Below are 72,089 nucleotides of genomic sequence, written 5' to 3'. Positions count from 1 at the left end.
GCTGTTGATATCCTTTGATTAAATCTCAGTACCCTCAACCCACTGGCTTTCCAACCCAGATGTTACTTCAGACAGATACAGTAAAATTGAGATTCTCACAATTAAGAAAATAATCTTTCAAAATTATCTACAGATTTTGTGGACTTAGTCAGGAAAGTTTTGGTGATTTAAAATTATTTTCCCTCATATTTTGGTCAAAATTAATTTTCCAAGGATAAAAAAGGAAGGAATTGTGTAGCAAAGACCCAAAGCTGGATAGTAATATACTCATCAGAAATGAATCCCCACCCCAGACCCCACTCTCCATTTGATTACAGAAGTACAATTTAATATGGTTTTTAATTTACATTTGTAAAAAAAATAGTTCTTTCATGCACTATAGTAGAGTTGCAAATTATTTTTTTGTCCTTGTAGTTGATTATTTTCCTTGAGATTTTTGTGGGTAGGAAGTTATTTGTAGGAACACAAACTCAAGCACAAACATGTATGTTTTTTTCTTGTCATTTGTGCTCCTAACAGTGAAGGAAGGGAAGGGAAGGGAAGGGAAGGGAAGGGAAGGGAAGGGAAGGGAAGGGAAGGGAAGGGAAGGGAAGGGAAGGGAAGGGAAGGGAAGAAGGGAAGGGAAAGGGAAGGGAAGGGAAGGGAAGGGAAGGGAAGGGAAGGGAAGGGAAGGGAAGGGAAGGGAAGGGAAGGGAAGGGAAGGGAAGGGAAGGGAAGGGAAGGGAAGGGAAGGGAAGGGAAGGGAAGGGAAGGGAAGGGAAGGGAAGGGAAGGGAAGGGAAGGGAAGGGAAGGGAAGGGAAGGGAAGGGAAGGGAAGGGAAGGGAAGGGAAGGGAAGGGAAGGGAAGGGAAGGGAAGGGAAGGGAAGGGAAGGGAAGGGAAGGGAAGGGAAGGGAAGGGAAGGGAAGGGAAGGGAAGGGAAGGGAAGGGAAGGGAAGGGAAGGGAAGGGAAGGGAAGGGAAGGGAAGGGAAGGGAAGCCCAGTATTTTTTGTGCTTCATCTCCATAGATCTAAGAACTTCTATGGCTGCTATAAGAAGCCACATGCCTTATTGACTAGCAAATAAGCAAAAGCTTTAGAAACATACGGACTCAAGATTGCAAAACACAGATATTCAGATGAGGGTGACACTCTTGTGTTACTTGAAGATGTATGGGTGGAATTAAATTTATATGAATACGGCATTCCCCTCATTCTATCACATTCACCAAAGCCCCATCTAGCCTGATCTTGAACACCTCCAGGGATGGGGCATCCACAATGTCTTTGGGCAACCTGTTCCAGTGCCTCACTACCCTTACAATGAGGAATGTCCTTCTAATATCTAATCTAAATCTGTCCCCTTTTAGTTTAAGACCATTCTCCCTTGTTTTATCATTATCTACCCAAGGAAAGACTCCCTCTACATCTTTTTTATAAGGACTCTTTAAGTATTGAAAGGCAGCAATGAGGAGCCTTCTCTTCTGCAGGCCGAACAGCCCCAGATCTCTCATCCTTTCTTCATAGGAGAGGTGCTCCAGCTGTCTGATCATCTTTGTAGCCCTCTTCTGGACTCACTCTAACAGGTCCACATCTTTCTTGTGCTGGGGGCCCCAAACCTGGATGCAGTACTCCAGGTGGGGCCTCACAAGGGTAGGGTAGAGAGGGAGGGGACAATCACCTCCCCTGACCTAATGTTCAGGCCTCTTTTGATAAAGCCCAAGACACAATTGGCCTGGGCTACAAGTGCACACTGCTGGCTCATGTTGAGACTTCTGTCCACCAGAACCCCCAAGTCTCTCTCTACAGGGCTGCTCTCAATGAGTTTTTCTCCCAGTATGTACTCCTGTCTGGGATTAGTCCAACCAAATGCAGCACCTTGCACTTAGACTTGTAGAACCTCAAGCGGTTTGTATGGGCCCACTTCTCCAGTCTGTCCAGGTCCCTTTGGATGGCATCCCTTCCTTCTGTTCTATGAACTGCACCACTCAGTTTGGTGTCATCTGCCAACTTGATGAGGGTGTACTCAATCCCATTATTTATGTTGTTGATAAATATATTAAACAGTACTGACCCCAGAACAGACCTCTGAGGGACATCGCTCATCATTTGCCTCCACCTGGACATAGAGCCATTGATCTCCACTCTCTGAGTGCAACCTACAAGCCAACTCCTTATCCACTGAGTTGTACACCCTTCAAATCCATCTCCCTCCGATTTGGAGATCAGAATGTCATGTGGGTCCATATCAAAAGCCTTGCAGAAGTCCTGGTAGATGACATCAGATTGTCTTCCCTTGTCAACTGATGTAGTCACTCCATCATAGAAAGCTATCAGATTGGTCAGGCACAATTTGTCCTTGGTGAATCCATGCTGGCTGTCCTGGATCACCTTCTTGTCCTCTATGTGCCTTAACATTGCTTCCAGGAAGATCTGTTCCATGATTTCTCCAAACACAGAAGTGAAGTTCACCAGTCTGTAGTTCCCTGGTTCTTCCTTTCTACCCTTTTTAAAAATGGGAGTGATGTTTCCCTTTCTTCAGTCACTGGGGACTTCTCTTGACTGCCATGTTTTTTCAAATATGATGGAAAGCATCTTAGAGACTACATTAGTACCCTGGGTCGCATGTCATCACGACCCATAGACTTGTAGTAATTTGCATCAGGATGTCCTGAACTTGCTCTTTGCTTACAGTGGGAAGGGCTCTGCTCCCCTAGCCTGTCTAGAGGTTTGGGGTCTTAAGAGATGTGGGAAGACTGACCACCAGTGAAGACCGAGGTAAAAAAGTTGTAAATTACTTCTACCTTCCTCATCTGTGGAGACCAGCCAGTAAAGAAGGGAAAAAAAAAAAAAAAAAAAAAAAAGTGAAAGAAAAGAAATGTATTTAGACCTGAGATAGGAATGTTATTAGTTTCAATTTAATCAAAGGAAGTACAAATGTAATTTTTAGACCTCTGCATTTGAACAGTAAATATGTATATTGTTTTCAAGGAAAGTGGGAAAGTGAGCTTGAAAACTACTGATGAAAATATGAACACCTATTGTGTCTTACTGTATCTAACTAATAAAGAAAGGCTATAAACAAAGAATAGAAAAAAAGAAACAAAAGGAAAAAGTCTAATGTCAGCATAGTGTGTGGAGAATAAGATGAGACTTTTCCCAAAAGTAGTACTCCTCCAATAAAGATTATATGGTCTCCAGAAGAAAAACAAGCATTTTTTTCCTTAAAAAAATTATTATGAAAAACTGAAAATCACTACTAAAATATCTTTCAAAGCTGCTGATGTTTTTATAGCAATGGTTTTCTTCAAAGTAGTGATAGAAAGTTCTCCTTAGCAAATATTCCAAACAAACAAGGAATTAGGTAAATAATGAGCTATACAGTGCATGTGTTTTCAGAGGGGAAATACATACATATATATACTTGCTAAGGATTAAAATATATTTAATAATGTATTTGTCATTGGTTTAAATGGGACTATTTGCATGTGGAATAGCTCAAGTGAGCCATGTAAACAAAGATATTTCAATGACAAAAATAATGAAAACAAAACAAGTGAGGAAGATAATTATGTTGAGTTCAAGTATATTATTAAATGCAAAATAATTATGGTGAAACTGGTTTCTATAACAACCGATGGGACACCAGCTATGTCTGAATCCAAGGCTTCATGGCTCATCATCATCAACAAGCACACAGAGGAAAACTCATAGACTTGACACAAATTAAGGGAGTAATGACTATAAAATAACATAAAATAAAATAAAATAAAATAATATAAAATAAAAAGTAAAGTAAAATAAAATAAAATAAATAAAATAAAATAAAATAAAATAAAATAAAATAAAATAAAATAAAATAAAATAAAATAAAATAAAATAAAATAAAATAAAATAAAATAAAATAAAAAAATAAAATAAAATAAAATAATAAATAAAATAACAAAACCTCATTCAGGTCAAAGACTTAGTATTACAGGCTATGTGATATACTATAGACAGTCTCCAAAGAATTATATAATATGGGGTGTGTTGTCTGCATGAAATTAATGTTCTAAGAAAATATACTATTTTTTTTTTATTTTTTATTTTTCCCAGAGTTCGAGATATCCTTAAGTTCAACAAACAATGAAGATTATGAACTTTTCATATTTCACTTTACCAGGTTCACGGTTGACTGAGTTCAGTCAAAAGCTAAAGGAGAAAGAAAAGACTATTACACACATGGCAAGATGAAAGCAGTTCCAAGTGTATTGTAAGTGAAGGCACTCCAAGTGAGGTTTGGCATGTGGATACAGTAAGGGAAAAAGTGAATGTCAGAAGACCTCAATATCCTGACCTTAAAGTTCTTCTGGCTACAACATGAAAACTATTTTTGAAAAGTAACAAAAATATTATAAAAAATAGATTTCTTAAAGACAGGACTACAAATTTGAAAACTAAATACTATTACATAGTATTTAGAGTGACCAGTGGAATTTGCATCATCCTGTTCATGACAATTGCAGTATATACGCTTGGCAGTTAGAGTAAATGAACTGTTACATTTGGACACCAATATATTATGAAGGAAAATCTCATGAAGTCAATCAATATCTGCTTGGCATAGTGGAGCAATAAGGATGAAATGTGGGTGTGGGATGAAACTTGTAGACACAGGTTTCAGCTGTCCCAGTGCTCTCCTCATATCTACTTACCTGTGCAAATCTGTATTTTTTTCAGTGAAATCTTTTCAATTTACGTGTTGGACAAATCTAAATGACATGCCACAACCCCAAAAATGTTCAGCATCAGGTTGGATGTGTCTTTGGACAACATGATCTAGTAAAGTGTACCTGCCCATGGCGGAGGTAGTTGCTAGATGATTTTGATTTTTGAAGATCCTTTTGAACCCAAACCATTCTCAGATTCTCCATGAAAGAGCAAGTTATTCCTAATATTCCAACTAACTTTCAACAACAACAACAAAAAGCAAGTAATACCAAATATCTCAGTAGTCATTTAGTTGCCAATATAGCATACAACGAGTTACATAGAATGATAGAATCACAGAAATACAGAATGATTTGGGGTGGAAGGGACCTTAAAGATCACCTAATTCCAACCCTCTTTACATGGGCAGGGACACCTACCACTCGACCAGGTTTCTCAAACCCCCACCCAACCTGGCCTTAAACAATCCCAGGGATGGGGCACTCACAGCTTCTCGGGGCAACCTGTTCCAGTGTCTCACCACCCTCTGAGTAAATAATTTCTTCTTTATATCTAACCTAAATCTACTTTTTTTTTTTTTTTTTTTTTAATTTATAACCATTACTGCTTGTCCTGTCACTACACTCCCTGACACGGAGTCCCTCCCCAGCTTTTCTGTAGGCCCTGTTTAGCTATAAGCTCTCCCTGGAGCCTTTTCTTCTCCAGGTTGAACAACCCCAACTCCCTCAGCCTGTCTTTGTAGGAGAGGTGTTCCAGCCCTTTGATCATCCTCGTGGCCCTCCTCTGGACTCATTCTAATAGGTTCATGTCCTTCTTATATTGGGGGCCTCAGAGCTGAACACAATACTCCAGGTGGGTTATCAGAAGAGCAAAGTAGAGAGAATCACCTCCCTCAGCCTGCTGGCCGTGCTTCTTTTGATACAGCCCAGGATACAGTTGTCTTTCTGGGCTTCAAGCACACATTGCTGGCTCATGTTGAGCTTCTCATCAACCAGTGTCCCTGGGTCTTTCTCCCCAGAGCTGCTCTTAGTCCATTCTTCTCCTAGCCTGTATTTGTGCTTAAGATTGCCTCGACCCAGATGTAAGACGTTGCACTTGGCCATGTTGAACTTCATGAGATTCTCACAGGCCCACCTCTCAAGCCTGCCTAGTTCCCTCTGGATGGTATCCCTTCCCTCCAGCACGTTGACCACACTACACAGCTTGGTATCATGGGCAAACTTGATGAGGGTGCACTCAATCCCACTGTACATGTTACCAAAAATGATATTAAACAGCGACGGTCCCAATACTGACTGCTGAGGAACACCTTTTGTTACTGATCTCCACTCCAACATGGAGCCATTGACTGCAACTCTTTGAGTGCAACCGTTCAGCCAATTCCTTACCCACCTAGCTGCCCATCCATCAGATCTATGACCTTCCAAATTAGAGACAAGGTTGTCATGAGGACCACTGTTAAATGCTTTGCCCAAGTCCAGGTAGATGATGTCAGTTGCTTTTCCCCTGTCCACAATGCTGTAACCCTAAAATAGAAAGCCACTAGATTTTTGGCATGATCTGTCCTTAATGAAGGCATTTTGGCTGTCACCAATCACTTCCTTATTTTCCATGTGCCTTAGCACAGTTTCCAGGAGGATCTGCTCCATTATCTTGTCAAGCACAGAGGTGAGACACTGGCCTGTAGTTCCCTGGATCTTCCTTTCTTTACCTTTTTTTAAAAATTGGGGTTATGTTTCCCCTCTTCTAGTCAGTGGGAACTTCACCGGACTGCAATTACTTCTCAAATATGGTGGATAGTGGCATAGCAACTACATCTGCCAGTTCCCTCGGGACCTGTGGATATATCTTTTCAGGTCCCATAGACATGTGCACCTCCAAGTTCTTCAGGTAAACGCTTATCCAAGTTCTCATGCTGCTGAATAGGACTTTAAATTTTATGGAAGTTGATTCACAATTATTAGCAAGCTGATCATAGTTAAAACAGACAAGTAGGAATCAGAAGTTTGTGTACTAATCTCTTCAGTAGGTCTCTTGTTTTGGGACAAAAATTAACATTACTTAAAAAAAAAAAAAAAAAAGCTTAAAATTAGACACTTTTCCTCCACCACTTTTCCTACAACTCTAAAACTTAAATAAAGAGGCCTTGATATTCTTGGAAATCTTTTCCTCCACTGAAGTCAGAATAATTGGAGTAGCTCACCTACTGAAAATAGAACCTATAGAACCTTACTTAATGGCTTTTTAAAAAATGTATCTTTAAAATACTGGACTTTAGCAATTCGTTTTTATAGTATCTTACACTGGCATCCAGAGTCTGTGAGTTCATCTGGTGAGAATACAAGGATTAGAAGTATGAAGTTAAGGGAGGTGGAACCCTTGGAAAATGAAGACAAAATATGCCAATAAATATTTATTTAAATGAAAATCCTTTTTTTTTTTTTTTTTCCAGCTGCTTGTAATGATTCCTTCAGTTTTGCTCAGTAATATTAAATTAAATAAAAACCATTAAAATAGTGCTAAAAATACCCTGAAACTAGATATTCGAGCCACAGGTTGTATATCTGTATGAATGGCAAAATAATTATTTATAATTAGTGAGATGTTTTCATATTGCACTAAACACCAAGAGGAAAAATGAGTGTTAATTATAATTATAATTATTAATTTTAAAACACCGTTCATGACCATTGTGCTTTTACAGAATTGATAAAAGTAAACTCCATGATCCTAAAGCTAGGTGACTACAGGCAATGGGACTAGCTGAACAGGGATGGAAAAAAAACCAAACCAAAACAAAACAAAAGAGCAGTGAAGAATAGCAAATTATAGGGAAGGTGCTAGTAATGTGTTATTGATATTCTTTTGAAACATATATATATATATGAAGGTTAAAAAATAAAAAATAAAATAATATTAAAAAAGCTTTTTTTTTTTTTTCCTGAATATATATGTATACATATACATATTTATTATGTCTGAGGAAGGTTTGCATTAGTAAACTAGATAAGACTGCCTCATTTTGTGGCTGTGAGGGCAAGAAGCAAGACACAGCTATATTGTCATATAGCAGAACTCTCTTTCTCTTACATTCCAGAGAAGAGAATCTACATCCACCAGCTATAGTGAATTGGCCCTGCTCCACATTAGCTCTCCAAAAGGGACAGCCTTTATTTGGTCAGGTTCCAAATGAGATTCTTGGTAGTTAGTCCAGGGTATGTCAAGGACAGTGCTTATAAACTGTGCCGATGATCATATGTTTCCTTTCTGTATTCTCACTCATCTTGTTTAGTTTGTTACTGAAGATGCAGAGGAAGGGATCAGAATACTGAACAGAAGCCATAGATGGTTCTTTATACAGTCAGACACAAATATAGGAAATATGTGACTAGATTCTAGTCACTAAGCCATTCAGATCATATACGAGAAAAAAATAGAATAAAATCACCACCAGATTTCCAGTTAACACACCTGGGTTTCTATTCTGAGAAATCTGAATGTGAGCATAGTGGAAGCTGCGTGCATAGACCTTACTGTGACATGGAGGTAAAATGCTGCCAGACTATACATTTGGATTCTTCATAATATAATGAATATGAACTGCAAAACTGGAAGCTTATTGCTCAGAGACATTGTAAAAATGATTTTAATAGAAGCTGTTAATGTATTTGAAAACAGATCTTTTCCGATTTTTTTTTTTATTTGCCTGTTTGAAACCAAATTATTTTTCTCTTATAAATTTAGCATAGATTTCTGTCTAGTTGTTTGTCTGTTATTTAATCAAATAGTGTTGCTATGTCCCATGGTGATGCAAATGCTGTACCTTTCTTGATATTAAGTCTGCAGTAAACTGAGCCAAAGTCAAGCTCTTACTACAATTTCTTTTTCATTTTTGTTGCTTACAGTTGTGGGCTGATGTCTTGCCTTTCTGACATCACACATCTGAGGTTTGACTCAAGGCACTTTGACAAACACTGCTGAGGAGGGTAAGGAAGAAAAAACAAAAGAAATTTGGTGTAGAGGGTCTACAGCATACAGCACAATTCTGACTGTCCTAGGATATTCCTGGCAGTTGCTACAATCTGTTTCCCAGAAATCAGTGACTTGTATAGTGTTATTAGCTATTGCACTTATAGCCCCTCTACAAAATTCACTCTTTTAAAAACTTTTCCACTTCATGATCTTCTGATTAATTTCATCTGCATCTCATACATTTTCTTTAAACTGCTACCTACATACAATAGCTCATAACAGATCCCCAATTATTATTACCTGGAGGTCTCTAAATCATCCCCAAGTAACTATGATCTGAGTGCCTGAACAGTAATAGATACCCAGAGTGCACAGACACTACCCAAGTCCCTCAAGAAAGCCTGAACCTGACACTTACAGCCTATGCTATCATGAAGATCACGGAAGCTTTAGCATGAAGAACACACTGACAGACTGGTACACATCACATCAGCCAGTAAAGAGGTTGACTGAGGTGAAGAATTGTCATAAATATGCAACTGAAGATATATTTTTTAAATTCTTCTTCTTCTTCTTCTTCTTCTTCTTCTTCTTCTTCTTCTTCTTCTTCTTCTTCTTCTTCTTCTTCTTCTTCTTCTTCTTCTTCTTCTTCTTCTTCTTCTTCTTCTTCTTCTTCTTCTTCTTCTTCTTCTTTTATGAAGTGGCATGCTTATACAACACAGATCAAGTAGTCATTTCTTATTTGTACACTTATTACATTTGCAGTTATCCATTCTAATCCATACAAATCTTAGGTTTACTCCTGCTTTAAATTCAATGGTCATGAATTCCTGAATGTTTATTTTACATATCAATGGCTTTTCTTCATTTAATGCAGCTATATGTATTTTGACTGTATAATCATTATTTCCAGGATTGCCACATGAAATATGATTGGTTTTAATCAAATATTGTCTTTTATTTTTCACTTTTTTTTTTTTTAATATGGTAGTGTGTAATGACACTAAAATGTTAGTCTAAATAAGAAAAGAACCCAGCATATAGTACCAGAAATAGATTTGAAATTAGATATACTTTTGGAAATTGAGAAGAAAGGAAATTAATACAATAAAACTAGTATCCAAGTTAGGTGTTTTTTGTTTGTTTCTTTGTTTGTTTGTTTTTCAGCCTTACTGCTTCTCTATATCTCTTTCCTTTTACTTTATCACCTAGCTTATAACATTTCTTGTTCATAGAGGCTACGCACTCACAGGTGCTTACACCTTAAGTACATCAATGTGGACATGCGTCGTTTCCCTTTTGGGTCTTAAGGGAAGGAAACTTCTAAATAAGATTGAACACTTAATTAATGTTATTTTACATTGGCAACACATAGAATAACTATGAAAGCAAAAGGAAATGGGATGATTTTCGCAGTAATACTCATTACAGAACCAAGAAAACTTCACAACAGTCCATCACCAAGAAAATTAAGTCCTAGTGAGAATAATTATCCTTTCCTTCCTTCTCTGTCTAAATATGCATACCTCTTCTCATACTGACAGCAGGAACTTCCAGTGAAAGGATAGTGTAGCAGCCTGTCTTCAGGTGTTTTGAATGGTTCCTCTTTTGTCTTTTTTGTAGACTCTAGTGCTCACCAATACTTTAATATGCACTTCTAATGTTATCCAATTCTCCAACAGTTCTTATTCTAGAGAGATGTTATTGACATGGTACTACATGAATCCAAAGTGATTTAAGATCTTTTGCAATCTACCTTTTTTGATTGTAATTGTTATGGAGTCCCTGTCTTTAATACAATGAAAATTCATGTTAGTTATCTAGGCAGTATAATACTGAAACCTCTATATTCAATTTCTATCAAAAGCACTGACACAAAGTATGGTAAATATTGAACAATTTCTATATGTTATCACTTAAACAACCTAGAATATTTTCATTCACCTCTAATAGAGTGTATATTGAAAGCCAGGTGCATGAGAATGTATTTTGCCCTCAGTCTTTTCCAATAACTTCTTACCACAGATATGAAAATGATTGTGGAAACATAAAAGTTAAAATGTTGAAAAAGAACTGGATCCAATTCAAAGAATGAAATCATTTTCTAATATAGGCATATCTTAAATTATATATTCCTGTAGTTTTTTTAATTACTATTGTAGGTGCATACAGACCCATATAATCATAAAACATATTGAGCTAGAAGGGACACACAAAAATCATCAAGTTTAACTCCTGGTTCCACACAGGACTACCTAAAAGTAAATCCATGTCAAAGAGGACAATCCAGGACAGAGAGGTCGTTGAAACACTTCTTGAACTCTGGTAGGCTTGGTGTTATAACCACTTCCCTGGGGAGCCTGTTCCAGTGCCCAATCACCCTCTCAGTGAAAAACCTACACCTAATAACTAGTCTTAACTTCCCATGAGATCTCCTCTCAGTCTTCTCTTCCCTAGGCTGAACAAGGCAAGTGACTTCAGATGCTTCTCATGTCTTTACCATCTTTGTAGCCCTCCTTGGACACTCTCTAAAAGTTTTATATTCTTATTTTGTGGTGCCTAAAACACATCCTCCTAATTTAGTGTTGTCTGTAAACTTCCTTAACATATGTTCGAGTCCTGTACCCAAATCATTTATAAAAACAGTAAAGATAACTGTCCCTAAAATGGAGCTCTGGGGAACCCCACTAGTGACTGGCTGCCAGCCTGATGTAGCACCATTTACTATAATCCTTTGTGCCTGACATGTCAGTCAATTGTTCACCCACAGCATTATATATTTGTCTAGCTATATGCTAAATTTGTTGTCCAGAAGGATGCTGTGAGAGAGAGTATCAAAAGCTTTGCTAATCTAAAAAAGTCACATCAACTGGCTTCCTTTGGTCAACTAGGTGGGTAACCTTGTCATAAAAAGAAAGTAAGTTTGTTAAACATGCCTTTACTGTTGTGAACCTGTGTTGGCTGTGACCAATGACTCAGTTGTCTTTCAGTGTTTTTCAGTAAGTCCAAGAATAATCTTCTCCATAATTTTACCAGACACTGAAGTGAGACTGACAGGCCTGTAATTATCAAGGTCTTCTTTCTTGCCCTTCTTGAAAACTACGACAATATAGGTGCTACTTATTGTGAAGAAATGACATAGCTTATATTATGTCAATGGGTCCCAAGTTTCTGACAGTAGGTAATCTGTCCTGTAGCTAAAGATACAAAGTTCAGAGTAAAAGAACATTATAACCATGGAGGTAATGACACTGTCTATGGCATAATGTTAGATGGAAGGGGACCTTTCTCCTCTCATAACAGTCTGTTCATTTTATTCTAGGCTGAGCTGTTTCCTTAAGTTTTAACAAACTTTTTAACATTCAAAACATAGCAAAACATCTTTTTAACATTCAGTTTTGGGGGGTTATATTTGGACATGAAAATATGCCTGCCTAGCTTCATGCCTTCTGTCACAGCATACAAGAAAGTAAAGAACAGATACACTGTTTACAAACTGTGGACTGTATATACCTAATGGTAAGGCACAATTTACTCCTTACTAACCTGAGCTTTCATCTCTCTTTAGGAATATCCAAATAGAACAAAGTCTATTATAGCATATTCAAATGGCGGCATGGAATTACACCTTTATATTTACTCCTAAAAGTGCTCATCATTTTATCCAATATAGTCTTCTATATTTTTCCTTTCCTTTCCTTTCCTTTCCTTTCCTTTCCTTTCCTTTCCTTTCCTTTCCTTTCCTTTCCTTTCCTTTCCTTTCCTTTCCTTTCCTTTCCTTTCCTTTCCTTTCCTTTCCTTTCCTTTCCTTTCCTTTCCTTTCCTTTCCTTTCCTTTCCTTTCCTTTCCTTTCCTTTCCTTTCCTTTCCTTTCCTTTCCTTTCCTTTCCTTTCCTTTCCTTTCCTTTCCTTTCCTTTCCTTTCCTTTCCTTTCCTTTCCTTTCCTTTCCTTTCCTTTCCTTTCCTTTCCTTTCCTTTCCTTTCCTTTCCTTTCCTTTCCTTTCCTTTCCTTTCCTTTCCTTTCCTTTCCTTTCCTTTCCTTTCCTTTTTTTTTCTTTTTTTTCTTTTCTTTTCTTTTCTTTTCTTTTCTTTTCTTTTCTTTTCTTTTCTTTTCTTTTCTTTTCTTTTCTTTTCTTTTCTTTTCTTTTCTTTTCTTTTCTTTTCTTTTCTTTTCTTTTCTTTTTTTTTTCTTTTCTTTTCTTTTCTTTTCTTTTCTTTTCTTTTCTTTTCTTTTCTTTTCTTTTCTTTTCTTTTCTTTTCTTTTCTTTTCTTTTCTTTTCTTTTCTTTTCTTTTCTTTTTTTCTTTTCTTTTCTTTTCTTTTCTTTTCTTTTCTTTTCTTTTCTTTTCTTTTCTTTTCTTTTCTTTTCTTTTCTTTTCTTTTCTTTTTTTCTTTTCTTTTCTTTTCTTTTCTTTTCTTTTCTTTTCTTTTCTTTTCTTTTCTTTTTTCTTTTCTTTTTCAGAAAAGAATCCTAGCACTAGATCACCAATAAATATTTTTATCTTACCTATCACATGATTATTTTTCTACTTTAAAGAAACTGACTTTTAACAGTTTGAACAAGTTGGAGTGGAGAGTCTCATGTATAATAAAGTTTATATCTTCCAAGTTGTCTTAATGAGAGATGTTTTTAGTTGTTGCAGAGCAGTGCTTACACAGAGCCAGACTTTTTTCTTCTCATACTACCCTGCCAGTAAGGAGGTTGGGGGTACACAAGAAACTGGGAGGGGACACAGACAGGATAACTGACCCAGACTGACCAGAGAGTTATTACATATCGTATGATGTCATGCCCAGCAATAAAAGCTGGGGTAAAGAAGTGGGGGGGAAGGGAGAGGGGGGGCAGTTACACAGATGGACATTTGTCTTCCTAATAAACTGTTGCATATGATGGATGAGCCCTGTTTTCCTGGAAGTGGCTGAACACCTGCCTGCTGATGGGAAGTAGTGAGTGAATCCCTTGTTTTGCTTTGCTTACACATGAAGCTTTTGCTTTACCTAGCAAACTGTCATTATCTCAACCCATGAGTTCTCACACTTTTACCTTACTATTTTTCTCCCCCACCCCATCTGGAGAGAGTGTGCAACCAGCTATGTGGTACTTACCTGCCTGCCAGGGGTAAATAACAACAGGAGCACACATGCATCTACCATGAGAATTGGATCCTTTTTGTGTAAACAAAGGTTTAATTTAAAGACATTTATTTCCATCTGTTCATCAGGGATATGATATGGATAAGGTGTGTGGGTATGGGTGATATGGGTATGGGTGAATGTTTGTGTCTATAAGCAAAAATAAATAAATAAATAAAAGAAATATATTTCAGAGAGCTAAACTAGATGGATACTTAGATCTTTGGCTTAGCTCAAGGTTATACTTGTTCTAAGGAACGTATTTGAGCTGAAAGGCATCTTGATGCTGGCTTTGATTTACTTCCTTAGTTCTTATGTTTGTGGGTGTGTAGGTTACCTTTGACCTCTCCACACCATTGTAATAATTAATATTAAAGCACAGGAGAAAAAGTAGAGTTTTAAGTCCATGGACTTCCATAAAAGACATCTTTCTACCTATAGAAATATCTACTTCTTTGTATGAGAAATATCTATTTCTTTGCATGAAGTACTTTCTCATAGGTTATTTTGCCTTGAGTACTAGTACTGTAAGCTATAAATGAGGTATTAAGCCCTTTCCATGTTTCTTCTGATGACATCAGAGATTTGGTAGAAAGCATGCTGATCTGACAAACCAAGTTTCAAAACTTTTCAGTTCAAGCTTCCTTTGGAAAGAACAAAGCACAGTGTTTTTAAAGCTAGTTCATTAAAAAAAAAAAAAAAAAAGACTTTTCACATATATATATAGAGGTAAGGCATATACTTGAGCTTATTAGAGATAATAGGCTGATGGAAATGTAAGAATAAAAGGAGAGAGCTAGTGATTGGACAGTGTATTTTCTACACTTCATCTTGAATAAAGACACTGAAAATTTAGTGAAAATTTAGTGAAATAACATTTTGGAGTGGTGGGAACCACCAGAGAATCTTTATAAAATTTAAAGCATTAGAGTATCTTTGAGAGTAATTGAGTATAAAAAAAAAAAAAAAAAAAAAAAAACTAATTCCCTCCCCATGTTGACAATCTTTAGGGAAAAGATTGCATTTTTGCAAAATAGTAGAATTTGATTTGGTTCCTTGTGACTATCTTTCCCTATACAGACCAAAAAAGATATTTCAGATGTATTAGTTTAATATATTAGTGGAAACTATTAAATCTACGTGCCATGCTTAAGAAGCAATTGACAGGGACAAAACATTTTAGCCCCTTATGATTTGGATAACTTTGAATATCAGGATTATATATACATTTCATGTAAAATAATGACTATATTCTCAGTACAGACTAAGCAGGAACTAAAACACTTTTCCTATTCCAAAGTACTAAGATTTACTACCATCGTGACAAAGTTACTGCCATGATGTGCAGTTATTTCAGCTGGCAACCCACAATAAGAACTATTAGAAAATATTTGTGTCTGTGTGTTTTCTATTTATTAGTTACCTCCAGATGCAAATAACACCTAGAGTGTATTTTTGTATTAGTTCTCACTGTGTAGGTAAAGCCACATTAATTTCTACCCTTTAGTAGTATTATCAAAATCAAGAGATTATTTGTGACACCTTTAAAAATAGACAGGGACTTTAATCTGAAGCTAACACACTTTTAAAAATACATGGTCATTTTGTTCTAAATACCCTGAGTCTTAGCATTTGTCAGAAGTGTAAATTGAATTAATTTCAAATGCCTTTATTTTGTTTCAGTCAATTACTGAAAACAACTGTAGAAAATATATTCATTTCTCTTTTAATAAAATAAGTAGAAACTAGTGGTGTTCATCTCTAAAAATCTGACTGCTTTGCTTTTGTTGTCTCTCTCTATATATTAACAAAATAAAACATGAGAATTTAGACCTTTGAGGTAGTTTCTTTTGAAATTGGTATTAAGGTTTCTAAGTCTAAGGACAACATTTTTAATGTTTCAACTCTGGTAATGTGCAATAAGTGGAAGTAGTTGCAAGTCAACTTGATATCTAGTTCTTAAATTTGGTTTGGAGACAGTACTGCTTCTCCAAATATTAAAGGCATAAATTACAGATGTTATATAGACGACATTTCTGTATGGAAATGGCTGGAGCTACTTTTCAGCATTCAAGGTTAACAGGTATGTGGATATTATGAAGAAGATGTAGTCTAGACACTGATAAGTGTGGCAGTCATTATTAGTACGTACCTCTTTTGTCTGCCATTAAACTACATAACGTGCTATAAGATCAGCTTTTGAATTCCAACTATTTAAACTGAGCAATAACCTTCCAGACATAGCAAAAATGGTTTAAAATTAATTTTCATTATGTTGGCACAGGATAACTTTAAGCTATTATTTTTAAAGTCTCTGTTTTAATGAAAGTCCATTATGTTGAACTGATCAATCTAAATATTACTTTCTGTAGTCAGCCTCCAAGCAGTGCTGGTAGCCTGAGTACTAATTGTGTGCAAGTGCTGAACCCAAGCCAGTTCTGGTTGCAGTCTAATTAGCATATTCATAAGTCACAGCTTCATGCAGGTGCCAGAAAGCTGCAAAATGTTTTGTGACAATTCACTCCTACAATAGCAGAAATACTGAATTGCCCTCCCAAAGCTATTATATGTTATAAAATAAACTGTTTATTAGTGTAGGGTAGATTTGAAGACTCTCAAACAATCACTCTATGAAGAAATTAAACAAGATAATTTTTTCCTCTCTTTTTTTCCTCCTTTTCCTTTTCTTGTTCTCATTTCCCCACCCCCACCCCCCATTTCCACCCTCCCCTTGCCCTACAGAGCAAAAAATTCAGATCAGGCAGTTTAAATAAAATGTTTCTTGCTTGATCCCTCTTTGAAATCCAGCTCTACTTTTCTTAATAGAGGCCAAGGAAGATAGTGTGGTAATTACCAGATTAGACATCTACAGACCCTGCTGCATGAGTGATAAACCAGAAGAAGGGAACTAAGATTCTTCTAAATGAATCTGAGCAATCCAGATACTCACTAACAAAAATGAATGCAAAATAAAAGCATACTCTTGACATGCTGCTGCCAATAGTGGCTGCATGATAAAAGGATTGTCTGGATCAATGTATCTCTTCACTGCAGATCACTTTTGCCCCTTTTATCATTACAATTTTGTTTTTCTGAAACGCATAAACAATTGATTCAGTTGAAAAGATATTTCAAAAACTAGCTAAAGTAAAATATTTTAAAGGTTTTTTCACGTTGTTAAATCCAGATAACAAAGCCACGGTTGATCATTTGAGCATATCAGTTGTTTTTTTTTTTTTTTTCAAATAAAATTGCATACATAGAATAACACATTCTTAATTTAGTTAATTTTACTATTTATCTTGCAGAGAATGTTTAACAATTCCTACACTCTATATTTGATTAGAATATATATTTTATTTCACCTTAAGATATCCTGTTAAACCATCTCTCCTCTATACACAGGTTCTCACAGAACTACACATTAGTAAAACTTAATATATAATCATCTACAATCAAAGTACACACACAGATTTTTATATAGGCAATGAAGCTACCCTAATTGCATCTCTGTGTTTAAGAAACATGTCCTATTCATCAAGATTTTAGAATATGTATTTTTATCCTGTCACGGAGGGACAGATTTAGAATTGTGAAATACTCATTTCCTTTTGCAATATCCTGTATACTCTTTAGAAAAGTGTACATTTTATGTTTTGATTGGTAGAATATTTATGTCAAATCTCTAAAACTCCACCTATGTGAAAGTTATTAAAAACAAGGCAACTACAAGACAGCTGTGGAAGCATCCGTATTTTGATGATAGACCCTGGAGTCTTACTTATATCTTGTATAAAGTGCTCAAGCTTTTTATTCACTGGGTAAGAATAACTTGACTTTGACTACCTTAGATATTTCTAGTATTTCAGCTAGACCTTGTAGATCTAGAGAGTCACACTTATTTCCATCACAAAACTGGAAGTTGCCTGTTGATGGATAAAAAGTGTCTCCCCTTTAGCCCTGGACTTCTATAGTGTGGTTAGGAGGGAGCACTGAGCATAAAGAGCTTCAGGGAGCTGGCTGTGGGCTTCTGAAACAATTCACCTAGCACAGTCCACTCCTTGATAAGGTTTGATTATCCTCAGAAATAAAAGAATAAGAAAGAAGGTTGCAGACTACATTATAAGCCATTTCTGGTCTCTGGTGCTGGGGCCACAACCCCGTTCCTCCTCAAATTCATGAGCTACTAGGATGGTATCTAGAAAACTCTTTTTGAGAGTCTTAAGAGTTTAAATTCCTCAGGAATTTAAGGAAGGAAATTTATGTGTTGGTTTTTGTTGATGGTGGTGGTTTTTTGTTCGTTTTAATTCTCTCTTCCTGAATTCTTAATTATAAGTAACAGGCTGCTTCATTAAGAGGAGGAATTCTCTCTTTTAAAATAAAGTGGAGGTCATACCAGATATGGGGTAGATTGAACAGGTTTGGATTGCTCTACCCTGCCAGGAAGGAAGAACCTCGGTACAGTTTTCAAGTCACAAACTGAGGCTGCTGGGGAAAGTTTGAAGCAAAAGTATAAAGTTTACATAGAGTGCAAAACAGAACGTGTAGAATAGCAATGTACTCTGTTGTCAGCCAACAGTGAGCTGTTCAATTTTATATTGAAGAGAAGTAGTTGGCTTTCACCCTTGAGGGATGTGGTTACACCTCTCTATAGACAGCTATAGGTTTGCTTGTCCTGTGCGTTGGCCTGAGGAGGCCCCGGCCCTGAAGCCAATCAGTATCATCAGTATATCACCATGCCTGCTCTATTGCATGGTTAAGCAAGCACTCTCTGAAAAAGAAAGAATGTTTGGTATGCTGGCACATATGATCCTAATAACACTGCCACACAGCTTCTGGAACAAACCTGGAGTACAGAATAATTAAAAGTATGAGTAGGGTTTTGTTCGTTAAAGTTAAATTAGGCAGATATATCCCACTACTGGACATGGCCACAGGCCCGCACAGAAATCCCGCTCGTTTGAACTGTGTGAAGTCTGGGTGTACAAAAAGCAGAAAGACCATTTTGTACTGGGCAGATGTGGTGTCCTGTGTTCCATCTCATGAACCTCCCTCCTTTGTATCTGTAGTTGAATTTAATTCAAAATAAAGGAATCAATAAATTACTTGTGCATTCCATTTATGATCAATGCTCAAATACAAATCTTGTCCTTACTCTGCAGAGACACTTTGAAACAATTAAATGAACTTTGTTCTCGGTTTCATCCACACAAACTGGTTGAGTGAATATTGTCTCAACAAATTGGAATATGAGCTCGAGTATACTAAGCCATGGGAAAAAAAATATAGAGTTTTGCTCTCCAAGGAGAATGACTTGTTAAAATAAAATATCCCCACCACACCCTGAGGAGTACTGTCATTGTGGCTGTTCCCTTTACAGTTTATGGAAAGGAACAGCTACCTCTAGAGAGTCATTAATCTCATCATAAGACAGAACAGATGAATATCCCTGGTGGAGGTATTCTTCTTCATTAACCATAAAGGGATCTTAAAATTCCTAGATCAGATTTTAGATGTCTAACTTTCAGAAGTTAAATTACAAACGATTAAGTCAATACCATGCTGTCCAATAGAAAAATGTATTACATCCCTACACAACCAGTTAACTCAGTCAGAAACCACAAAGAAATTGCTGGAAAGAGAAAAACATTCTTGAATCTTCTCTGAACCTCCAAAAATGTTTGCTGTAATTTATCATCCAAAACATGCAAGTAGGGAATAGAATAGTTCAGTAGTTCTTATTATTACTTATTCTCAGGAACTTCTGCTTTCAACTTTTATTATTTTGTTTTAAAAAATCTTTCCTTTATTTCCAGTTTTGGGAAGCTGGAGGAGGGAAAAAGTCAGAAAGGCTATTATATGTTACTGGATCTAGTAGCTATCATCTTGACAGTATTATGTGCTTGAAAAATATTTTTCACCTGTTTTGAACGTCACTGAAAACACCAGGTATAATTTTTTGTTGTATACCAACATCAGTGCTATCACTGGAAACGCTATACTTCTGGAAGCTGGTAATCTGAGTTATGGTGGTGATAGGCACAGGTAGAAGTTTGTTACTGTGTTGCTGCTGTGCAGTTATGTTCATAAAATTTATTTTTCTGTTCCACAAACAACTATAAGTTCTGTTCTTCCTTATTTTGAGGACTACCTTTTACATGACTAACCATGCTGGTAGAGTCTTGCTGAGATGTCAGCTCTGAATCTCAAACTCTGTAGAATTTAGATAGAAAATAATTACATGACAGAGTATGGAAATGCACATTTTCAATAACGGTATTTTCATTGTAATTGCTGAAAATTAAAATACAAATATACAGCTTGTCTCCTGAAATCTAATCTTATGGATTAGAATCTTGTGAAGTCCTAAATTTTCTGGAAGTCTCATTCTCCAATGTTATCATTAAATTACTCTCTTTCTTTCCTGTTCTTATGTTTGTATGTACACACACACAGAAGCACACATATATGGCCCTACCTACCTACTTGACTTCCTACCTACCTACATGTCTATATATGTAATGTGTACACATGTAATTGTCTCTTTGGTTCAAAAAGTGCAATTACAGGTCATTTCATGTGGAAATGACAGAGAGAAACTTCTGTGACTTTTTGTCACAATTATTTGGTAAGATACAAAGTCCATTCAAGGTTAAAAAAATAAAAGACAATGCACACAAGCATTTCACAGTAATTTCTGAGATCCAAGAAAATTGCACAATATTGTAGCACCTGCCTACAGGTGCTAAGGTAAAACTGCTTCCAGTTAATATTACTAAAGTGTCTGGAACATATACAGAAAGATGCAAAGCTCCATGGACCTTAGCAGCACTATAGAAGTAACTTCTGAAAAATGTCATTAATGTATAATGTATAAAATAGAACTGTACTTCACTTCAGTGTCAGCCATGCATGACTTTTTGTTCCTCTGTTATCTTCACTCAGCATAGGAAAGGAAATTTAATTTCCATTTGTCAGGGGTTTCTCTAGGAAATGACAACCTCTTAAACAATATCCTATGGAACTTCTGGGGGAAAAAAATGAAATTGGACTAAAGAGTTTTCAAGTTTATGAATAAAAATTTCCTGGGACAACACAATTTGGAAAAATTGTGTGCCCCTTAAGAAAAGGGTACATTGAGAAAGTGTTTAGCTATCTTGCATGATTTTTTGACTGGCAATCTTCATAATAAATACAATGGGTAACATCTGATAGGGAGAAAAATAATATAGGATTCTCAATTTAGCTAGAATAGCTTGAGAAGGTGTCGTTACACCCCCCTGGAATTCACTCTCTTGACCGCAGTGACCCCAAAATAAGTCATTTGATTACTCCAAATGCACTTTGGTGCAAAGTCACAAGGTTAGCTTAAATCACTGCTTAATATAATTTCAGATGACTAGCTTTTTTTTTTTTTTTTTTTTTAAATATTAAGAATCCCAGAAGATAAAATGCAGAATTACCTTCATAACAGGTAGATAATAATGAATTCCACAGTCCTTTATTGATTTTATTTAGTGGAGGTGTTTCAGTAAAGACTTCATCTATTTTGCAGATGTCTTCTGTAAATTTGATGTTTCCATTAGAGGTTCTAAACCCACCCTGAAATTATCATGATTCATGCTGTCTTGATTTCAGCTGGGATGGAGTTAATTTTCTTTCTAGTTGCTGGCATGATGTTGTGTTTTGGATTTAGGATGAGAATAATGCAAATAACACATTGACGTTGTAGTTGTTATTGAGCAGTGCTTACAATAAGTCAAAGAGTGTTCAGCCTTTCACACTGTCTGCCAGCGAGGAGGCTGGTGGTGCAGAACCAGGACAGCTGACCTGAGCCGACCATATGACACCATGGTGAACAATAAAAATGGGGGGATTTGGTAGGGGAGGGAAGGCCACTGTTCGGGTTCTGGCTGGTCATCCATCAGTGGTTTGTGAGCAATTGCATTGTGCATCGCTTTGTATATTCTTTATTACTATTATTGTTGTTGTTGTTGTTGTTGTTTTGTTGTGCTGCTGCTATTGTTGTTGTTGTTGTTATCCTTTCCTTTTCTGTTATCTTTTTTTTTTTTTTTCTCCAATTCTTTCTCCCATCCCACTTAGGGTTGGGGTGGGGAGTGAACAAATATCTGTGTGATGCTTAGTTGCCTAACAGGTTAAACCATAACACGTGGCTGTAGAAGTGTTTATCATTTCATTATCATTATCATATTAAAAAGTAAAATTTTTAATGTTTCTGAATTTTGATGATACTTTATTTGTTTAATTAATGAAAAAATAATAAAATATTGTTTTAAATACTATAGAGCTTTTCTTCAATCATCTACAATGTCTGTGTTGTAAAACATATCACCATGCGTGAAACTGCACTGTTCTTGCCATGAATTCCTGATGTTGTACTAAAATTTCTGTTCTAATAAAAACTTCTCATTAGGGATACGATGTATAAATGAAAGTGTGAAGTTCTTTGGTGATGTAAAATAAGTCATGTTAGATATTCAAAACGTTGTTTTGGCTTTAAAGATCTATAAATCACACCTCTCACAATGCCTGGCCATTTTGTAAATCAATAAGACTGATTAACAGACCAATGTTCTGTCATGTATGTTACTGTTGTTATATTTTTATATAATTAATCAAAATTATACATGTATTAGCTATAGGTTCATTCAGATTGACATTACCTATAGTGTAGAGCTCTGCAGAAGCAGAAGATGCTGACCTGTGGGCCTGTCTGCCACATGTGATGAGTATTAAACCAATATTTTTTTTTTTAAATTCTGCCACGGATACAGAAAAAAAAATTGTGTTATGTAATTCTTTTCTCAGTCTTGGAGCAGATAATATTATCAAACCTATCTAAGGTACGTATTCCTGTGGATGTATGTGTAGGAGTACGCAGTCTGTCTGTCTGACAAGGTAACTGTGTTTTTTTTTTTAGAATGTTTTCAAGAACTAAGTCAATATTACTAGGGAAAATATATACATAAAACAACAACAACATGATAGAACTCTTCTATATCCTTTAAGCACTGTCTAGACAAATGTGCTGTGAGCATGTAAAGTGGCATAGGTCCCTGCATTTAAACAATGCTTCAGTGGGGGCATTTGAAACAACTGTGACACTACTTTCATTTCATGAAAAGAGAAACAGTGGTATACATTTTTGGGGACATCAAGAGGTGCCTAAATATCCATCAACGTTTCTGTTGACTTCTCTACTCATTTCTTAAAATTAGTTTTGAGTAACTTTGTTCTGTTGTGAAACAGAACTGGTACATATAGAAGCTGTTTAGCTGTCCTGCTTTTGAGTCTGCTGAATTGACACCAAAAAAGGCAGGTGGTCAGGCAAGAGATGTACAAATTACAGAATTAAAAACTTAATAATTTACAAATGGTGAAAGAAGGAAAGAGGAGGTTGAAAGAGAAGAAAGAAGATGGATAACCTTAACTTTCAAACAGACATTTTGCCTTTCTCTCCTTCCAAACTAAACAGGAAAAACAATTATTTTTGAAATGCTGTGTTTGATCTAAAAAATAAAAAAAAGAAAAGAAAATAAATTTAAAGTACAAATAATTCTGTCACAAGAATGAAAAAAAAAGAAGCATAGAAAAAAACCTTACATTACTGTGAGAGATGTGTTTCCATCCATTTCCATTAATATCACCATCGCAGGAAATCAGGCCATTTCCTTTAGTACCTAAATATGGTTTGAAATTCCCTACTCTTAGGCAACCAGGTTTCAAAAAATATTCTGTGAGAGATGGGATGCACTCTGGCAGGCTATAGAGTAATAAATAAATAAATAAATCATTCTGATGAGAAACAATGTTAAAAATTGCAGTAGTAATTTACAAAGAGAAAATTGAATACATCTGAATTAATATGTGATACATATTTAACTTGTACAGACATTGCAATCACATTTTCCTGTGTGGGAAGTCCAGATAGTACTGCAGGTGAATGCATAGCATGCTTTACTCATTTGTGTGGGATGCTTGGGTGTCAGGAAATCTGGATGATGTCTGAGAGTCTCACAGTTGCTGCTCCGAGGTACAAACAACTGAAGAAAACTAAAGGTCTCTCATAAGTCTTTCGCTGTCAGTGGCAACATACTCTAAGTTACGTAAACACTCAGGAAAAATTGAGTAGAACTGAGAAACTTTGATACAAATTTTTACTATAACCTAGTAAATTAATTTCAAGCAATTATTGAGGAATAGAGTCACTGTCTCAGAAGCCTTCAATAAACGTGTGGATTTAGAACTTAGTAGCATGGTATAGTGGTGGATTTTTGTACGATGTTAGGAGTTGGACTAGATGATTTTAGAGGTCTTTTCCAACCTGAGTGATTATATGATTTTATAATCAGGGCTCTTTCAGGAACTATCAGGTATGATTGTCTGATTCTATTATTCTGTGTTGTTCTGGGATTTTATATACACAAATGCATAAATGTATAGGAACATTTATATACATATATATACTTTTATTTGATTAAATGTGCACAGTAGACAAAAAAAAGTGTAATTTAGAAATAGCGAAGTTCTAAAGTTGTAAATATTATTTTGGTGAAGTCATTTTTGTGGATGAACACAGTTCTGGGCTTTTTAAATTGTTCTGAAATCTAGGAGGAGGCATTAGAAGTTTTACTTTTGGTTTTATCTTTCAGAGAAAATCACAGAATGGCTATGAATCTTAATCTATACATAATATATATATATATATACATAATGTCTCACAGCTACAATCAGAGATACAAGGCACAAAGATAAACTGAACTTGCCTGAATAAAGAACTAATGTTTTAAATCCTTATATTGGAAATGAAGATGGTGCTTAGATCCAAATAAGAGGTCCTTAAAGTTCTCATTTCAGTAGCTTTCTAGTCTGAAAAACACTTACTTTTCATAATGTATCCTATTTATTTAGACCAGAAAATCAATATGTTTCAATATTCCGCATAAGACATTGAATTCCAGATTGGCCCATGAGAGGTGTCTTATTAAATGTAGAATAAAAATTGGAAAAAAAAAAATGTCATTTTCATCAAAATACAGAGATGACGATGTCTAGCAAGTAGCAGACTTCATTGCTAGTTCCTCTTTTCTGTGTTGTTTTTAATCCTGTGACTAATATAGCATGGGTAGACAGGACTGCAAACTCAGGGAGTAGTGACTAGAAACTTTTTTTTTTTTTCTTCTTTTTCTACCTACAGTCTTGCATGCTCCAGTGTCATGATCCCTCCTGATTAATCTCCATGTATGTGACTCTATTAGTTTTTCATTTTCTTATGCAGTGATCCGTGTACAGAGAAATGAAAAACTTTACTGTCCAAGCTATAAGATATGAGCTTGAATTACTGTAAACTGAAATCAACAAGGCCAAGTTTCCAATTTCTGAAGTGAAATCTCTAAACAAACAAACAAAAACAAATGTGGGCATGGTATGTACCTTCATATGCATTTCATACCATATTTTGAAGAATTAATCCTACTCAGTTAAATGTCTAACCATCGGAAAGTCTCCCCTGAATGGACAAGTATTAAATACGTTAGTCTGAGTCAAAAATCAGATTTCAAAGCTAGGACTTCAGGTTTTTGACAGTGTTCAGATGCTTAATTCAATCCCTTCCACCTAAAGCCTAGATAACTTCTACCTAGACAGATGCTTTGGTAGGTATGCTGCATTACTGCAGTATCAGAAAAACTCCAAAGCATAATGAAGTTCAGATGTGTTCTCAGTATTACAGAGAATATTGACAACTAATGTCTTCTGTTTCTGTACACAGCTATTCTTTGCATGAATCAGCTATTCAAATAAGTATTTTATATATTTGCATTTAACAAACAAACAAAAGAAAACAAAATTTAAATAAATAATAAAATGGATTTATACCCTCAAATCAATAAACATTACATTTTAACTATGTGGAAACTCAGCAGCCCATACTAGCAGGTAAACTTACGAGCTGGTTACTTACTAGCTAGTACATTTTAAAATATCTTTCTCTGCTGAATGCTGAAGTAAGGTCTCAGTTAGGCAACCACTCCAAGTTAGATAACCATATAGTTTTGTAACAACAGTGTTCACAAATATCTTTGATTAGAAACCTAGTGACAAAGATTAAAAGTCAGAGATTCCACTAAAGTGAATTCAAATATGATAGAAAATCCTGTTAAAAATGACGAGCTATGTTTTTTGAAAGTTTTATAGTATTTTACATTTTGAAAATATTGATAACATAAACCACATTAAATTCCATCTAAAATTTGTTTCATCTTTAAAAAAAAAAAAGATTTCATGTGATAAAAACAAAACAAAACAAAAAGATTATTTAAAAATATTTTTGCTTCTAAACAGCTGCAAATTAATAGCTGTAGTCTTTGTAGAAGATCCATATACATATCAACCAGCCACCATATAATCTATCTTATTCAAATAACATATGCTATGTCACTGGTATTACTCTTCCTGACAGATAATATCTTCAACTGCTTTAATTTAGGATCCATAGAAAATTTTAACATTTTTATTTTACACCTCATCTGTTAATATTTGCAAAGTTCTAGATCATGGTGAAGTAAAATCATATTCTAAATTGTCGGCCATATTTTATTTTTACACATGATTATTATGCATTTCTATATGAATTACTCCATCCTTATAAACTTCAGATTTGACAATGTTTTCATATTCATTTTTCCCTCATTTAAGAGTGTTATGTAATATTCATTTAATGGCAACTTCTAAATAACTCATCTTATTATCCAATGAAAGTTTATTATAATTATTATATAGACACATTAAGGAAACAAACGTTATAGTACAAAACTAATAGAATACAGATACTGTAGATTCTAATATATTTGTCCTTCTAAAATTTCAAAAGTGGTTGAAAAAGTTCTCTAAGTATGTAATCACTTCTGTGCAAGTGTTTCTGCTTCATTGTTTCCTAAATTTTATTTATTTCCTGGTAAATATCACCAAAAATGTTTATTTGTACACTGATTTATCCATATTTATTAATGGGTTAAGGTTTTATTAATAAGTATGTAGCTGTATATGGCAATCATTTTAGCTTTCTAATGCGTGTGCTGATGAAATTCAAATGATTAAAAAGAGTGCTTGCTTAGGACAGTTATGACAATATTAAAAACAAAACAAACATACGAACAAAAAGCTATCAACAGCATGATTTGGTCACTAGTAAACACTACAGAATTAAATGTGCCTATTTTCACGAATTAGGTATAAATAACAAACATCTTTAAAATTCACAGTTATATTAAGCAAAATATGCATCCATTTAACATCACTGGCTGGCATAAATATAGATAAAATACATAGCAAACAGACAAACAAACAAACAAACAAACAATATACTTTATTCTGCCCAACTGATTCAAATTGTAATTTATTGGCCAACAAGATTAATTAAACTGAACATCTATTTCTATAGTATGTAGGATAATTTCCACATACAAAATACATTTACAGTCTTGCTGGTTGCTATTTTTTCTCTGATGTTATAACCTTCTATCTTTCTCATTTAAAGATCTTACTCACTTTTCGTTGAAGTGAAGTCCTCAGAATCAGTGCAATGTATTCTGTAACAGTTCAAAAACTACAAAGACAAATCTTGTTTGGAAATCAAGTTCTGTACACAATATACATATCATCTGTACATATGTATAATAGACCTGATCATATACCTACTGTAAACATTGGAGAGACTTCTGTTAACTTCAATGGCTTTTGATCAAGCATTGCTAAGTATATAGTATCAGAAAGCATACTAAATTCAGATGTTCCAAATTTTGATGTCGCGTACTTAAAAATACCTTTGCATATAACCCCACACACTGCATAGTGGAACGGACTGATATCACACTTTTGCCTCTACTGCATACATGCAATAACTATGATGCGTGGGTTTGAGCAGGTTAAGAGTGAAATGGTGTTTTTTTTTTTTTTTTTTTTACTTTGGCAGTACAGAGAAGTACACCCTTCATTGTCAACATCAAAAGCCCACTCTCATCACAAGACGCATCTGTCTAATCATGTAGGTTAAATGATGTGAATGTAATCTGTCAGTAAAAATCAGGAGACATTTGTATGTGAAGTCATAAAAACGGACTTTTTCCTGCTTATATAATGTTTCCTATGCAGTATGCTGAAGAGAAAGGATTATACACAGCAAAAACAGATGAAGAACAAAATCTGAGCTCATCTATCAGCCTTCTTTTAAGTGTCAAGTGGAAGTTTTGACCCTCACATTTCAAAGTGGTGCACAAATTCTTGTTTCCTGATGTTAAAGTAAACATTTTAGCAAAGCCTTCACTTATTTCTTTGAAAAATCAGCATGTTCATGATAATGATATGTAGGGTGTTTCTTAATCAAACATCCATTCTGATTTTAATGAAAATTAATCTGTGTTGTCATGTTTTGAATAAGAAAAAAAAAAAAAAAAAAAAAAAAACTTTGAAGTCACTATGGAAACACTTCATTCTCTGCAAAATTAGGAAGAAATAATTAAAAATATGATATTTCTGTTGAAAAGCATTAGACTTTCACTAGATTTTGGCTGCAGTCATTCAGGGCTTACAAAGATAGTCTCCAGTCCTGGCTTTGCAGTAGCTTGACCAATGTATCAGGGAAGGCTATTTTCTGTGGAAGCCATTTAAAAGTAATATAATTTCTGCAGTGGCAAATTGCAATGAGATGACTTGAACATGTGCTTTTTTTCTCCTAAAGGCTGTTGAGACAAAATCATTTGAGATTTTTTAAGATCTAATCTCTCTTCCACTCATTTTAAATACAAGAATTATGGTTCTGCACAGACACAAAAAGACAGGTGTCCTCAGCAGACTGTTTTGTTCTTAAAAAAAAAATAAAATAAAAAATAAAAAAAAGCATATAATAATGTAAGAGCATCAGGCATTTTATGACCTTTATTCTTTGTTCTCATTTTAACTACAGAAAAAAAAATAATGTGTGTAGAGCTATATAAATATGTCTCACTGAGCTTATGATATACTTATGATATAAATTAATACTAATACATTTATACATAACTTTTGAAAATGACTTTTTCTTTTCCCAAATACTGTATAAGCAATTTTAGATGAATCCTACTTTTTCCTTCTTTTCTCCTAAACTATGAAATAACTATGAAATTTCAGTACATAGTTCTAAAATCTTCAGAATGACTGGGTTGCTTAATGAGCAATATTTTTCCTGTGAATAATAGTTAATGTTGTGTTTTGTTTTTTTTTTTCAAGTTGTGTTTTTTCAAGTTGTTTTTTTTTTATTCCATCTACATTTTTCATATATATTCACTGCTATTTTTCTCATCAAACACCATTTTTGTGACATTATGTCTGAGTAGAGTTTTTAAGATGTTATTTTTGCTAGTTAATTCCCTATCTCTGATACTAACCAAGAAGTACAATACTTGTCTTCTTTAATCATGACTCCAACTCTGATAACTTTACTATATAATTCCGTTTTTCTTGGGAAGAAGAGATTTATGAGAAATATATGTTCTGGAGGACCCCCTCATCTTTCTGCATACTGCTGAAAACACATTGATATATATGAAAACATATTGATATAAGATTCTAAGTAAAGAAGATAAAAGTCTATTTGCAATGTCTATTAAATGATGCCTATCAGGCTAGAATTCAGCTTTCAAATTACTCAAATTAGGTGTTTTCATATAGATGTCTACAGATGAAATAGGTACCTAATTTATAATTAGGTACCTGATTAATAGGTACCTAATAAGTAACACATATCTAGGTGTGGCTTCAGCTACCCACAAGCAGGTATCCTACACCACTGTAAGTGCTCTAGCATACTGGAGGAACCTGAGAAGCTGACAGTTATGTCACAGGGCCAACCGGGGGGGAGGGGTGGAGGCAACAGATTGTTCTAGAGTGTTTCAAACCTACCTACCTATGGAAAACTGAAACTGAATTCTTCTTTCCTTCTCAGCTGCTTCTCACACTGAGATGACGTTTGCATTTTTTTTCCTCTGTTAGAAATTCAGGTTATAGAAAAGTGTTGTAAATACATTACAATTTGGAAATAGCAGGGTATCATCACTGTCCAGGAAGGATGAAATGAAGATGCATCAGCTACTAAAAACTATAAGTTCCATTTTGATGGCTTATCTAAAATATGAATTAAAATATTCATGAAAGAATATGAAACCAAACATCCCCCCTCCCCCCCAAAAAAATTAACTAGGTGTAAAAAGGACTCATCAAATAATAAAATTACTCTGAAAGTGAATATGGTCAGGTGAGAAGGGAAAATTACTGTTTCCAATGGAGAATTTATTTATTTATTTATTTGAGAGGAGGCAAGAGGAGGGGGAGTCTTTAGTCAATTCCTATTCTATTCCTGCAACTTGGTATAATGCTGAATGGAAAAAAGATATACAAGCTACAGTTAGCCGAGAGGTTGTGTTATCAGCAGCTACCAATATTTATTCAATATATTTCAACTTTTTCCTGTGAACAAAGTAAGTTAATTACATTTGTAAATATTACGGACAAAACAAAAGCAAATGATGGTATCTGAAAGGATTTTAAGCATCAAATCCCAGATGTGCCCAGGTTTTCCAGGTTGGACTAGGTCCTGGGCAACCTGATCAAGGGGGTGGCATCTCTGTCCCTGGCAAGAGGGTTGGAACTATACGATCTTTAAGGTCCTTTCCAACCCAAGCTGTTCTATGATTCTATGATTTACTGCAAGTATATAAACTTTTCAAGTGAGTTATGTCAAATGAAATATGTTATGCTGAAGTAATAGCAGATAGTAGCTACAGAGTATTATAAGAATTTCAGCTTAGAAAATGCATGAAAAATAAGCTTTGAGTTATCTGGTAACTTGATAGCTTATATTCATTTTTCATGATGTAAGTGTCTAGGCAGCAGCAGAGTTAGGGCAATGTTCTAAGCTAAGTATTCTTGAGTACACTGAATAAAAAGTAGAATTAAATTACACATAAACATCTTGTGTTATCTACTAAGAAACAGTTAGTATGGAGGTAATTACACCTAAAATCACAGTATTCTGAAAACAGCAAACATATCTGTAAACATTTTCACTCCAGTGTGCTTTGATGATTTGAAGCTCTATGGCCAATAATGAGAGCAGAGCATGCTAACTTTTTGTTACTTACAGAGAAAACCGCAAAAACATACATAGTTTTAAAAATATCTAGTTTTCTCACAAGTTAGCTCATTAAATGATCTGGAAATACACCTGCTTATTTAAGTATGCGCACCTAAAATATTTTCTTATTACGTAAACCAGAAGGAAAGGAAAGGAAAGGAAAGGAAAGGAAAGGAAAGGAAAGGAAAGGAAAGGAAAGGAAAGGAAAGGAAAGGAAAGGAAAGGAAAGGAAAGGAAAGGAAAGGAAAGGAAAGGAAAGGAAAGGAAAGGAAAGGAAAGGAAAGGAAAGGAAAGGAAAGGAAAGGAAAGGAAAGGAAAGGAAAGGAAAGGAAAGGAAAGGAAAGGAAAGGAAAGGAAAGGAAAGGAAAGGAAAGGAAAGGAAAGGAAAGGAAAGGAAAGGAAAGGAAAGGAAAGGAAAGGAAAGGAAAGGAAAGGAAAGGAAAGGAAAGGAAAGGAAAGGAAAGGAAAGGAAAGGAAAGGAAAGGAAAGGAAAGGAAAGGAAAGGAAAGGAAAGGAAAGGAAAGGAAAGGAAAGGAAAGGAAAGGAAAGGGAAAAGGAAAGGAAAGGGAAAAGGAAAGGAAAGGGAAAAGGAAAGGAAAGGGAAAAAGGAAAGGAAAGGGAAAAGGAAAGGAAAGGGAAAAGGAAAGGAAAGGGAAAAGGAAAGGAAAGGGAAAAGGAAAGGAAAGGGAAAAGGAAAGGAAAGGGAAAAGGAAAGGAAAGGGAAAAGGAAAGGAAAGGGAAAAGGAAAGGAAAGGGAAAAGGAAAGGAAAGGGAAAAGGAAAGGAAAGGGAAAAGGAAAGGAAAGGGAAAAGGAAAGGAAAGGGAAAAAGGAAAGGAAAGGGAAAAGGAAAGGAAAGGGAAAAGGAAAGGAAAGGGAAAAGGAAAGGAAAGGGAAAAGGAAAGGAAAGGGAAAAGGAAAGGAAAGGGAAAAGGAAAGGAAAGGGAAAAGGAAAGGAAAGGGAAAAGGAAAGGAAAGGGAAAAGGAAAGGAAAGGGAAAAGGAAAGGAAAGGGAAAAGGAAAGGAAAGGGAAAAGGAAAGGAAAGGGAAAAGGAAAGGAAAGGGAAAAGGAAAGGAAAGGGAAAAGGAAAGGAAAGGGAAAAGGAAAGGAAAGGGAAAAGGAAAGGAAAGGGAAAAGGAAAGGAAAGGGAAAAGGAAAGGAAAGGAAAAGGAAAGGAAAGGGAAAAGGAAAGGAAAGGGAAAAGGAAAGGAAAGGGAAAAGGAAAGGAAAGGGAAAAGGAAAGGAAAGGGAAAAGGAAAGGAAAGGAAAAGGAAAGGAAAGGGAAAAGGAAAGGAAAGGGAAAAGGAAAGGAAAGGGAAAAGGAAAGGAAAGGGAAAAGGAAAGGAAAGGGAAAAAGGAAAGGAAAGGGAAAAGGAAAGGAAAGGGAAAAGGAAAGGAAAGGGAAAAGGAAAGGAAAGGGAAAAGGAAAGGAAAGGGAAAAGGAAAGGAAAGGGAAAAGGAAAGGAAAGGGAAAAGGAAAGGAAAGGGAAAAGGAAAGGAAAGGGAAAAGGAAAGGAAAGGGAAAAGGAAAGGAAAGGGAAAAGGAAAGGAAAGGGAAAAGGAAAGGAAAGGGAAAAGGAAAGGAAAGGGAAAAGGAAAGGAAAGGGAAAAGGAAAGGAAAGGGAAAAGGAAAGGAAAGGGAAAGGAAAGGAAAGGGAAAAGGAAAGGAAAGGGAAAAGGAAAGGAAAGGGAAAAGGAAAGGAAAGGGAAAAGGAAAGGAAAGGGAAAAGGAAAGGAAAGGGAAAAGGAAAGGAAAGGGAAAAGGAAAGGAAAGGGAAAAGGAAAGGAAAGGGAAAAGGAAAGGAAAGGGAAAAGGAAAGGAAAGGGAAAAGGAAAGGAAAGGGAAAAGGAAAGGAAAGGGAAAAGGAAAGGAAAGGGAAAAGGAAAGGAAAGGGAAAAGGAAAGGAAAGGGAAAAGGAAAGGAAAGGGAAAAGGAAAGGAAAGGGAAAAGGAAAGGAAAGGGAAAAGGAAAGGAAAGGAAAAGGAAAGGAAAGGAAAAGGAAAGGAAAGGGAAAAGGAAAGGAAAGGAAAAGGAAAGGAAAGGAAAAGGAAAGGAAAGGGAAAAGGAAAGGAAAGGGAAAAGGAAAGGAAAGGGAAAAGGAAAGGAAAGGGAAAAGGAAAGGAAAGGGAAGGGAAGGGAAGGGAAGGAAGGGAAGGGAAGGGAAGGAAGGGAAGGGAAGGGAAGGGAAGGGAAGGGAAGGGAAGGAAGGGAAGGGAAGGGAAGGGAAGGGAAGGGAAGGGAAGGAAGGGAAGGGAAGGAAGGGAAGGGAAGGAAGGAAGGGAAGGGAAGGGAAGGAAGGAAGGAAGGGAAGGGAAGGGAAGGGAAGGGAAGGGAAGGGAAGGGAAGGAAGGGAAGGGAAGGAAGGAAGGAAGGGAAGGGAAGGAAGGAAGGGAAGGGAAGGAAGGGAAGGGAAGGAAGGAAGGGAAGGGAAGGAAGGGAAGGGAAGGGAAGGAAGGAAGGGAAGGGAAGGGAAGGAAGGAAGGAAGGGAAGGGAAGGGAAGGGAAGGGAAGGAAGGAAGGAAGGAAGGGAAGGGAAGGAAGGGAAGGGAAGGAAGGAAGGAAGGGAAGGAAGGGAAGGGAAGGGAAGGAAGGGAAGGGAAGGGAAGGGAAGGGAAGGGAAGGGAAGGGAAGGGAAGGGAAGGGAAGGGAAGGGAAGGGAAGGAAGGGAAGGGAAAGGAAAGGGAAAGGAAAGGAAAGGAAAGGAAAGGAAAGGGAAGGGAAAGGAAAGGGAAGGGAAAGGAAAGGGAAGGGAAAGGAAAGGAAAAGGAAAGGAAAGGAAAGGGAAAGGAAAGGAAAGGGAAAGGAAAGGAAAGGGAAAGGAAAGGAAAGGGAAAGGAAAGGAAAGGGAAAGGAAAGGAAAGGGAAAGGAAAGGAAAGGAAAGGAAAGGAAAGGGAAAAGAAAAGAAAAGAAAAGAAAAGAAAAGAAAAGAAAAGAAAAGAAAAGAAAAGAAAAGAAAAGAAAAGAAAAGAAAAGAAAAGAAAAGAAAAGAAAAGAAAAGAAAAGAAAAGAAAAGAAAAGAAAAGAAAAGAAAAGAAAAGAAAAGAAAAGAAAAGAAAAGAAAAGAAAAGAAAAGAAAAGAAAAGAAAAGAAAAGAAAAGAAAAGAAAAGAAAAGAAAAGAAAAGAAAAGAAAAGAAAAGAAAAGAAAAGAAAAGAAAAGAAAAGAAAAGAAAAGAAAAGAAAAGAAGATTTTATTTATTCATTTATTTTTTCATCTAGAAATTATTATAGTCCTTCATATAAGAATAACTTGTAGGACATCCTTCCTGTATTGTAGGAAACATTTCAATGTGTTCCAATTTTCAGAAAGAGATTTAATTAAACTGAGAAAAGCTTCCAGGGTTTTCCCGGAAGTCAACATATTACTGAAATATTATACTCATCTGTAAGGTTTCCACAGCTTTACCATAATGCTTACTCAAGAGCTGCTTCTAGTAGCTAACAAAGCCATACATTTATTTTTTTTAAGCAATTATTTTATCAACATTTTAGCTTCTGTTATTATTTAGTTGATTTCAATTCAGATATCTGTGATAAAATATATTTTTAAAGCATAAAATAACATAAGTAACTTATATTTATATATATATATATAAACCAACTCAAATATTAGCCAAATAATTATTTGTTTTGCTGATTTTTCAGTTGTGCTGTTGCCAGGAATACGAAGGAAGCACTAGAAGGACAGGAGCATTTTTTGCCTACTTTAATAGCTTAAATCATTAAGATACTCAGAAAGTATCTTGTTTTTCTTGACAGGCTTTTCCATGTAACCAAAAAAAAAAAAAAAAGGAAAAACGAAAGGATGACTTTTAAAAGTTCATTACAGTGATATATATATATTTTTTTCTTGCTTATTTTCTCTTTGGTAAAGCAGTCAAATAAAGTACTTGTCTTTAAAATAAGCCCCCACTGATATAAATTTTCAGTTTTATAGAGGGATTAAAAGCTGTATTCAGCCTGCATGACATTTATTGCAAGATCAAGGTATTAACTTGTAGATAAGTGCAGGAGAATGCACATGAGCATGCTGAGTCCCTGTGCTAAAAACTCCTGAAAAGCTTTTTCACTGAGGATGTGAAACACATTTTACTTTTTATTAAGATAATAAAAAGGATTAGGCCACATTACAGATTAATTGGCAGCACGATTTATAATCCATATTATAAAATGATATTTTCTAGTTAGCTGAATTCAGAAATCCGTCTGAAACTGTAATTTTCTCTTGTTTGTACATTTTTTAAAACTAAAAACAAGCAAGCAAACCAACCAACCAACCATCACCACCATGCCCCCCCCCCCCCCCAAAAAAAAAAGAAAGAAAAAAAAAAGGAAAAAAAAAAACCTACTGTTGCTTAGCATTGAGACATATGCTGAGTTTTAGCCTGGAGAAAAGTTTTCTGAGACAAATAGTTTGAATTTAAATCTGGTCATTTACTTGCAACAAAAGTAATGACTACAATTTTGTTGAAACTTTGAAAAGTATGTTAAATGTTTGATATCTATTTGAATTAACTTATCCAAGCTCTAATTTTACTGACTTTTTTTTTTTTTTTAAATATGCTCACTATGAGATTAAGTAAATGTGTCCAATAAAAATGGAATGCTACATTTGCTATAATTATTTTTTTTTCATTTATTCATTGCTAGTGTTACCTTGAGAGAACTACTTTAAATATTTAGAAGATTAATGTGGATGTTTTTCTTGATATACTACCATTCCATGCTTTTTGTATCCATGCAGAAGTGCCAACATCTCTTTGAAGAGCTAACATGGAATGCTAGGATATTGCATTGAGTGACTGACATTACATTGAGTAATGTCTTATGAAGCATAGTAAGGGAATATACTTGCCCATTGCACCTAGTAATATAAGCTAAAACATCCTTTTTAATTATCCTTTTGTTTGGTTGGTTGGTTGTTTTTTAATCTGCAGAAATGCACAGATGATTTGAACAGGCAACTGTAGTTGCTTGCCTTCTGATCCTCAATACCTGTGATTTAATAAGATGTGCTACGGGCTATGAAGATGTTGAAGCAGGGCTACGAAGCATGGCTATGAAGATGGTAAAGGGTCTGGAGCACAAGTCTTATGAGGAGCAGCTGAGGCAACTGGGATTGGTTAGCCTGGAGAAGAGGAGGTTCAGGGGAGACCTTATTGCTGAAAGGAAGGTGTGGGGAGATGGGGCTCAGCCTCTTCTCACAGACAACGAGCAACAGAACTAGAGGAAATGGCCTCAGGTTGTGCCAGGGCAGGTTTACTTTGGAAATGAGGAGACATTTCTTCTCAGAAGGAGTAGTCAGGCATTGGAATGGGTAGCCCAGGGAAGTGGTGGCATCATTGTCCTAGGGGGTGTTTAAGTCCCCTGGGGGTTGGACTTGGTGCTTAGGGACATGGTTTAGTGCATCCACATTTAGTGCACATTTGGTAGTAGGGTAATGGTTGGACCAAATGATCTTGAAGGTCTTTTCCAACCGTAATGATTCTATGACTCTATGATTTTACGATTCTGTGACTCTGTGATTGTATGAACAAGAGCGTGCATGGTAGTCTGCTATTCATTCCTCAGCTAAAATTCAGCCTAGATCTTCCTCCTAGTCGAAGTTAAAAGAGACGGTCTCTTTCCCTTTGCAAAGAACTGTACAATTTCTATAAAATATCCTGCATTCGTAAGTATGAAACAATACAGTCCATTATATTTCTTCGTATTTTTAAACTTGTTTAAAAAAATGTTCTTATACTAAATAAAAAGGATTTGGGGGATCAGAGGGATGTCTTAAAAAAATAAAAATAAAATCAAGGTACTGTTTCTCCTGTTGCAGACAGGATACCTACATTATTTCTAATTGGAATATTCATGATAAAACATAATAATTATGACCCATCAAGTAAGATAACTATTTCTTTACTTGAACAACTTTAGGAGCTGATCCTCAATACATGTAATTAAGACATCTTTTCCTACTTTCAAAATTAGAAACAGAAGCAGGTGTCAGCCTCAGCAACAATATTCACAGGTGAGAGTTTACTTTGTCCAAATATCTTGACAGAATCACAGAATCATCTAGGTTGGAAGAGACCTCCAAGATCACCTAGTCCAACCTCTGACCTAACACTAACAAGAATTCCACTAAACCATATCACTAAGCTCAACATCTAAACATCTTTTAAAGACCTCTAGGGATGGTGACTCAACCACTTCCCTGGGCAGCCTATTCCAATGCCTAACAACCCTTTCAGTAAAGAAGTTCTTCCTAACATCCAGCCTAAATCTCCCCTGGCGCAATTTTAGCCCATTCCCCCTCGTCCTGTCACCAGGCACGTGGGAGAATAGACCAACCCCCACCTTGCTACAGCCTCCTTTAAGGTACCTATAGAGTGCAACAATGTCGTCCCCGAGCCTCCTCTTCTCCAGGCTGAACAATCCCAGCTCCCTCAGCCGCTCCTCATAAGACTTGTTCTCCAGACCCCTCACCAGCTTCGTTGCCCTTCTCTGGACTCTCTCGAGCACCTCGATGTCCTTCTTGTAGTGAGGGGCCCAAAACTGAACACAGTACTCTAGGTAAGGCCTCAACAGAGCCAAGTACAGGGGGGACAATCACTTCTCTAACCCTGCTGGCCACACTGTTTCTTATACAAGCCAGGATGCTGTTGGCTTTCTTGGCCACCTGGGCACACTGCTGGCTCATATTCAGCCGAATATGAACCAATACTCCAAGGTCCTTCTCCGCCAGGCAACTTTCTAACCACTTATCTCCCAGCCTGTAGCTCTGCTTGGGGTTGTTGTGCCCCAGGTGCAGGACCTTGGAAGAAGATGCCTGATTAGTTAAAGCCTATCTTTTCCCTCCTCTCTCCTAACTCTCACATGAAATAGCTAATGTCTTTTGAAATATTTAATGAGCTCTCAGACAATACTGAGGGCTCATTACTCATATTTCCTTTCACTCTGGTGGATCTGTTAAATTTCATGAAGATCATGAATGAGTGAATGAATGAGATTTACAACAGCTCATATTTCAATAGTTTCTTATAAGGAGAATTTTCATTTTTTGCTTTAAGAAGACTTAAATTTACACTGTACCATCTCAAATGCCACACAGTATACAACTGAAATGCTTCTGAAAGGATTCAGAATAAAGATAGAGCATGGCATTCAAGACTTAGTCATTAATTGTTTCAGGAACTTTATCGACATTGAGAGATACTTTTTTTTTTTTTCCTGTCTGAAATAATTTTTGCATATCTTGAAAAGAAACATTATAAGATTTTTATTCTCTGTTGATAATACATTTCTTATACATACCTCTGAATCTATACCAAAATATATAAATTAGACTATGCCAATGTTAAGAACTCATATATATTACAAGTACACAGAAGATACGTAAGACATAAGAAGTATTGCACAGAAATATGGCAAATCCAGCTAATGAATGAATAAATAGGGTCTGGAAATGAAAAAGTAGAATTACTTCAACTGAATACACAATATACATCATCATGAAAAAATGTTTAGTGTAACCAATAATTTACTAAGAATATTATGTAATAGTTTAATAAGGCAAAACTTCCTGGAGTCAAAAAAAAAAAAAAATATTATAAGTCCTGCACAGGTATCAGTGAAAGTGGAAAGCCATCTCTTTCAAACAGAGTGTTTCATGTTATACTTTTAGATATGTTTTTGTGAGTGGACCCTAATATTTAAAAGAATTGAACCCTCACATATATATGTAGTTTCAGTGACAGTAAAAGAAGCTGATATTTCCAAAAAAAAGGGCATTTTAAATCATATAATTAAGCAAAAAAGTCTGAACTTTCTTTTAAATTCCAGGTCATTGATTCATCCAACTTAATGTTAGGCACTTCATCTTACTTAAGATACACCTGTATTAAGAACAGTCTTTAGCAGTACCTCTCTCACTCTTGACTGACTGTAGAAATATCTATAAATGGTTTGATTTTTAGTTTAGGTACCTTTGATAGCTGCCATAATTTATTTGATATGAACCCAGCCCAAGGGTATAAAAAGATTAAGTAAAGTCTTTCACTTATACTAAGGCCTGATGATGAATTTTAAAATGACAGACACTGCTACTTCTAAGACATTTATTTTTCTTTACTTGGTTTGTATATTTCATCAATGAAAAAAGAAAATTCATTCCTTTTTTTTTTTTTTTATAGAACTATAAACATTTTTCTTTCATATTTGCTTTAACTAATGTTATTCAGTTTTACTTTTTTTTTTTGTTTTTGGTAAAAAGACTTGCCTTTCTGAGTTAATAGAGAACCACTGATACTCTTACCTGTTTAGAAGCTTTCAACATAAAGCCTGTGTTCTACCAGCAGTTATAACACTTGAAACAAGAAGATACTTGAAATTCATATATAATTTACATTACATGAGGTGGAAAGAAAATTCCTGTGTGCAGTTTAACTGTAAATAAAAGCATAATTCATGACAAAGAAAAGAAAAATATGAAGCAGTATGACTTTTTAACAGATTAAGAAGAGTCCTGGGTAGGAATCTTGAGCCAACTGATATTAGTGTTATTTATTACTTTTCTCCTCCTTATTCAATTGCCTTAACAGAGGTGTCAGCAACATTTCAGGTTTCCTAGACTACAGTATATGGTCTCCAGCTGTCTCTCCAGAAGGTTCTTATACATACTGTGTCACATCTACCATCACCATACAGATTTCTCAGATACTTTAAGGTGGCTAAAATGATATATACATTAAGATTCTAATTTACTTGCTTTATTCACTCTTTTAACATCAATATGAAAAAGTTTTCTTCAGTAGCTGTTTATTCAGTGCCCAAATTATAAAGAAAGAATTGGTTTCTGATTAACACTCCATTTATGAATATGCTCACCAGCATATTCATACCTGTATTTGCTCCAATTCAAACATATGTTTTAGATATTATATTAAAAAATAGATATTCTAGATATTATGTTGTTACAAGTCAATACAGGGACCTAAGAACAGAATCTAGTGGTCAAAGATTTGCCAACAATTACTACATTATTTTCACTGAATACATTGATTTTTTGATTTGTAAGATATAGTGAAATACAGCATTCACAAAACCAAGCAAATATAATATCAACTTTGATTAGGCCTTGTTTATGTTGATTTTTTACTTCAGTGTAAAAGACTATGAATAGGAATATAATGATTCTACTATTAGATAGTCTCACACTCCTTGATTTGAATGTCAGCTCATGGAAGTATATTTCAAATTAAAATAAGGTTATCATATTTTATATACGGGTGGGTGGGTAAGCGATATGTTAAAGATGTTAACAGGGTTCTTATGTAGAGATCAGTAGGAAGAAAGAGGTTGTGAAGGGAAAGAGAAAAATCTTCCATGTATCTTACAATTTATGAAGTTTTTTTGTCTGCTTATTTATTTGTTTATAAAATTGACTACAATACTATTTATTCACCTCTTTCCTTTCTTTTGGTACATTATTACTGTTTTTAAACTTAATTTCTATATTTATTTGAGATGTTTTTCTATTATATATTATCAAAATAAAGGGATGAAGAAGTGAGACAGCTTTTATTTTAGTCTTGTCTATGCATGTGGTCTGAAAGTTTTGAAATACCTCAAACTTGGAATGCAAAACAATTGTTCCAATTTTGTAAGGCAGCTCTAGATTTTCCACCATGACTAATGCATTATTATCATAATTGCTGTTGAATTGAAAAGGCAAAAGTCTTCCTTCATAATTCTGAAGACTTATCTATATATCGCAATTGATTTTCCATGTGACTATTTAAAAATACTGTGAAACTGCTAAAAAATATATAACTCGATTTTAAAAAATGTCTCCAAGATCTACCCGGTCATTTACAAATGGTTTGTTACACAAATTATATGATAGAATTCAAGCTTGAAACTTTACTTTGATAGATGGTAAAATGAGAGAAAAGTTAATGAACTGAAACTATTCTACCATTCTGTAGGGCAATTCAGTGAAAATTTTAATAACATGCTGAACCTGATGAGCAAGACAGTGTGGTGATGAACATAATAGTCATGTACAATATGTAGTTTGAAGTACTATATTAACATGAAAAATAATTAAAACTTGCTCACAGAATTGTGTTCATATGCATAATTTGCGAGGTTCATAGTTAATTAGGAAGGAAAACTTGATCTGTTTTTGTTTGTCACACACAGGCTGCCTAATGTAGTGAAAAATACAGCATGAAATTCCTCATTCTGCTTCACACTCCTTGGATTTCTCTTCAAGTGATAATTCTATTTCAATACAGGCTTTTGGGAAGTATTTTTTTTTCCCAAAACTATCTTTTATGAATTATGTATGGTTGTTATGTAGTACAGTCTTTTTCATGAGAGACAGAAGCCAGATGACAACATTTATTTGATTTAAAACCATTGCTGATGGTTCTGAAACTAAGTAATTCAGGCCAATTCATTTTTGCTTTAATGCTGTTTTCTGTAATCTTTTAAATCTGACTGAAGATAACAGGCCATATAGTTAATTACTATAAATTCAAAAATAATTCTAGTAACTTTAACTTGGAAACGAATTTTACACCTTGTTTCTGAAGCATGTAAGAGAACTTTTAAAATAGTTAAATTCTTAACATTTTGTGTTTTATCCTGTCAAGGTCTCCACTAATCCTACTCATAACTTCAAAATTATTTTCAGGAGGAAAGTATAAACTTATCTTTAACATGGATTTTTATGTAATAGCATATAATTTTCTACAATAAATACAACATGAATGTATGAATGGAGGAAAATACTGCTTTCATTAACAGCCATCAGCATGACTTATTTTGAATTGACATAACATTTCTGCATATATGTGATATTTCTGAGATAGGAAACAATTTCCACGTATTTTCATATTTTCAAATTTCACTTGTGCTTTTAATGCCCCTGAGAGATCAAGAGCTAAAACTTCCATATTTCACCACTACTACCACTCAAAACAAGACATAATCCAAGAATCAAATATGTCTATGCTGAGTAGGACCTTTCCTCATGGAATCAGAGTCTCAGATGTGGTGGAAAGTGACTGTGGAAACTGGGAGCTCAGATGAAGTGTAGAGCCAGTATTTTCCAGTTATCCTGTCATGCTAGTGCAAGGGGGAAGAGGGGGAGGCTAGATACCTGAATCCTCATGTCTCTATGCAGGATGATTAATGAAAATATGCCATTTTACAGCAAAGGAGTATGAAAGACTCAAAGTGTGGAATTAATTTGAGGAAATGCAGCTATCTATAGTTATAGATATATATTGAGACTAGGTGCCTCATATTCCTGTTAAAGTCAATGGAAAGAAATAAAACTTTTTAAACATACTTTATTTCTTTCTGTATATGGATAGGGTTTATCTAGAGATTAAGACTTCCAAACATAGCTGTCCCAAGGTGAACAAAGTATCTAAGTTCCAGATACAATGAGAAACATAGTCTTTGCTGAAATGTAAATGACTGGTACCACTTGAGATGCCTTAGGATACCTTGGACATGCAGCACACCCATGGGGCTCATAGATACGACACATGGCCAATAAAAGAATTGCAGTCTAGTGACAGCTAGAGGCCAGATGGGATACCCCCAGAAACCCAAATGATATTAAATGTTTAAAAAATGAGTTCCTTGTTAAGTGTCTATATAAACTGAGTTGTAACTATTTCTATTTTCCATTGACTGTACTGACTAAACCTTCACTGTCTGTAACAAGAGTTTAAGCACTCAATTCATATCCATATGAGAGTATTTAGGAACCTTTATTTGGTGTCTTAGTCTGCAGTTGAACAGCTCTTGACATCCCCAAATATCATGTTGAGCCTTAAAGCTCCCACTTCTGTCCATTGACTGTTCAGAAAGCCAAAGGTGACTTGCTCAGTAGGAGGCAAATATGAGAAATTCATCAGAGTATACAAAAACTCAGCTTCAGAGCTTATGACAAACAAAAAGTCTTAATAGTCACATCTATCAATCTGATGTATATAATCTACAGTCCAAGAAAACATAATCAAAACTGATTTAAGGAAGCTTAGACCTTTTGTCAGAATCATGGTTTCATAAACAGAAGAAGAAAAAAAAATCTAGTATCTTGACCTCTGACCTGATACCTTCAATCTGGCTTGTCAGTTAGTGCCAATTGTGGTTATATAGTTGTGGTTATACACATAATAAATATGTGCATTATGGATTTTACCTAGAATTATACTCATTCTACAGATTCAGAGATGATGGAGAAGTCCGTGATTGGTAACTGTCAGTCACTACTGACATAAGTACTTAGCTTAGTTTTCTAAGAAGCAAGGAGTTGGACTTAAGCTATTTTCATCTTTCCCTTTTATTGACTTATATATATATACATACCTATATATAGGTGGCGGTTTTGTTTGTTGTTGTTGTTGTTGTTGTTGTTGTAGCTTTTATTGTTTAATTGGACCAAATTTAGTAAAATAAACAAGTTTTTTCTATGTTTATTTGGGGCAATATTACATAAAATATTTTGTAGTTATCAAAAAATTAAGCATAAATTTTGCTATAAAGGCTAGTTGGGTGATATTCTTTGTCCATGATAAAGCCTTATTCTGATCTCATTAGTATTGAATTAATATAGGGATGGTCTCCTGAAGCCAACAGGGGGACTCCTTTGAAAAAATGAAAGTAAAATAAAAGACTTCACAAAAAGCCTCATTTTTATTGTTGCTGTTGTTATTTTTATTTTACAAGCAAATATATACCTGTCTGTGTCATAACATTGAAAAAAAAAAAAAAAAAAGTTCACCAAAGATCATCAATTGTAAGTATCTGCAATGTTTTGTTTTGTTTATAGTAAGCTGTGATTTGACAGGAAAAAAAGATATGAATATATGAAGAATAGTCTTTGGCTCCCTTTTTATATGTATACATTCTTATTGTTAATCAAAAGTTTCATCCTGAAGATGTTATTCATAAGCGTGACATTTATCACACTTAACTTTAGCAATATAGAAGTTAAGTAGTGATGATAAAAGTGATGATTTAGCTCACCCAACCTTAGGAGCTGCTTGGTTACTGACCGAGATCTTTAAATTCATATGCTCACAGTATGGCTCTTGCATTCCAGCCAGGGAACACTTGAGATGCCTTAACGTAATCATCCACTTAATGTATGCTAAAGCATCTTGCTACGAATACAGTTGCCAGTCAGGAAAAATAAAATGTTTTAAACCTGTACAAGTATCTCAGGTACCCTAGGATTCCGTAAAACTGTCAAGTATCTAACCACAGACAACTCAAAGGCTTTAAGATCCTTCTAAAATCCAGTCCTATATGTCTAACCTGAGTTCAAAAAGAATTATGTATTATGCTGTTGGACATAACTACCGCAATTTAAGTTAATCCTGCCAATTTATTCTAGTAGTTTTAATATAAAATATTATCCCACATGACAAACTAAACTCGCTCCTATTTCTTTATGCTTTAATTAAACAAAAATTCTTGCTGATGTATTCTCATATGCTTGTCCAGTCAAGCAATGTCAGGCAAAGCCAAAAGCAGAGACATCAGAGGCAGTTACAGATATACTATGGGATTTATGAGAAGGAAATTTGTAATTAAACCCTGAGAAACTGGAAGTGAAAACAAAAACAGCAAAACCACAATCAACCAACCAACCAAAGCCCAACAAAAATTAAAATGAACTTTTAAGACCATTAATGAATTTCTGAGTCAAACGTTGAGCCCACACCATGCATATTCACACTTCCAAATGAACAAGTAGAATTAAATCTTACATTCAAATTGTAAGTACAAATTTGATTGTGTCCACTTGTGAAAGGCTAGCCTGCTCTGTAGCAATTTTGTCTTGGGCAGAGCTAGTACAGAATTCAAAATAAAATAATAAAATAAAGTAAAATAAAAAAAAAAATAAAAAATAATAAAAGTAAAGTAAAAGTAAAGTAAAAGTAAAGTAAAATAAAATAAAATAAAATAATAAAGTAAAGTAAAGTAAAGTAAAGTAAAGTAAAGTAAAATAAAATAAAATAAAATAAAATAAAATAAAATAAAATAAAATAAAATAAAATAAAATAAAAAGAACATTTATTCAGGATGGATTAACCATTATGGATTATCTATTATGGATATGGCTCCAGTGCTTAGGTTCACTTAAGGTCTAGTTTCATTAGTTTAGTAAGATATAGGATCCTGTTCCAGCCAAAGAGGTATGGAGCACTCAGTCCAAAAGGACTAAAGGATATATGTCACACAGTTGTTTTCTAAGTTTTCTGTTTGAAATGACTGCTTGACAATTTGGTTTTATATGAGAATTTAAGACTGATATTCCTGATCAAGATAGAGCAGGTATTTGCAACTGACTTTTTGATCTCTACACCAAAAATTGTTTTTAAATGAACTTGTAAACTCCAACATTTAGGGAAAAAAAAAATTGAGTGAAAACTTCACATGTTTATCTGTGGATGGGATTTAGTTTAAAAAAAAGAAAAGTTTGGATTAAGTATATATGTTGAAAAAGTCTGTAATTTTTTTATTATCATATTGGTTATGATTGAGTACTCTCAATTCTTCCACAGCAATTATCTTAAATTTAAGTCTTTGTTAAATGTCTTTATTATTATTTGTTGCCTCATAATCAGAAATTTATAGCTTTCAAATAACCAACTATATCCATATATATAAATTATATTACAGAATTACCTGACCAATACTCTGCTAATGATGTAACACTGGTAGCTATAATGTATCCTCTAAAATGTGAAACCTATTTTTAAATCTTATTAGCATTTTTTTTGCTTCACATTTATTGAATTCTCAATATCCATAACATAACAGACATGCTCAGATGCAATGCAAAAATCAACTAAGAATCCTTACCTTTATTATTCAGATTGCAACCTATGAATACTATGAATTTGTTTAAAATACAGTTGAGTCTTATTTAGTACATACACATGTAACTAAGCTAATAAATTTGGACAAATTAGTAATTTAAGAATCTGTAGTAAGAACCACTTTTTTTTTTTTTCACTGTTTAATTTCAATAATGTCTTATTCTAAGGTCAAAATAAACTATCAAATAATTATCTTAAATATAATTTATTCTGTTCTTGAAGACTATTGTCTTAAACTAAAATTTTAGTTAGTTAATATTATTGTTTATTAATAACAGCATGGTCATTGAAAAATCTTTCAAAAACTTGTTGCCTCCTGCTCCTCAAAGAACCTTTAAGTCAATACCAGTAGCTTTTTTCAGTGTGCTGTTCAGGCCTACAGTTCTTCTTCCTGAATAATTTCATCCTGTGCATTCCTCTTCTTTCTTGCTCTTGCCATCTTTTTTTTGTGCATCATCTTCTTACTTATACGTACATAAGTTAAAGCATTAAAATGACAAAAGCCACTACCAAAAAAAAAAAAAAAAAAGAGAGAGACAGAGAAAATATATTTGGGTTGTTTTCTGCCTATTGGACATATGCATCTTAATTTACTGTATAAAGAAAGAAAAGAGAGAACCCTTTAACCTAAAAGATATTATTTTTACCATTATTAATATAATTCTCCACCATGTTTAGTGTCATAGGGTAGAATAAAATTTGTGATAGTTATTTAAGATTAATACCACAGTTAAAATGCACCCGCATAAACATTTAGGAAAAAAAAAAAAAAAAAAAAAGACTATTTCAGTAGGTTATCCTTTTACTTCCACTTCAAGTCAAGGTCAAGGTCAACTGCCATGACACATAAGAGAGAATCGACATCATGTGTGTATTTTGAGTAGATCGTGTTTATCAAAATTCCTAACAAGTTAACTAAAACAGATAAAATTCTGTAATAAAGGCACACAATAAAACAGTCTTTATAACCCCAGTAACTGCTTTTGAATTAGTCACTTCCCAAGCTGTAACTGTGGAAAAAAATAATCTTATACTGTTTTTGTTTTCATTCTCCCCATTTGTACCCAATCTAAGTGTTAACACTTCCCTTTAAAAGTTCACATTGTTTTCAGAGTGCCCACAATACCACCAACTTCGTCATGCCATATACGACTTGGGCAAATTGATACATCCACTTATATTATGACTAATAGACTCTGGGGTCTAGCCACATCTTCTACATCCTGCACTTAAATCTTTCCTACCATCTGTCTTCTCTTTAAGATATCTCATGTGAATAGGTTGTTACAGTGTGTCCATAATTAAATTATATTTTTCCCTTTTCAATCCTCCTGTGAAAAACCATTTACGGTTTGGCACTTTCTTTTCATAAAAGATATTTTTTTCTAAAACACTTATTCCTATATTTTCTCATCCTTTGCTAGCATTTATCTCTCATTGTGATCCTCTTAATGACTTCAACGGGAGAATTGTATTCCTCATTTATATTTCAAGCTTGAACCAAGAATCATTTATTTGCTACTAAGGGAGAAGCAATAATTGTCTGGGTTTGTTGTTGTTGTTACTTTTTTTTTTTTTTTCTTCCTGAGTGTTCTAATATGTTATGATGTTTCTATTATAGTTATTATGTACTATGTCAATTTCTAAAAGCAGTGGCTGAAATAGGAGTCCATCCCATCCAAAAGCAATCATTAGGGTACAATCTCCAAGTCAAAGAACTAGCAATTTTTAAAGACAAAAATAAAATCCAAGTTAAGAAAACAGATGGAAAAAAAATGTGTGGGGTACATTTGACCCAACTGATACTCTCTAAATTTAAGTCATCTTTTAAAAATGAAATGCCATGTCTCAGTTAACCATCTTTGACATGGTTCATTTTGTATGATTTCAAGGATTTGATTTAGTTCTAAACTGCATTTAATCATTTACGGTTCAGGTGTATATAACTTAATTACATTTAGAGTTTAAATCCTTTGCCCACTCATAGACACACAGTGCTATTTGTGGTATCTTAAAGTATCTTGCGTGATCACTAGCTGACCATATCTTTTTCTAGCCTTGAGTCTTTTCTTTCAACACCATGCAGACAGCTCAAATACAAAAGTAATTCAAATCAATTATGTGGGCCAAGTGAACCAAGTCACCAGCCTCTTGGTGTATATCCATGATTCAATTCAATTCTTCCCACATGAGTGGGAATTTGAAATGTTCTAATGTATCCCACCTAGGCTCTAGTCACACTCCAAAAACATATGAGTGTACCCTAGTCCTTATACTGTATCTACCAGCCTTATGCTTATGTGTCAGATAATCCTTTTCTGAGGACACTGCTGGTTTGTGCACAAGCATCTCAATCAAACCCATCAACCTAGGTGAGACAGATACCACCTACGCTCTAGGTTATATAGTGATCCAGAAAGTGAAACACATAACATATTTTTTTCCACCACTTCTTAATTTTTTCATAGCTCGTCTGCACTACTTTTTTCACCCTTCTCCAGAACTCTCATTTAAAAGGAAAATAAAAATAAATTAAAAAAAGCTATCTTCCTATTCTTTCTTTTTTTTTTTTTTACTTTTTTTTTTCCCAAAAGCCACATTTTGATGAACTTTGCTAAACTGTCCATTTGCAAGACAGTTGCAATTGATTCAGGAATGATAAAGTAACACAAAGCAAACACGACAAGCCATGCTTATACAAAGCTGCTTTGAGATCAAAGCGTGAGGGCTCTGTCTGAACAGCCATGATATCAACAAAAGTCATTAAAAGCTAAGATTATTTTTTCTATTGGCTTAGTTGGAAACTTTCTGGAAATTATCAATATTTCAACCTAACAGAAAGGGAGAAAGATGGAGAAGGAGTTCTGATACAACCAACAGTATTGTAAAGCACTTTGTCCCATCAATAACGTTAAAACAATGGTACTCAAAGCAGTCATTCCCTTAGAGTCAACTGTGTCTTCTACAATGGGTTATTTCTGTCCTTCCTTCACTATACGTTTTCAGTCTTAGCTTTCAAGTGACTGATGTAGGAGACTGCTATTTTCTTCAGGGATATTTCTTCTGAGTTTGTTCCTCTCTCACATAACTGAAGAATGCATTTAAGAAGTATAAACAGAAATTGATTCAAAAACTTTATCGGGTAAATGAAACCATTCAGCATGATGATATGTTGATTGACCTGACCTGGCAATTAATCGTGAAGAAGTAATACTGAAGAGTCTCATTTATATTTCTCCAACTACAAGATAATAAGACAACAGTTTCTGAAACTATAGACAATTATGTTGAATATAATCTGTTACAAGTTTACCCATTAAGTTACCACTGATATACATAATCAGAATGAATATATAACACAATATTTGAAACACTTTTCAGTCCGCATTTTCTCCAATGATAATATTTCCATGTTTGGGAAAAACTGAGGATAATAATAAAAAGATTCCTGTAATTTTCATTGGCCATTTCCATACAGCTAATACAGTTCAGAGCATTTTAAACATTAAACAAATATCTGGATGATTTAGCGCAATGGTATTTTACCAATATATACTGTGAATTCTTCACTTTCTGACTTGTTCCCAAATAGTGAAAAAATAAGTACTTGTGCAGTAGCCAGTTCAGAAGTCCTGCCCATTGCACTGAAATTCCTGTACCATAAATCACAAAAGTCACACAAATCTGAGCTGAACATACACATGGAATAAGTTTCAGCCAAAGAAATTGTCCTACTTTGTGTATATACCTACAGAAACTTTTCTAAATACAAAAACATATATTTGAAGAAGTCCATAATCATCTAGAAATGCTCACTCTGGACCGCACATGCATAAAAATATAGCAAAACTTGCTCTGGCTGATCAAAATGGTATAAACAACTATACTAAGCTCTTGAACAAAATCTTGCTTTGCTTTGCAACTGAACAAGCCACTGACCAAAACAAAACAAAATAAAACAAACAAACAAAACAACAACAACAACAAAACAGTAACATCAACAACAAAAAGAGAAAGGGTTTGCCTCTTTACTAAGAGCTACCTCTCTTTGAGAAGAAACTTTTATATGTGGGAGACCTAGAAAACAGCTCATGGTTAATGGAGGCTAGAGACTGTGGTTTCTTGCTGCCTTAATGTTACCCTAATGAGTCTTGCCACCAGCTTAAGAAACAGTGAAATGTTATCTTTCTACCTTTATGTCTTTTTCTACCTTTTTTCTAAACTTTATGTCTTTTCTACCTGAATAAAGTACACAAATCCCTTTCTTTTCCATTAGACAAAATCTGATCCCACTCTTGCTACAGTTTGTATCATCTCAGTTTCCTAGTAGATCTGAAAGATTGTATATTCAATGGAATTGTCCTAAAGTTATAAAATAACCTGGCACAACCAAAAAAGTTAGTAAAGCAATGTAATAACACACACCTCTGCAGTTTCATCTGTACACTTATGCTCAAAAAGATATGTAACACCTAATTTAAAACTTTATCAATTTGCTACTAAAGTTCCATTCAGTCTTCTTCAATGGCATGCAAGAGGCTACCATGCATACAGAAATATTTCTATGGCAACAGTTTAAAATCTAGGCTATTCTTAGATGAAGTGTTTTCAGAGGAAAAAAAACAAAACAACAACAACAACAAAAACATATTTTGCTGTGTTCTGTTTTGTTTCAGCTAACTAACTATCTGTTTCAACTAACTAACTAATTATCTGTTTCTTTCATCTATGCCCTTTCTGAAACAAAAGAAATCTGTTGTGATGAACGAAACAAGTGAGAAGTAACTTGATGTGATATATGTTATGCCGGAACTTATGAGATTCTTCTTAAATTAGCCTAAAAGAAAAATCATGTATTGAGAAGCATATTATTCAGGCTTCTAATGTTAAAAGTATTAATAAAACACGCTTGATATAAATTAAAACATATACAGTTGTTGTTGTTGTTTTTAAAGACAGAGAGCTAACTATACATATTTCACATATTTGCACTTCCTCATCCTTTAATGCTTCCTCTTTCATTTCTTTCTTTCTTTCTTTTTCTTTCTTTCTCTTTCTTTCTTTCTTTCTTTCTTTCTTTCTTTCTTTCTTTCTTTCTTTCTTTCTTTCTTTCTTTCTTTCTTTCTTTCTTTCTTTCTTTCTTTCTTTCTTTCTTTCTTTCTCTCTTTCTCTCTTTCTCTCTCTCTTTCTCTCTTTCTCTCTTTCTCTCTTTCTTTCTCTCTCTCTTTCCTTCGGGGGAGAGTTTTTTTTGTTGTTGTTTGCTTTTGTTTTTGTTTTATAAAATGACCTTGGAAGAGCCAATTTTACAAATAAGATAAACATTGTAATTCAAAACCTGATAATGATATGGTCTCAGAGAGTAAGATGATCTATGTGTCTTAAGGGAGAGTATCTGAGAGATTGAATAAACACATGGGAGTGTTAAAATCAGAAAGTGTCACAGAAATAAAAAGGGTTGTTTTGTTATTTTCCCCCACCCGCAACACAGAAGCGTTCATAAATGCGTGGCTTCAATATCCCAGTTGAACCAACATTTCTGTGAAAGTGTGCCAATGAACTAGCACTTTAAGGAAAGTGGAGGACCAAAGTTACAAGTTTATGCTATATCTCAATGATGAATCATAATCATATATATTTAGTATTATACGATCTGGATTGCATGTATGTCTGGCCTCAGCCAGTGACTTGGCATATTTAATGTACTATATCTTTTATTTTAACTTCCATAACAGTGGCTGTAACATAATAATGATTTTTAGCATGGGGTATATTCATACTGCTCTCACTTCTTCAATTTTACTACTGCAATATCATGGAAAAGGCAGCATGACTTAAGTGGTAGTCCAGTGTATTTTCTTATTCTTAAATATTTTGGGGGGGCTATGCTTAAATTAAAGCTGATGGCCTCTTCAGGGCAGAAATACTGCCTTATAGGTAAATGCATTTTCTTTTTCTTCTCAAGCACAATAGCAAACTAGTGGCTCTACTGCCGTCACTTTGTCTTACACAGTATGCCCTTGTGGAACAATCAGTCTAACAAAGAAGCAGGAGGAAATAAAGAAGGGTCCTTGAAATAGGAATGATTTATATAATTAAACAGGGCATTCTGTTTCCAGAGCTGCACAAACTTCAAGGTATTTTCTAGGAGATTGCAGACTTTTCCATAATGATAAAGGATTCTGTAAGAATGATCTTTTCCTCACGTTTAATACTTCAGTAACACCTGGGATCAGGCTTCTGCCTCGTTTTCAAGAGTGTATCAATTGCAGTGTCTGTGTATGTATGTCTGTTTTCTCATTGTATATCCCAAAGGTGGGCATTTTCTATAAAGCAAACTGAATCAGTATTTGAAGTTTAGCAAGTCCCTTATGGTGTTTTACTCTTTAGAAGGATTCTCTGCCTGGAGAAAGCCAGAAGCAACGTGACTGAAATTCTCTGTATCTCCACTGGGACTCAAGCTCTGAGTTACAAGTGATTTGCAAGGGCTTTTGCCTTTACAGGTATTACAGGGTTTAGGGGCACTTTCCCATACAGGAACAGGATCAAATGCAAGTTGCCTGAAGTCTAACCACAACCCTGCACTGTGTTTGTTTCAGCATCTAGTATTAAAGGTGCAGGAATCCAGAGCAGGGATGGGAAAGTCCTTTCACTAATTAGTTTTCCCACTTTCAGTAGCTGCTGGAGCTCAGCCGCATGCAGCAACCTCACCTCGCCAGCATTCCGGCAAGCTGCATACAGGCCTGAAGTGCTGACCAGTGAAAGCCATCTCTGGCTTAATGAGACCGAGGTAGGCAGAGTTAATTAAATCAAATTCCCGCTAACATCCCTAATATATCTGCAGTGTGTGCAGAAGGGGTGGCAGCAGCAGCAGCAGCAAGAGATTCACATTATTAATAAAGGGATTCACTGCCGCATTAGAAAAGAGAGAGAGAGAGGGAGAGGCCAGGAAGAGAAGGCAGGAAACTTCTGTGTGTTATTTACATTGGGGAAGAGTGTTTATGCCTCTGCGTGTGAATGAATGAGAGGAAGGGAGAGAGAGAGAGGGAAGCAGGGAGGGGGAGGGAGGGAGAGGCACACACAGAGAGCACTGAAAGGAGGCTCTGTCTAAACCCAAATAACCCACTTGCAAGAGCTGGTACTGGAAAAATGGTAAGGACCCGGAGTTGAAAACATTTTCACTTTAATACTGAAAAAATATGCCATTATAAAATCCTCGAATAGAATTAGTAAGTTTCACTTGCTTCCTCAGTTCTGATTTCCTCAAGTTATAGTAAGATTTACAACAGCACAGAATTTTCTACCATTAAACTTTGCAGCCTAAGCACTAGAGTGACATTAATTGGTCATGCTTAACTGCCTTGGTTTTTTTTTTGTTTTGCTTTGTTTTGAATGTTTACACTGTTACCGTAATATAAATCAAGGGTACTCATTTTTACATTCAGATGGAAAGGCAATACTGAATATGTATATTGAAAAAGAAGAGAGAGAAAACAAAATCAAAGCCTCCCCCCATCCCCCCCCCAAAAAAGAAATGAAACCCGCCATCAAGAAAACAGATATTTCCCAATAAAGTCATCCCCTCCTCAACGAAAAAAAAAAAATCAGATGAGAATATTCATGCAACTATGTCTTAAATAAAACCTTTACATTTTTCCACAGTAAAAGTACGATTTCTACTGCCTATTGATCACACAAAAATGGGGAAATGGCACTTTTATTATTATACTGTATTTCTTATATAGAAGGTTTGATACGAAGGGACTTATCAGGTAAGAGGGATGATGGTGTGAACTAGACGCTGCTTCCAGTCGGGGGCTGGAGCGTCCCTGGGGTGCGTTGTATCCATGCGAGCCATGCAGCACTTGTTTTTTTTTGTTTGTTTGATTGTTTGACTGTTTTTGTTTTTAGTTATTATTATTATTTTACTTTTTGTTCATTTGTCTGTTTCGGAGTCGGAGTCATTTATTTACATTACATTCATGCCTTCGTGCAACTTTCCACTTCTGCTTTGCTGTCAGGAGGAGGCTGACACCAGCCTTTCCTCCTCCCCTCTCCTCTTCCTCGCCTTTCGGAGAAGGGTGCGTCCAAAAGGGAAGAGGGCAGAAAAGCAAAACGACCCCCAGCACAACAGAACAAAAGCCCGATAAAACCAACAGCCGTGGTTTTCCCTGCCGGGTCCGCAGGAAGGGTGTCCTCGCTCGTCCATTGCCGCTCCGGGGGAGCACGGGCGGGGGATGCTCCAGTCGCGGGGGGGCTGCGCCGAGCTGGGGGGGTTGCGCCCCGGCGCCGGGCTCCCCCCAGCGAGCACCGGGCACAGCGCTTGCAGTGGGGGACGAGGGCGAGTGCGCGCGAGTGTGTTTTATTTCTCACAGAAGGAAGCCGAGGTGCAGAGCCGTTCCTGGCTGGCGTGTGCCTCCCCAGCAGCGCAGGGCCGGTCCCCGGGTGGCGGCTGCCCCCGACCCCACCTCAGTCCGACAGGGAGTGGGAGCCGCAGTCGTAAACCCTGTGGGCCCCGTCGGTGCTGTAGGGCCCGTTGTGCCAGTAGGATGAGTCGCAGACTGTCTGCAAGGAGTTGATTTCAGATGCAGACGAGTTGGCGTCCCTCCTCTTGGACCGCTTTCTGTTCCTCAGGATGAACACCAGCATGCCAACCACCGTGAAAGCAGAGGTCACAAAAACCAGCAGGAGCCCTGGCACCAGCACCGAAATGGAGACCCGGCTGGTCTCCAAGTAGGAGTTGGAGTGAGTACCTGTCTCTGCAAATCCGGTGCTGTTTTTGTTGGTAGAACTTAGTGTGGGTGATATTTTCAGCTGAGGGCAAATCACGTCATTGGAGAGAGACTCAAAATCCTCCTTGAAGAAATCTTCTGGGGACTCACACCTCAGATCGCTCATAATCACCTTGGGGCGCAACATCTCCGCCCACTGTTTGAAAGGCACGATAGGGCAAGTACAGTCCCACGGGTTGCCATGCAGATCGATCTGGGTGATGGAGGTGAGCTGGTCCAGCACCCCCGCCACGGGAAGGTACATGAAATAATTGTTGTGTATGCTCAGTTTGGAAAGTGAGACCCCGGCGAAGACGTCAACTGGGAGAGACCTCAGTAGATTGTTGTTGAGGATGAGGACTCTCAGTTTGGGCATTGCATTGAAGGTGCCAGGCATGATCAGCTGGATCCCATTAAACTCCACATTCAGGTACTCCAGGTTTTGCAGCCCAGTAAATTTCTCCCGGGACAGGGTGTCTAGGTAGTTGCTATCCATATACAGCCATCGGAGATCGAAGAGGTTCTTGAAGGTGTTGTTCTCAATGGTGGCTATGTTGTTGTTGCCCAGATCAAGTAAATTAAGTTTCCGGTAATCCAGAAAGTGGGATTTCCTGATGGTGTGTATTTTGTTGTCTCTCAGAAACAGCTCCTGCACATTGGATGGCTTAGGCTTCAAATCCACCAAGCTGCTCACATTCCTGTCATTGCAATTAACCTTTAAACCTGAGCCAGGGATCTGATCACAGCTGCAGATCTGAGGGCAGGACAAGGTAGTCAGCAACTTGCTCTTTGCGCTAACTGTCGACACAGCAGCAGTGGGTCTAGTCTTGATTTGCCAGTTGACAGGAATTTTTGTACCTCCGTTTGGAACAGATCCTGGTGTGGCAGGGTCTTCCTTGCCATGTATTTTAAAGGGGGTTGGAATGGGACCAGGATCACAGGTTTCTTCTTCGGCAGGGGGAGCAGCTAGACTAGAATCCACTCTGTTCTTTTTGCACAGCTCTTGCTCTGTAGTCTCATTTAAATCTTTGCCCTGCAACCTAGTGGGAGCTTCACAAATCACTCTGCCGATCAAAGCGTTTTTGGGTATATTTTCCAGCCATTCCTTCAACGACAACAGATCGCAAGTACAGTCCCAGGGGTTATCCTCTAGCAGGATTTCAGCAATGCCTGGGATCTGCTCCAGGACTTCCTCATAAGGCAAGGTTTTGAGACGGTTTCCCCGGAGGTCGAGGTGGGTGATCGGCACATACTGAAACACGTTGGGGGGCAAGGTGCTGATGAGATTGTCATTTAAAATCAGCACCTCTAGTTTGTTTAAGTCCCTAAATGCTCCCGGGTCAATATCCCGCAATAGATTAAAATCTGCCTGGAGGTATTCCAGATCGTCCAGCCCCAGGAAAGTCTGCTTCCTGAACGATTTGATCTTGTTGTTGTTTATGTGCAAGCGTTTCACCAGCTGCAGCCCAAGAAAAGCCCCAGGAACAATCTCATGCAAACCATTGTTTTCCATGTGCAAACTGACTGCATTGTAAAAGTTAGCAAACTCATTAGGGAAAAGTCGAGTCAGGGAATTTCCATGCAGAAATAAATGGTAAAACTGGGAAGTTGGGGCGGTGAAATGTTGCAGGCTGGTAAATCCCTTTTTCTCACAGTCTACGTGCAAATCCCCTTCTATCTCGTTGCAGGCACAGATCTTCTCTTTGCAAACGTCCCCTGTAACGTTTCCAGCAGCAAAACAAAGAGACGTCTCCAGCAACAGAATCCAAAGCAGCATTTTTAAACCGAGCAATTCATTCCCGATTTCATCACAAAGTAACAGCAACCATCCTCCTCACACGGAAAGCAATTCCAGTCCATTCAATACATGAAATGTCCAAAACACCACCAACGGCGGGAGGGGGGGGGGGGGGGGGTGGTGGTGGGAAATCCGGGGAGAGGGAGCAGGAAGGGTCGGTGGAGGAGCGGGGGGGGCTCTTTCTTTTCTCCTCTCTCTCCGCCCCCCCCCCCCCACCCTCAACACACACATAGAATTGCAACAGCCTGGATTCCAATCAATAATTATATCCACAAACTATCCAGGCACGTACTGCAAGGCACGCAAAAAAAAAAAAAACGTAGAAGGAGGAAAAAAAAAAAATAATCCCCCTCCTCGATTCCCCACCGCACCCCCCCTCACTCCCTGACGCTTCCCGGGCAAGAAGCTAAGCGGAGATCTGCCGGCCGGGTTGTCTCACCGTCAGGGGAACGGTGCCGGCCGCCGGCAGCCGCCGCATGCCGGAGAGGAGCGGGCGGAGCGCGCCGCGGTGCGCGCGGAGGCTGCGCGTGTGCGCGGCTCCGGCTCCGGCTCGGGCTCGGGCTCGGCGCCGGGCTGACCTTGTGGCGCGGAGCCGCGGGGCCGCCCGCCGGGCGCTGTCCGGGCTGCCGGTGCTGAAGGCGCTGCCTAGGCGCTGGCCGCCGAGCCCCCGGCGCTGCGCGGCGCCCCCTGCCCCCGCTGCGCTGCGCCGCTGCCCATGATGCCGGCGGCGGGAGCCTGCGTCGGGGTCGGGGCTCCCCGACAGAACGACGGACCGACAGACCGACCGAGCGACCGAGCGACCGCGCCGCGCCTCGCCTCGCCCTGCCGGCCGTGCTGCCTCCCCTCGTCGCCCGCGCCCTCGCTCGCTCTTCTTTCCGTTTTCTTCCGCTGCTGCCGAGCCGCACGCTAAGCTCGCACACACTCACAGGCATGCAGGGGGAGAGTTGCTAAGAGGCTCTGCTCGTTTCAACCTGGTGCACTCTGGAAGATCTGACACCCTCTGCTGAGCTGCAGTGGCAAAAATCCGACTGCTGAGGGAATGCTGGAGAAAAAAATAATCGATTCACATACAGGGAAAGTGTTAAAAACGCTGGCATTATAAACTGTCGATCTATTTAGATGCTTTCTCTTAAATAGATTAATTAATTTATTCCTTTTTTTTTTTAAGATGGAAAGTTTAGTGTTCCCCTCCTCCCGACCAGATCCCTATTGCCCCTCTTCACACACACTCATACCTGCACAAGCAGGCAAGGAAGGTGTATTTGCCTTACTGTGTGCCCCAATGGCTTGAACAGAATTAGTGTCAGGGTGTCAAGCGAATAGCAATTTGAGGTAATTATCCTGCACGCCATTTTTATCGTTGCTTTAACTGCATTTCTTCCTCCCTGCAGTCTATAGTGTTTCATGCTGGATATAGTCTCTTTCTGGCGTTCTCTATACAATGTAGAACCGTGGATTATTGCATTATATATATATATTTATAATTTAGATGAGCACGGAGAAGAAAAGGGAGAGGGAGGAGGAGGGGATTACTGCACTGTTAGCAATTCACGGTACCTACAGAGTACAGTGTCTCCCTTAAGGAGGGGAGGAGAAGGCTGATACTGACAGCTGTGCATTTTGACATTCTTATCTACATACATATAATCCCAGATAGGCATGTATGTGCACGCATATATATTTCTCTAGGGATACACTAATACCCGCTGTGTGGAAATACAAAAGCTGCTCCCCACCCCCAACTCCCACCTCCACCCCCCGCCGCCCTTTCCAGCTCCCACCCTTCTGACAAAAGAGATTACACAGCGGAAAAAATCGGTGCCTGGCCTTAAAGAAAGGAGCCAGGCACTCAAAAGTTTCTGCATCATTTGGACGTGTTTCAGATGCCTACGAGCAAAGAACCAGTTGCACCTCCCTCCGGTGGTGCAAGTAGAAAGCTGCCTTTCCCCTGCCTTGTCAGAGGAGGCAGGGGTGGCGGCGGGGGTGGCGGCGGGGGCGGCAGCCGCCGGGTGCCTCCTGCAGCCCGGGGCTGCGCCTCTCCTGTCCGGCGCCGCCGGTGAACTTTGCGGCATACTGGTAGGGGAGGATGCAACCGCGGGGGTGGGCCGGAGGAGGGTTATTTATAGGGAAAGCCAGAGAGCCATATGGAGACTGCACCCCTGGTCCCGGCGGCATGCTAATTTGGTCAAAGCTTTTTTTTTTTTTTTTTTTTTTTTTTTTTTTTTTCCCTGGCTGCTGCTTCCAAGTAAATTAGACATCCTGCCGACGATGATCTTATCAAATTAATGCAATTAGACCGCGGACAAGTTACAACAGTTGCCGTGGCCGTTTCGGGTCCCCGGAATGAAGATTTGGCCTTTGTGGTGGGCAGGGACTGCAGAGGGAGGGGTAAGCTGGGGGAGGAAACGGGACAGGAGAGAGAAACGAAACAGACAAAAAGAGAGAAAGAGACAAATTCTGGCTCTGAAAATGCCTGCCCAATAAATTACTAACAGGACAGAAGAGATAAAATGCCACTGAGAGAGAAAGCACCACAAGAAATATATTAGTGGTTTCATTAGGAGAAAAAAAGAGGGAAAGGAGACTTGGCGCCACGTTGAGGCGCATTAATTCATTTCTCCTGTCGGTTTCTTTGACTTTGTCTCTCGGTGCATGCCGGGGGGGTGGGAGGGATCTAGGCTGGCTGGAAACGTTCCGTGGATCAAGAATTGCAGCGTCAAAGTGCAGGGGAAGCCGGAGGCAGGAAAGCTACCATGAAATTCCGTGGACGGAGGTGGGAGAGTCAGGGGAAAGGAGCAGGAGTAGGCTTAAGGGCATGGACAAGGGGCGGGAGGGGGTCGGGGCAGGTGTTAGCAGCAGCAACCCGATCTCCGTGAGTAAAGGCACGGGGGAGGAAATGCTGAAATTCTGGAGTGTTGAATGCTCAGAGGGATGTGGGGCAGGAGGACCAAAGAGCTTGTTCTCCTCCTGCCCGAGAATAAAGCTTCTTAGCATCTTTACCTTCGTGTTATTAAAATTGCCCAGAAACCATAAAAACAATCAAAATGCAACCAGAGAAGCTGAACATTAACAAGATCTGAAATAAATAAATACGAATCAAATAAAAGGAAGGAGACAATGACCTGTTGTTGAAGCATGAAGGACAAATAGCCTTCTTCTTCCAAGGGATGTGCTGAGAGGTGGGAAGTAGTGGAAGCCATCTGGGGCCCTGGAATTTCAAAGTGGAAAAAGAAGGTAAAAATTTGCCAGAAGATGTAACAGTATTTATGGGTAATATGTAACTTCCAAGAGAGAATATTTAGATAAGGAGCCTGTTGTACTTGCAGCTGTATACTTTGGAACTATAGAGACTTATATATGTCATATGTGTACTGAGAGATCATCTGCCATGTAAAGGTTAGCATCTAGAAGACAAGTCAGGGAAGAAGAAAAAAATATCCATTTTAGATTTGATATCTGAAGTTTTGGTTCTTTAAGTCAAGTTACACAGGAAAGGTGTGTCAGTACCAGGAAATAATTCTGTTTCTAAACCTATCCAGTGCCATAATCCTAAATTTCCAGATTTTCTGATCTTCTTGAATAACGTATGGAAATACGTATCTTTGGAGAAGGGGCTTGTCTCTAATTGTTTTAATGAAATACCTGCTCCTGGATGAGGTTGATCAGAATCCCTCTGGATAAGATTTTTTACTCTTTTATGTAGTGTGGTAAAGTTAGAGATCACGCAGCACTGAAGTGCCAGTGAATCTGGTTCTTTAAAATTCAGTATAAGCATCCTATTTTAAAACCCATACACAGGCTGAACAACCAGAGCTTACATTATCCACTCCAAATTATCCAGTGGATCAGACAGGGGAAAGAGCACCAATGAAGAGTTCTGTTCTATCTTCCTTGACTCCTTTCTTTATCTGATTCCTTTTGCCTCCTGCTTCTGTCTGCAGATTCTAGAAATCTAAAGAAACAAGCTTCCCACTTATACTTTTATTTTGTGATTAAAGTCCTGTACTTAGCCAAACACAAGCAATTTGGCTAGACTTCACACTTGCCTTCTAAATGGGTATGTTTTTATTCCTAACATGGAAAATACCTCCAAATAGGCAAAAGTACTGGGCTACTTTTAAATTTTCCCAACTGGTAATCTCCCACCTCCCTGTTATGACTACGCAAGTAGCACTGGTTAAGGGTGTATTTATATCATATCAAGCCATGTTTAAAAAACAAGCAAACAAACAAAAAAACAGTTACCACATCTAACATTTCAGATTTTGCAAAACAGAACTCAGAGTATCTGTGAAGTCTCTACACAACAAAAATTATTACAGTAGATACTCTGCTCGCTATGTACTTGTGCTATGTACAGTAAAATCAACTTCTCTGTTTCTATGGGAGATAATAACCACTTTTTCTGTGGGAGATATATATGTGTGTGTGTAAGCATACATAAACATATACATACATATGTATATACGTGTATATGTGCACATACTACAAGCAATGATGTATGCAGCTAATAGAAAAGTCATAGGATCATTATTTCATTTGATATTACGTCTTTATTCAGGCTTTGGCTATTCTGGGAAGGAAAGTTAACACAGGTTATATGTTGATGCAGCCCCTCTAGAAACTATGTTCCCTTGAAGTATACAATGACTTTAAACGAGTTCAAATCATCCAGTTTTAACTTAGGGTAGCGATATGTTCACCAGATGGAGCTCTGCAAAATGATACAGTAGTGGATGATGATAAAAAAACAAAACTAAACTAAAAAAAAAAGTATAAAGAAAGGAAAGTTGGAGAAGTAATTTGCCTGCTTCCATCTAGTGGGTAGGAGACTGGCTCTGGATTAGAAAATCAAAATTTTTTATCTTCTGCAGTGTAACAGCATTACGACCCACATGTTCTTCTTTCTTGGCTCCAAACCTCAACCAGCAGACTACAAGCCCTCTTGCTGCAACTGTTCTACTTTATAAAAAAAAAAAAAAAAAAAAAAAAAAAAGATATTCCTTGAACGAGAGAAAGTTTGATTGGAGAGTTGAGTTGACAACCTACTGCTTACAGCATGCACAAGAGTGTGAAGAGCCCTGGGAGAACTTGCTTGCATTGTGGTTTCATATGAGACTGAGCTTGACCTGGTAGACTTCACACATCAGATATTTAGATTGTGGAGCCTGTACTAAAACCCATAGACTTCCTTTCTCCAGTACACTTACTCATCAGACATTGTAATAATTTTAGGCTGGAAACATTGGCCTGAAGAAGTCACAAGTTTTTTCTTAAAAGCTTCATACAATAGGTGTCAGATACGTGAACGGGTGCCACAAAAGTAGACAGGTTTTATATCCAGTGTAGTCTTCCATAAAAGCCATGTAGTCATATCACTTAAAAATTCTGATGCTGTGGAAGCAAGAGGTGTATTTACTGAGTAGGCCAGGCCAGGGTCCTGACCAGAATCCTTATTTAAACTGTATATATTGATCTGAGTTTCTGGCCTAGTTTCCACGTTGATTGCTTGCATTAAAATACCTGAGCAGTTCTTAGGACAGGACAGAGCCCCAGAACTACTGCTCTTGCTGCCAAGAGTCTCCGGAATAGCTGTTTAGTAAAGTATCAAATCCTCACATACATATTTATATTTTAACTTTCTTTCCCTGTTACTTTCTTTTCTCTCCCTGCTAATTACTTTATTTATTATTATTATTATTATTTAATTAATTATTTTCTCTGCAGCCTGTGACATAGTCTGCTGGAATGACATGCTTTCAAAGGAAAAGGGTACTGTAGGGAAGTCAAGGGACAGACCTGAGCTTCTTCCAACTTAGTGAATTGACCCTGAGCTTTCTTTGGGAAAGTATGTATTGCTCACTACGCTGTTGGTTAGAAGGAGAGAGGTAAGGAGCTGAGCCACCCATCTCCTTCTCTTCCCAAAACACACACTCATATGAACATACATACACACATAAAAAGTTTGATACAACAGAAATGGGTTATGTGTTTTAAGGAGAGAATTTCAAATTGTAGATCCCAGATGGATGGAAATGGTTTTGCTGTAGCTCTGACCCCAGAATGTGAACTGAGATTCTACTTTTACCTTTTTACTTTTTACTTTTAAGTAAAAAGGTTTTTACTTTTAAGTTTTCTTAAATTTCCTCTGAACTGCATCTTTGATGTTCATGATCTTGGTGTGGGCGCCTGATTCTCTGCCTTTCCCAGTTTATTGTGTGAGATGGTTGGTTGCCTGATTCAGGGATTGGAATTCCACTCCAGGCTTCTCCTTCCTCAATTTGGCATTGCAGTGTTCAGCACTGCAGTACTGAAGTACACAGATTTTTATTTTTATTTTTTTTCCTTTGTGATAAAACACACATTTAGACTGGGGATAAATATTACAGTGCAATTAACTGGAGCTGTGACAAACATTTATTATTTTGGTCAGACACAGCAGGGAAAGGATGAGTGTAATGCTATAGCCCTTAATAAAGGAGTGATAACATTTGCTCCGTATTCTAACCTCAGCATTTTTATTTATTTTTTAATGGATTCCAGTGTTTTCATTTTAAGCACTTGTAACAACAATTCTCAACAACCTGCAAGACTTGGCTCCCATGTAGAGTGATTAATACATGATATAGTACTGTACTTTTTCTAATGTTACCATTTTGTAGTTTGTTTGCTTATTCCATTCTTTCCTGAAGTATTAGAGATTGCAAAAAACAAAAGGTTGAAATAGTTGGTCATTCTGCAACGCGTTTAACTAACTGAAGTAGTTACGTGCATTTATACATTTTAAAGGTAGTTAAAAATGACTTTTAACCTCTTATGAAAACTCATGTTCTGCGATAGAAAGAGCAGAAGTTAACTTATGCAACAGAAATCAGTGTAATTTAGATATACGCTAAACACTGAAAATTAATTATCTCAAACAAAACAACAACAAAAAAACCAATCTATTGAAATTCTAAGAAATCAGTCTAAGAAATATCTAAGAAATCAGTCATTCAATTTATTGCTTACACAACTAATACCACTGAATCACATCAACTTAAATAATAGATCTATAATGTGTTCTCAATAATTAACTATTTTCTTATCCATTTTCATGGTGCAGTCTCAGAGCAACATAAGGATTATTTAAATATACAAAAGTAGGTAAGAGTTTGTCTCTTTTCTCTGTAACTACAATGTATTTCTGTTGTTTAATAATGGAGAGGCAAATGCTTCTAAAAGTGCAGAACATGACCCTAAGACAAAGACTACCCTATTTCTATCTTCACAAATATCTTGCTGACATAACTCCAAGAAACTCATTTCTTTTCCCCATGACTCAGTTTCTCATTCCGCAGAAGTAGAAGGAATTATACAGCCCAAAGGTACTTTGGAATCTGTGATGAGCAAAACTGGTGACTGAGGTAATTATGATCGTTATTCAAGGGTGCAATGTGAAAAGTCAAATCTTACATAAGAATAATACCCACTTCTTATCAACTGATCCTAAAGCTTTTACAATGGAATATAATATAATTTTATTTGCTCAACAGATTGGAAAACGGAAGCAGTGACCTTGGGAAAGTCACACGTCAAGCTGTTGGTAGTGCTAGAAACAGACCAAATTCTCAGAAGGCTTAGCACTGCCTTCTATCCCAGTATTTTGAAGATAAAGAACTATGGACTTATATAAATAAGTCTGTTCCAAAGTAAAAGCTAAAGGCCTCCTGTCTCGTCTACCACCTCTCTCAGACTTGATTTTATGCATCAAAGGTTGCATATGCCAGTCATTTTCTTTCTGGAGGCCTAATGTAGTTATGCGTTGTGACAGTAACACCAAGCCTTGGTTTTCTTATTAATTCACATCTTAATTCACCATAATTTAATTATATTAACTGGGGAAAAAAAAAGGTATATTTTATTTCCTCAATCTTTTTCTGACTCAGACTCCAAAAAGAATAGATTTCAGAGAAAAACAATAAACTGTTTGAAACACAAAGTGCCTCTCACTTAATTAAAAAAAAAAAAAAAGAAAAAAAAACACATAAGAATTCCCTGTTTAAATACAAGGACTGTGAAGAAGTGGTTTTATATTCTGGAAATCCATCATTTCCTTTTTTCTGCTACCAAATAGAAGGAAAACAAAAGCAGGCAACCAGGTAAAGATGCAAAATAAATTAATAATTTTCAGTGCAGTTCAAAACAGAAACCTGAAGTGTTTGAGTTGATTGAACTGGTTTGTTCTGTTTTTTGTTATTTTTGTTTTCTGGTGTAAGACAAAACACATTTTGAAACAGAAAATCACAGTGGAATACAAGGAAATCAGAATTTGATACCGTCCTTTTTTATTGTTTCTTTTTCTTTTTTCAAAATTTATTTTTTCCAGATTATTTTTTTTTATTTTGCTTTGATTAATTGTAATTGTAATTTACTGACAGAAAATTTCTACACAGTCTTCTGAAAACATCCATTGTGAGAGCACCCTGTGTTCTCTGAACATTAAAAAGACAATTGCTAGACATCAGCAAACTGTGAGAATATTGAATAAATGAAATGCTGTTAACAATAAAATAATATCTTCTGCCTAATTATGCAGTGCCTATAAACAGTATCCTGGAACCAATCCCACATGACATTTTAGTTTAAATTAAATAACATTTCATATACATAAAGGAAAAGAGGTTGGTGACCCAATTAATAGTTGTACTACTTGATTTTGCATCATATAATCCCAAATTATTTCAAATGTATTACTCTGATGTAAAGCTAGAGTATTGCAGTGGTCACTCAGGATGTAGTTTGTTATTTTTTTCTCCATTGGCAAAGATGATCTAAGAAATCCCTTACTGCCTCCGCTAGCCTCTAGTCACTAACTCTAGCTTCTTGAGGCTTTTTATTTAACCAAGACTATTTTATTGATCTGGTTCATATTATGGTCTACAACTTTTTCCTACTGAGCTGATGACAGGATGAAATCAGTATTGCTGCTGAGGTAGCTAAGGCAGCATCCTTATACCCAGAGAGGATAGATACATACTAAAGTCTAGGATTCAGCACCCACAATTTAGCTGGAGTGAATCTGGGTCTAATTATCTTTAAATTATTATGTAAAATATACAGAGTATTAAATGCAACTTAATATAAGACTCTTACAAATGAATATACATGTATGTATACAGATACAGATGTATATAGACATACGGGAGTTAGACATCACTGTGATGGGAGTATTTAACAGACTGAAATAAGACCACTGACAAAGCAGTGCTTTACTACACTGACATTCATTAACAACATGCATTTCCAATGGTAAGTTCTTACACAATTATTATTACTGCATATTCAAATAGTCCTTAATTGCCATTTCATACATTAATTATTCAATATCACATAGCTAATGTCATGTAGTTAGCTGGGATGGCTGTGGTCAGCCTGGTCATCCTGTTTGAGGATCAGGTTTCAGATACCTTTGATGAGGGAAGCTAGGACTGAAGTCAAGAGTCATCTTTCTTTCTCTTTTTCTCATGCATCCATGGTATTTTTACATTCCTCACAACCTCCCTAAGAAGAAAGGTTCATCTCATTTGCTCCCAACACGGATTTCAGGATCAGGACTTGTTTGTTTCCCCAGTCATGCTTCCTGTCTGTTCTACATCCACTGGTCTTACAGTGCAGAGTTTATGTCTTATGATTTTCATGGTACCCTATTTATGCAATTACATCACAAGTCTCCTCTTGTTCCTTGCTGTTATATATCACCTTTATATTTACATTTAACTATGTCAGATCACTCAGGCATTGTTTCTGGTTATGCCATTACTAACATTACAGTCTCAGAAATAATTATACAGTGTTGTTGTTTAGGTGTTTCAGTGTATTTATGTTTAGGCTCTAGGCAAGCAAATACCTTTTTCCCTTCTCAGTCTCATTCTATTTATGGGTGCTGAAGGCCTCTGTATTTTTCCACAATACTTCTATTTAAGCAACATAAATATTTACTCCATAAGTTACTACATAAACTGCATGGATATTTAGATTTAATAAATGTGACATAAATTTTGCTGAAGATACTTGATAGTAATTTACTTCAGATTTGTTTTTAGAATCATAGAATACTTGGTATATACTTTTATAATACTTTATGCTTTTATATTACTTTGTACTTTTAAATACTTGTCATAAGAATTGCACCCTCATTAATTAAGTAAGCTTGTGCTCTTTCTCCTTTGACTGGAAGCTGCTTGCTTAGTGTCAGGTAGAAGGCTTCTTAGGCATGTTCTCAGTTGAATAGATCAGGGAAAGTTAGGATAGTGATTGAGTAAATCATGTGACTCAAATAACTGACACTTTTACTTCTTTACCTTCTTTGACATGAATACTTATTTACATTCTAGAGTTTTATGTTCATAACTAGAAAAGAATATTCATAAATTATAGACCAGGTCCACATTATATGGTCCTGTAGGATGCATGTGATCTGTGGTTAATGTGCTTGCTTCTTGAACAGATAATTTGTTTGGTGCACAGGGTGCAGCGTTTACACTACAGAACCTCACAAGGGAGCCTCAGATTAACCTGCTATGTTGCACAAATTCAGGGCAGTCTGATACGAGAGATCTGTTGAATCTATGCAACAGTATATTCCTTCCTTTCTTGCAATAAGCATGGCCTAACCCTTATATGAAGACTGACCAACCACAGTCCCTTCCTGCAGTAGAAATGCAACACATTTTTTTCTTTGGTCTCTGGTCATGAGTAGAATCACTGAAATGTGCTGCCCTCTCTCTGGGTACATACCAGATTGCTAAAGAACTCCAGGGCCACAAGTGGTAAATACCTGCAGGAGGACACACAGGGTCAATGCTGAATAACCCACTTCACTTCTCACTGACATTCTTTGTCATTTTCCTTCCCCATAACAGTCATCATGAAAGTTCAAGTTATTGAGGACTGACTCAATGACTTGTGTACCTTCATGTAACAGTGAAAGGTCAACTAAAGGTAAAGCAAAACTAAAACCAAGTAAAAAAGAAATTATCTAACGACTAAAAAGAGATTTGTCTGAGGGTTCACAGTAACAGCTCACTTTTGGGTTGATTTCTCAAAATATAAAATGGTTGCAGGGCACTTATATTTTTCTAACCAATTGATTCAATAGGTTATTATTATCATTATTATTATTAGGTCACTGTTGGAATAATTAAAAAACAAACAAACATTGGTTTTAGGGTTAAAGTATTTTATCCTTTACCCTTAATTAATTATTACTATTTTATTTCTATTTTAAGAAAGGAAAGTGGGAACTCAAAATTATTTGGTTTTAATTAAATATTTAAATAAAATATTTTGCTGTTTTTAAACCTAGTTTTTAAAAGTGAAACTGAAGCATATCTGTTTCTATTAAGTAGATAGTATGCTATCTACTAAGCATATCTGTAAATTCAGCAGCATGGGGTAGCTTTAGCTTTTAACATCTAGTCTGAGACATGAATTCAGGCATCCTTGCAGACACTGGAGAGAAATTTAGCCATTCAGTTTATACTGAAATACATACAAAACAAGAAGAATGAATTGTGTTGGCCTTTTGTATTAAAGGCCTCTAAGGCTTTTTTTATTAAAGGCCTTAAATTTTACATTATCTTACAGTACATCTAAATTACTTTTAGATCACTAATTCTGGATGTGGTTAATAGCATCCAAAAGGATTGTGTGGGAGGTGTTTTCAAGAATTAATACTTTACTGAAAAATATTGACACAATTTTTTTTTGTAGTCTTTTTTTTTTTTCTTTTTTAAAGGAATGAAGTGTGTGAAATATATGTTTTGGTTTATTTATGCATTTCAAAAAAAATCTAAATAGAAAATTGTCTTTTAGATGGAGTCAGATATTCAATACAAAAAGAGGGAATTATTTTTCAAAGCAGACTGAACAGAAAAAAAAAGACATCATGTTGTGTCTTATAAAATTCTTTTGAAAGGATTAATATGGAAAAGACATATCCTGATGTTATTTCTTACCTTTCAATATTACAGAGGGATGTTATTTTATTTTCTCTTACATCTCTACTAACATATCAGAAAGAAATGAGAGGTGAAAATAAAGAGTGCTATGGTGATAAGTGTCATAAAAGCTGGATTTTATATTATGTGTATTGGTAGCTTATAGTTCTCATTTTTGACACATAAAACTGCTTGGAAGCAGTTTTCCTAATTATTACAAACACTCCTTGATTTTATGACTTTCTGTTGGTACTTATGAATATTTTCTTCCCTACACTAGCACCATCACTAACATTTTGATTATCTGTCTTTTAATTTATCATTACCTTGTTGAAACCAAGAAAATCCACATCTTTTGCTTGATATCAAGGAAATTAACCTCTTTCCTTGAAATCAAGGTTCTCAAAGTTATACAAAAGTAGCACTTAAATTCACAAAAACTTTGAAGAGTTAAGTATATTTGAAATAGTAATGATAATAATAATAATAAAAAAAGCTATATCTGATTGGCATTTTTGTTGCTAGGAAATTTCAGCTACTGTTTATAACATGAATGTGTTTTCTCTCTTTCTTTTTAAATTTTTAAAAATGGTTGATGAATACATAAACATACAAAAAAAGGAAAAAAAAAACCACAGCCCCTCAATATTGTAATAAATTTGTGTAAAAGCTTCCAACTTATCATATGATTAAAAATAATAAATAAATAGTAATCTTCAAAGCAAACTATTCTCACAGAAGGCAAGAAACAAAAGGAAGAGCACACTTCCATTTAGTCCTTTAGCTGCCAAGCTACACTTTCCTGGTGCAAAAACCAACCACTTATTGGTCAACTAGTGAGGAATGGGATATATGGTTAGATGGACAAGAAATGGGATGTATAGTTAGATGGACAATTTGCCCAATATAGTACAATGATTATTATGGTCTGTTGTTCAGCTTGTGTATAATTCAAAACTATAATTAATTTGTTTATCACCACCTAGCTCAGTAAACATAATGGAATTTTGTTGTAGCTTAGAAACTCTCATAGTTTCACAAAGAAGATAAAAAGCACAACATTTCTCAAGACCTCCTTGGCAATTTTCAAGTTTTCCTGCAACAGACTAGAAATTCTCAATGTTCTTTTAACATGTTCTTAAACATAATTTAACAACACGGTGAGATAAATAACTGAACTATTTTAACTTAAACATTTCTTTTCCAAATATCCAGAACAACTTAGTGATAAAAAAATATAAGCTTCATAGGTTCAGTTTGTCAAAGGTTTAAACAGCTACCAAAACCATGTTATATTGTTAGAGCTAACATGAATCTTAAAAAGAGCCAAGAAAAAGTAATGATTCTTACAAAATAAAGAAATGTTATTACCACGTACATTTGCTCCAAGCTTTGCCACTTACTATCTATGCAGTTGGTAGGGAGAAAAACAAGGAACTAGAGAAAGAGCGGTGAACTTTTACCATTTACTCATACATGTTCACAGCCCCAGGTGTTAAATCAGGAGAAATTATGTGATTTTTTTACTGACATTTAAAAAGTGTTTTGTGATCTTTTGTTGAAAATTATAGTAGATTAAGGCAATAGTATAATATATTTTATTTGTAAAACACTTTAGTAGCATTAAGTATCTTTGAACAAGTTATCTTGATATCACAAATGGTACAGAAGCATTGCTGCTGAAATATTAAATCTAGTAATACTATCAAAACATTGTACTTGTAAATATATATATATAACCACAAAATTTATATGTCACGTACTCCAGGCTCTATAAGTGGGGGAAAAAAAACCACACACACACAGAAAAACCCGCAGTGTTTCTTATAACTGTTTACAAGCCTTAGAACAGATTTATGTTTTTTGTTTGCTTGCTTGCTTGTTTTTTCTCTCATATTATTGCATTAGTGATACAGAAGCTGATCCCAAAAGACATACAGTGTCTACAGCTCCCAGTGACTTTTTGATAAAATGTGGATGTTTAGTACTTTGCAGAATCAGACCAACATAAAACTGTTTTTTCCCCTAGAATTTTTGCACAATATGCAGAAAGGTCTGTAGGACTTTTTTTTGGTTTGATGATATCATCTTCAGTTCAGACACTGAGTTTGAAAATTAAAGCCAGAATAATTGCTAAAACAGCACTTTTCTGACAGAAATGCATAATGTTTGGCCTTTATGAGTTTGTTTCATAAATTGTTAATTTGATACTTGTTTTCTGAACATCTGGTACGGCATTTAAGAACCCGCTGTTGGCCCACACTCTATTTTCTTTTTGGATTTCAGATGTAGAGATAATACACTCTAATACTGAGACATGTTCCTTGTCCCATAATCCAAAGATAAACAAGTTAAATTGGAGATGTAAAATACTGCAAAATTATTCACTTTCTACTTATACATTTAACATAATTAATTTCTTAAACAATACTGATTGTATGAAAGATAAACTCAAATTAAGTCACAAGAGAAAGACTTTGGCTCGGAGGTGGCGTTATTTTATTTTGTGCTCTTCCCTTTGCTGTAATCTTCTGTCTACTGAGAAAAGAAACAAGAGAAGAGAGAGGAACCAACAGAAAGAGGAAGAGGGGAAAGGAGGGAGAGGGGGCTAGGAGGGGGAAGGAAGGAAGGAAGGAAGGAAGGAAGGAAGGAAGGAAGGAAGGAAGGAAGGAAGGAAGGAAGGAAGGAAGGAAGGAAGGAAGGAAGGAAGGAAGGAAGGAAGGAAAGGAAGGAAGGAGGGAAGGAAGGAAGGAGGGAAGGAGGGAAGGAAGGAGGGAAGGAAGGATGGAAGGAAGGAAGGAAGGAGGGAGGGAAGGAAGGAAGGAAGGAAGGAAGGAAGCCTTTCAATAAACTAATAAATAAATTCAATTAAATATATTAAATAAATTAATTTCAATAAATTAATTATGGCTTTGCTCAAACATGTAAGGCAACTGAGGTATAGCTTAGGCAGTAGTGTCTTGAGGTCAATAATTAGATTGACTAGTTGAACAATACTAGAAATAAATAGCTTTTTGTCTGTACTAATGCTATTTTTTTTTGTACAGATAGAAATTGACTATATTCACTGCCTCAAAAATTAATGTAATTCTTTGGAAGACTAAACTGTGTAAAAGGAATGTATTTTCAAATTAATTCTTAGTATCAATGTCATCTGGGAATAATACACAAGAGTAGTAACGGTACAGTATAAGAAACCTGCCTGTTTATCTGCCTGGAAAAAAGCTTGTCATCCTCTTATTTTGGTAAATGATAGGGAATAACTTTGATGCCTGTGGTTTAAATAAATATATAAATATCAAGGCTAAACAACATTATGTCATCAGATGTAATAGAACAGGTTGGCAATTATCAATAAACAAGTTAATAAAGGTTTATCACTTGCAAGAAACAAGCAATATATCACATTTTGATGCAATCAAACTAGAATCTGAAATCACTTTGAATTTTATTTAATGTTTTGCCACACAGTGACATGCTGAACACTTGACTTTTATTCTGGGAAAAAAATTTTGTGTCAGGGTATTCCATCCATTTAGTGGTAGTTGATACCCTTATGCAGATTAGGGGCATTAATAGAAAGGGACCCTCTTTGCTTTAAATTGTAATTAAACCCACCCTAAGAATGGAAGGTGCTTTGCCATCTTTTATGTATATT

At 36.2% G+C, this 72,089-nt stretch overlaps 1 protein-coding gene across 1 annotated transcript; it reads right to left on the bottom strand.

Annotated features, from left to right (window-relative positions):
- Nucleotides 1-52,290: 52,290 nt before the first annotated feature.
- Nucleotides 52,291-56,548, bottom strand: SLITRK1 (SLIT and NTRK like family member 1). The gene has a single exon (XM_013195533.3). It carries the CDS (start codon nucleotides 56,427-56,429, stop codon nucleotides 54,351-54,353), a length of 2,079 nt encoding a protein of 692 aa, XP_013050987.2. The 5' UTR covers nucleotides 56,430-56,548; the 3' UTR covers nucleotides 52,291-54,350.
- Nucleotides 56,549-72,089: the final 15,541 nt, after the last annotated feature.

This window comes from Anser cygnoides, chromosome 1 (genome assembly GCF_040182565.1).
Source record: "Anser cygnoides isolate HZ-2024a breed goose chromosome 1, Taihu_goose_T2T_genome, whole genome shotgun sequence".
Lineage (NCBI taxonomy): Eukaryota > Metazoa > Chordata > Aves > Anseriformes > Anatidae > Anser > Anser cygnoides.
This window is presented reverse-complemented; position numbering and strand designations above follow the sequence as displayed.

What these genes read in the sequence shown, in the direction of transcription:
- SLITRK1 (XM_013195533.3), bottom strand. Translation starts at nt 56,429, where the DNA reads ATGCTGCTTTGGATTCTGTTGCTGGAGACGTCTCTTTGTTTTGCTGCT.